The following is a 64,493-nucleotide window of genomic DNA, read 5'->3' on the forward strand; positions in this document are numbered from 1 at the left end:
GAACAAACGTATGGACACCAAAGGGAGAAAGTGTGGGGGGGGGATGAATTGGGAGATTGGGATTCACGTATATACACTAATATGTATAAAATAGATAACTAATAAGAGCCTGCTGTATAAAAAAAATTTTTTTAATTTAAAAAAAATGTGAAAGAAAACCCCCCACAATACTGTGGAGAAGGCAGCAGTGGCAGCAGCAACGGCAGCTCTGGAGATGCAGTCCCCGTCCTGGCTTCAGCCCCAGCCCCATCATGGTGGCACTCGCTGAGCTCCTGGCCGCCCTCCTGGACACAGCCTCAGGCTACTCTGTCAGCATCAATGCACGTGCCGAGGAGTGCTTCTTCGAGCGGGTCACCTTGGGCACCAAGATGGGCCTCATCTTCGAGGTGGCTGAGGGCAGCTTCCTGGACATCGATGTGGAGATTACAGGGCCTAATAATAAATGAATTTATAAAGGAGACTAGGAGTCCAGTGGGAAATACACATTTGCTGCTCACATGGATGGAACATATAAGTTTTGTTTTAGCAATAGAATGTCCAACATGACTCCAAAGATAGTGATGTTCACCGTTGATACTGGGAAGGCCCCAGAAGGACAAGACATGGAAACGGAAGCTCACCAGAACAAGCTAGAAGAAATGATTAATGAGCTCACAGTGGCAATGACAGCTGTAAAGCATGAACAGGAATACATGGAAGTTCGGGAGAGAATACACAGGGCAGTCAATGACAGCGCAAACAGCAGAGCGGTCCTTTGGTCCTTCTTTGAAGCTCTTGTTCTAGTTGCCATGACATTGGGACGGATCTACTACCTGAAGAGATTTTTTGTAGTCCAGAGGGTTGTTTAAAAAGCCTTTTCCTGATGGTCCCAAACTCATAATTCACTGTTTACCAAACATCTTGGGCATAATAATGTCATTAGTTTCTACGTTTTTATTTTCTGAACTATACATTCACAGCTTATGTTTCTTTGTGATTAATAGATATCGGGGAAAAACACTTTTTCAGGAAAATTATAGTGAAAATTTGACATTTGATTGGCATAATTTCGTATTTGAATTCTTCCTCCATTATACAGGTCCTTCCAGAACTCAGACGCTGTAAGCTGAATATAGGTGTATAGTCCTTATTATATCTTCTTTCCTTTTGCTTTCATAATAAAATGCAGTTTGTTCAGGATAGTACTTTACTGATAGCACTTTACTAAAATGACTGCATTCTTGGGATCCCTAATCCTGCAGTTCAAGTCATTAAAGATTCATTTTGTTGAGTCCTTATGAGAAACAACAATCTGAATCTTGACATTTTCTGTCCAGCCAAAAATGGCAGAGCCCTGTGACTTAGAAGATGCTACCAGGTGGTATTTTCATACTTTGTCTACCTTGTTTTTGCTTTAAAGATAAGTCTTTAACCAACAACCTTTCCCCCCGCTAAAGTTTTACTCTGAACTTTAGAACTCAGTCACCTCCAGTTAAAATTGTTGACACAAGCAGCTAATAACCATTTTTTGGTTTCTGCCTAACCATGTAAGAAGTCTCTATTAAAGCCAATTCTCTAGGTGTTTCAGCGAACGGTAGCTCTTTTTCTTTCTGTGCTGGCACATCCACTTCTCCACTCTTGGCTCGTAGGAGGTATGCATTCAGTACTAGGAAAAATCTGGATTTCTGATGCCAAAGGTTTAAAGCCTCTTGGATTTCTTTGCAGTGATATACAGCCACTATTTCATTTTTGATCAGTGGCATTTTGGTCACTGTTTAATTAGGGTACTGAACATCACTGTCAGTACTAGGGGTTTTGTTTTTGTTTTTCTTGGGTCTTTCTATTTTTTGTTTTTCTTTCTTTCTTTTGTTTTTCTTGGGTCTTTCTTTTCTTTTGAATTTTGTTCTGTATAAAATGAAATGACTTTCTCTGATGATGGGTTTAAAATTAAAGGAGCATCTGGTTTTGGTGTGGGGATGATCCAGAATTATGTTGTGATTGATGTATATTAGTTACTTGCGCTTTTTTTTTTTTTGGATCTTTGCAAGGGGAAAACTACAAGTAATGAGTTTTATATAATTAATTTAAATTTGTTACAGGTTTTCATGTTCAGGATAAACAATTTTTCAACCTTGGGTGAAAATACTTGCAACAGTTTCAGGTGACTGTGTTTTACCTTAGGACGACTGTTGCATTCCAATTTGTGTGCACGTGTGTGTGAAAACACTTCAAAATTGAGTTAAAAGATGTAAATTTACAATTGGTTGTGTATCTAATCTGCCCCATGTTCAGTAAATAAACAATTCTTAAAAAAAAAAAGAGTTTATGTATATGGATCTTGACTTATATGACCCAAATGAGAATGCCCATGTAATGTAAGAAACCTATCCTACTGATTTAAGCCATTACCAAAACATACACACACACCTTTTAGTCCAATTACACAAGAAACAAAAAAAGCTAACTTTTAATATTGCTAATCATGAATAGTCATATGTTACTTTAACTTAATTTAGTCCCTTTTTTTAGAGTTCTGCAAATACAAAGCTAGCATAACGATTTGGTGGAACTCGTATTAATTAGTTCAATTCTAGTTACTAAGCACTTAGCACCAACCAGAAATATTTTAAATGTTCCTCTTTGTATACTAGCTAAAAATTCCCTAGCCCATTTGCCCACCTTCAGACAGAAGATTATTTCTTCAATCCAAAAGGAAGATATTAAATTAAATGGCATACAATGAATATAGTGGGTTGAACTGGTGGTCCCTGAAAAGATAGGTACATGTCCTAATGCCTGGAAACTGTGAATGTTACCTTATTTGAATAAAGAGTCTTTGCAGGTGTAATTAAAGATCTTGAGATGAGGAAATCATCCTGGCTTACTAGGTGGGTCCTAAATCCAATAACAAGTGGAGTATTAAAGTCAGAACTTATAAGAATCAATCTTTATAAGAGTCCTAATAAGAGAAAGGCGAAGAGAGATTTGAGACAGACATAAAAGGAAAAGACACAGAATAGAGAAGGAGGAGGCTATGTGACCACAAAGGCAGAGACTGGAGTGAGGTGACCATAAGCCATGGAGTGCCAACAGCCATCAGAAGCTGAAAGAGGCAAAGAATGAATTCTCCCCTAGAGCCTCCAGAGGGAGTGAAGTCCTGACAACACCTTGATTTCAGACTTCTGGCCTCCAGAACCACGAGAGAATAAATATCTGTTGTTTATGCCACCCAGTTTGTGGTAATTTGTTACAGCAACCATAGGAAGCTAATACAGTGAACAAAGGCATTTTGGTAAGGAATCATGGGTTGAAGTCCCACTCCTGTCATTCAGTCCCTATTTGCTCTTTAGTAAGTTAGTTAGCCTCTCTGAGCCTCCAGGACCTTATTTGTAAAAATGGGATAATCAAACCTGGGCTGCTATCCCCCAGGGTTCTGATAAGAATCAGATGAGATCATATAGGTGAAAACATTCAGAATACTGTAAAATCCTTTACAAATATGAATTATTATTCTTATACTTTATCTGGAATTTAATGAGGTTTGGAGCCCAGGCTCTTTATTCAAGCCCACTTGCTGCAACCCTTTACACAAATCAGCACTTGTCTAATTTTAGCAATGCCAACATTATATCAATTTTTAATATTAAATTTTATTTATAGAATTAAACTATCACTAATATACATAGTACCTCTTCAGTGTTAGGATTTAATGAAGAAGGTGTAATTACCACTAACCTTATCCATTTCACTTCCCTCCAGATATCTTCTACTACTGTCATGCTAATTTAGAAAAGAGACCATCTAATTGGTTTATTGCCCCATATACATTAACAAATCAGTTCTAACTGCTTTGCCTTCAATAATATCTGTGAACTCACTTAACACAATCATAATTCTTTCTCTAGCTGACCTTAATTATTCCTTACTGAATTTTTCTTGGCTAAGAATGAATCATTAATAACCTCTTCCTCCTATTTTCTGGTTTTAGCCAATAGGTGGATCCTGATCTACTGCCAGACCTAGTTCCACCTTTCCTGAAATCAAGTATATTTATGAAGTATAACCATAAACAAAGGATATCATTCCACAAGTTATACACAAAAGTTTCATAACTCTATAATCTCACTTTATCCATGTACGAGTTTATATTTTCTAGAGAATTTTTCCATTTTTATTTCACAAGAAACATCATCAAACATATTCCAAACTATTGAGAGGCTAGCTCTACTGCAAGCTTCAAATTTCTTTCCTTCAGGGGACTTTCCTGGTGACGCAGTGGTTGAGAATCCACCTGGCAATGCATGGGACACGGGTTTGAGCCCTGGTCCAGGAAGATCCCACATGCCACGGAGCAACTAAGCCCGTGCACCACAACTACTAAGCCTGCGCTCTAGAGCCTGCAAGCCACAACTACTGAGCCTGTGCGCCACAACTACTGAACCCGTGTGCCACAACTAATGAAGTCCATGTGCCCTAGAGCCCGTGCGCCACAACTACTGAGCCCACACGCCACAACTACTGAAACCTGCGTGCTCTAGGGCCCATGCTCTGCCACAAGAGAAGCCACCGCAATGAGAAACCCATGCACCGCCACGAAGAGTAGCCCCCGCTCGCCGCAACTAGAGAAAGCCTGCATGCAGCAACAAAGACCTAACGCAACCAAAAAAAAAAAAACTTCTTTCCTTCAGTGCAAGAGTTTGACATTAAAAATAAAGAAATAGTACTCTGATGATGCAGTCTTTATTTTCTTGTGCCATAATCATTCTTTTCTATATCAGAATTGAAAGATATTCAAATTTTCCTTAGATCTAACACAGAGTACCATAAACATTTTATTCTTTGAAATTTTGTCTCTTCAGAGTAACTTAAACGAATTTTTCCCAAACAGAAGTTCAAAACAGTAAAAACTTGAATGGGCTTTTGAGATTTGTAAATGTAATAATCACTTGCAATTATTATTATCAATAACACACATCCTTAAGATGAGATGTCCTTCAAGAACGCATTAGGTGTCCCTACCGAGCCACTGAACTGTGGGCAGTAAGTTATTTTAATATACTACACTACGTTTCCATAAGTAGAAATTAAATCACTTCCAAGATGTAAATTAAACACTTGGTTCTCAGGATCACCACTAAAAATTTCAAATCAAAAGTTACAGTTAGGAAATCCACAACCATTATTTTGTATAAATACAGATGAATACTACTCTATGGCATTATCCATAACTTTAAATATAGGGCTTACCCGCCTACAAATGGGTTTATAAAGGTACCTACTATATCACCTCAGATCAATAAGAAATTTAGTAACAATGGTTTCCTAACTCTCTGGTCTCTAAATGACCTACATAAAAGTAAACTGTGAACCTCTTCCAACAACCAACCGTTAGCCTCTACATTTTTCAGACAATCGGATCCCACGTGAGACTGCCAAAATACTACTTATTCTGTGAAATGTGCTAATCCTCCTGATCAGGAAAACTGGAACTAACGATCTTCATTAAGAATTTTAACTCTGGGGCTTCCCTGGTGGCGCAGTGGTTGAGAGTCCGCCTGCCGATGCAGGGGACACGGGTTCGTGCCCCGGTCCGGGAGGATCCCACATGCCGCGGAGCAGCTGGGCCCGTGAGCCATGGCCGCTGAGCCTGCGCGTCCGGAGTCTGTGCTCCACAACGGGAGAGGCCACAGCAGTGAGAGGCCCGCGTACCGCAAAAAAAAAAAAGAATTTTAACTCTGGATCCTCAGAATACTTCTTAAGAAACAAAAAACATCCTAAGAAGCCATCCATTCCCCAGTCACCCATCTTAGCAACCAAGTGTAGAACCTGGCTCCTCGCCACTAGAGGGGGGTGTTTCTCCTATTGGTTTCTCTTTCCCCTAATTTGGCTTACCAGAATTTCTGGTTCAACTAGAAATAAGCCACAAGATCAACATCCTGACCTTTATTTCCCCTTCATACTGTGTGGCCCTTTCTTTTTATTTCAGGCTGTAAGCTACCACTAAAATATCAACTTCAATCCCTGATTACCTGTACAATTATGTCCCATGTCATATTTCATTGCCTTTTTACAAACAAACAAGATACACAGAGCTGATTCTAGAGACTTTTTTTTGACATTAGTTCATCTGAAAAAAATCAGAAAATGCAACCAACCTTGCTTATTCTTTTTCAGGAAAAAGGCTTTTTTTCATTTTCCATGTTCACATTATTTCATTTGAATCACAACAAAACTACAGAAAAGAAATGAACAATTAGTAACAAATTCCAAAGAAGAAACTCTATGTCTTTAAGTGACTTGCCCAAGATTTCAGGTAGCAAATAGTGAAGCCATAATGAAGACTCAAGTGCCCTGACCCCTAGACATTTCTGGTGCTACCTGTTCTGTGCCATGAGTAAAAGGCACTAGATGAGAAAATGGACTGAGGACTGACCTACTCTTACTTTTGCCATACCAGTCTAGAGCAAACAGCTGTGTGACTACTTAACTCACTATTATTTCTGGCAAAGATTATACACATCTTAGACTAGCCCCCACTGGCCATAAAGTCACAAAGTGAGACAGGAGGAGATGAGAGAGATAAAGGAAAAGAGAGGCTCAGGGGAGAAGGAAGAGATGAAAATACATCTATTAAACAATTTTGAGGCCAGGCATAAGATGCTAATAAGTATGCAAGAACAGGGACCAAGATGCATCAAGGAATCAGAATCAGAATCAGGAAAAGAACAAATCAATGACAAAAAGAAGCAGTCACACCACCAGATATTCAAATGATCCAAAAGGCTCCAGAAAAGGGACTTCTCTGGTGGTCCAGTGGTTAAGACTCCATGCTCCCAGTGCCGGGGGCCCAGGTTTGATCCCTGGTCAGGTAACTAGAGCCTACATGCCACAACTAAGAGCCTGCATGCTGCAACTAAAGATCCTGCATGTGGCAATGAAGATCCCGTGTGCTGCAACTAGGACCTGGTACAGCCAAATAAATAAAATAAATAAATGTGTTTTTTTTAAAAGGCTCCAGAAGAGATGATGGCGGCTGGCTGATTCTTTGCTGCTTTCTGTGAAGAACCTTGGTTCTTCTGTGAAGAACCTTTAAGAGCAGAGGCCCTTAGAGAAGACTGAGACAAGAATTGGCCAGTTAAAATTTGCACCCACTTTCTGAAGCCATAAGACAGGGGAGGGAAGAGCCCCAATAAAAGGAAATCTATCAAAATAAAATCAAAACCATTTGACATGAATCTGCTTGGGACAAAGTGAGTGTACCACTCAGAATGCTTTTGGCTGCAAGTGACAAAGTCCCAGATAATGCTGGCTTACACAATAAGGAACTGTATTAGCTCACAGACCTGGAAGTTCAGAGGTAAGGCAGACCAAGTACAATACAATCAGCAGTTCAGTAAGGTCATCAAGAGCTCAGGCTTCCTCTCTCTGTTCTGCCATCTTCTAGATCAGCTTCCTCCAAAGCTAGGTTCTCTCATTACCCGAAGATGTCCTGAGCAGTTCTAGCTATCATATTCAGACATAACAGCATCAGAGGAAGAAGAGGCACCATCTCTTTCTTTTATCTCTTTTTAGGGTCAAGAAAACCTTTCCCAGAAGCACCCCGGCCCTCCTTCAGGCTTCCCTTCACATCTCATTGGCCAAAATAGGTTACAGGCCATTCCTAACCCTTCATTAGCAGAGGAAATGGGATTAACCATGACTGCTTAGACTCATCATCTAGGGTGGAATTAATGCTGGGTAGTCAATCACTATGACCATACCATGGGCAAGTTATAATGATGAGTATTATTGTGACATTGTTTTCACTCCATAACAAACCTATAATTTATTATGTTGCTTCTAAGATCTTAACGATGAGGCATGTGCTTTGCCCAAAATTCAGATAATTACTCTTTGCTCACATTCCATATTTGCCATCATAAACTTTTCTATCAGTTATAAAACATTTTATTACAATTTTCTTGGTCAACCCACTATTTAAAAAAAAAAAACTTTAATGCAATATTTTAGAGCAAGAATGGTAAATAGGTTTGTCACAGCAACTCCAGTAGGTACAGCTACTTAGAATCTCATTTCAAGAAAGATCCAAAGATGAGTTTGGATCCAATAAGTAACAGTGCCATGACTGATTAGTGATGTCTACCAGGTACGCAGGTTTGCGCACAACACATAGCACATATCTGCCGACCCGGATTTAGAGAAAATCTATTTAAATTATTTCCCTCCAATGACAATGGATCTCTCTGCCTTATTTTTATTTTAGTCAGGAGCCAATCTAATTCCTACCCTCTCTTTATTATTCCCATCTAATTTATATATTTATACACATAATATACATCAAGTATGCACTCCAAAAATTATTCTATAGATAATCAGAGCGTTCCACAGGGACCCTTTTGTAAATATATAGGAAGGGTTGGCAGAACGGCTTAATTTACAAACTGTCTCACTTAAATAAAGCAGGGGGGTGTCTTTGGGGCCCAGGCTAGTTGTGGGTCTCAGCAGGCTTCAGGGACAGAAGGAAAAAGAGAATGGCAATCTATTCCCAATTAAAGTGGACTGGCCCACAGCTGCAGGTCAAAAGGGAGAAAGGAACCAAAGCCTAAACCTGGACAAAGGTGATTAATCAATAATTGGAGAATGCTTAAATAATGGCAGATTACAAACAGTATGCAGAGTTTATGTGTATAAAATGCATTTGAAAAGGTAGGAAAGGACAACAGTGGTTATTCTTGGGTAAATTAATTTATGGCTTTTTTTTCCTTTTGTCCTTCTACTCATCTACATTTTTCTGAGTGTCCTGTACTGAACATATACTGCCTTTTTAATGAGGGGGAAAAAAACCAATAATGGAAACATGTTTTTATCTCATCCCTCGATGTTTTGGTTGTTCCAGTTAACCTCTTATTGCCTTGTAGTTAAGATCGAGTTTGTCCAACTATGCTATTGTTGGGCAGCTAGGTTGTCTTAACCTTTTGGTATCACAAGCAACAAAGTACTCTTGTAGTTGAAAATTAATTTGAAATATAAAAGAAGAAAAATTAGAAAAATCTCTAAAAAATGGACCCAAAGTGTTTAAACACCCCATAATACACTAAAAGTATCACTACTCAAAAATTAATAACTTAAGATATTCACACCAAATAATTGTTTTAACCAAATTGTCCAGCTGACCAGTTTACTTTCAACTAAACTGTATTTGGACAAAATTGATTTTGGCCAAAATAACTTTAAGTCAAATTGGTATTGGACAGAGTATACTACCAGCATCAGAGGAAAGTCTACATGCAGAGATAAGAAATAGCACACCCCCCAAAAAAGGTTGAATAATAAGGAACAGGCAAGTCTGAAAGAGAAACATCACCTGGGGCAATGTTTCAGAGTAGAAGGAAGTGTTTCTCAAGGAGCTATAAAACTAACCCAAGTAGCTTAGAAAGTGCTAGTAAGGATATCAAGTAAATTCAGTTTCAGCTGCCTGCTTGGACACTCTCCCCTAGGTAGAACAATGCTGGGTTTTCCCCAGGTTCCCTAGATGAAAAACTTAATCTGTTTGGAGTTCAAATTGAGGATGTATGTTCCCCAAATCATTCATCCACAATCACTTTCCCAGTAAATGAGGTTCTGGAGCTGACCACTGCATGATGGGGAATCCAAACCACTTCTTGGGCATATTACAGTTCCCCATCCCAAATTACAGAGGGTAATATCCCATATTGTCAGACAAGCAGAGGTAGCAGATGATGTGAATTTGCATGGAAAGAAGCAATCTGAACTGGATTGCCTCAGGAGTAAAAGACCCAGGTAGTGGGTTTCAGCTTCTAGAATAGCTGGTTAGCATGGCCAGAGAGAGTTAGAAGACATCTCTGGCTTGAACAGTCTTCGAAGGAAGATTACAGTTAAGAGTTCTTTTTAGCTCATTACTGCTCCATGGAAAATCCTGGAGAGCTTTCTGAGTAGCCTGTATTCATTCAAATATTAACTGGCTGTCAGGCTGCTGGTGTTGCTGAGGTAAGCAGAGAGGTAGCAGGGTAGAAGGCAAAGACATCTGTGCCATTAAAGAAGGCATTCTATAGGAAGGAAAACAGAGAACTGCATTTGTATTCAGTCACAGCAAAGGAGGTGTGAAAAAACAAGATAGAGGAATCAATTTGTTTCTAGTAAAAAGCAAAACAATGTAGAGAGGGACTATTCACAAATGGTGTTGGGGCAACTGAGTAGCCATTTGGAAAATAATTAATCTGGACCTATGTCTCATACCATACACTAAGAAAAATGCATCAAAAAACTGAAGTGTAAAATAGAAGCCATAAAAGTAGTAGTTAAAAAAAACAAAAAAAAAAGTAGTAGTAGAATATGAGAGAATTCTTTTATAACCTTGTAGTGGGGCAGGCTTTTCTAACTATGACACAAAACCCAGAAGTCATAAAAGAGAAGACTGACAAATTCAACTACATTTTAGGAAAAATCTACATGGCAAAACACTACAAGCAAAGACAAATGACAAACTGGGGTTGGGGGGGATGATGCAACTCATTTTACAGAGGGTAAACCTCCATATTATAAACATCAGCTACAAGTTGATTTTCAAATGACCCCCCCCAAAAGAAGAAAAGAATATAAGAGATACTTTACAGAAAAGGAAATACAAATGGCTTTTAAACATATGAAAAAATATTCAAACTCACTCTTAAAAAGAAATAAAAATTAAAACCACACTAAGATAACAATTTTCACCCACTAGATTGGAAAAAATCCAAAAGTTCAATAACACATTTTGTTGGCAAGAACACGGGTAGTCAGCCACTCTTATACATTTCTGATGGGGGTATAAATTATACAGCCTTTATGAAGGGCAATTTGGTAGTACCTATAAAACCACTATGAGATACACTCTTGGACCAGCAATTCCACTTTTAGGAATTTACCCTACAAATATATTTGTACAAGTGTGAAATAATCTATGTAACAAAAGTATTTCTGCAGCATTGTTTCTAATAGCAAAAGATTGAAAATTTCCCAAATGTCTATCAATATGGTACTGATTAAATAAATGATGCTATAGCCACACAATGATGTGGAAGAGATCTCCAAGACATACTGTTAAAATGAAATATACCTCATATATTTTTCCACTGTTATGGAAAGAACACCAAGATACACTGTTGAGTGAAAAAGGCAGAATGGAAGCATAAGCTTCCATTTGTATAAAAAAGGAAAGGAAAACAGAATTTATACTTGTATTGGCTTGGGTATGCATTTTAAAACTCTAGGAGGATAGGAACTGAGTAGATGGTGGATAGGAGTGGAAGGGAAACATTTTGTTGTTTGAATCATGTGAATGCATTACCTTTTCAAAAGTTAAATCTTAAGATTTAATATATTAAATGTTTAGAAAATATAATTTGAGTTCCTAGATAATATTCTACATTTATGCCCCTCAGTCTATGGGTGATAGATGGTAGACAAGTGACAAGAGGCCTTGAACTGTAAAGCAAAGTGAGGGTTACAGTAGGAAATCTGATGACTAGAAGTGAAGAACTTACCAATGAACAGGTTGTACAGACCCAGGGTAGAGACAGTAAAGAAAAGAGGGAAGGACACCATCTTGTGAAAGTATCAGGAGCAAAAGTGCCACATCGAAATAAAGAGATAAGCCAGAGATTAACTCTTGAGGGGGTTTAGGATCAAAAGGTGATATAATTCCTTAGGATACCTGAATTCGTTAGTTCAAACACAGATGTCACAGAGTGCTGTGACTCAGGGGTACTGCCCTCAATATGGACAACTAGATGTGTCTGTAGTCTAGCCGCAATGGAGAGACAGACGGTTCAGAAGCAGCAGCACAGTGATGTACAGCAGGTCTTCTCTGCTGCTCTCTCATGCTGAATCCCTGAGTGAAACTCTCTCAGAAAAGTTAATAAGGCCACAAGGCTGGTTATGATAAAGAAAATAGAATATTTTGAATAAAGCTTCTTGAAAAATGCTTTCATTCATTCATCAAATGTTTACAGAGTACCTATTCTGTGCCAAGAACTGCTCCGTGGGCTCAGTAAATTCATCACCCCAAATAAATATGTCCAAGATAATTTAAACAAAAAGGCATTTAAAAAGATTTTGAGATAAATAGAAGCTTCTCACACAAAAAAAATTTAAATATAAAAAGTCGCTAAAAAGTTAACTGGCTGGGGCTTCCCTGGTGGCACAGTGGTTGAGAATCTGCCTGCCGATGCAGGGGACACGGGTTCGAGCCCTGGTCTGGGAGGATCCCACATGCCGCGGAGCAACTAGGCCCGTGAGCCACAACTACTGAGCCTGCGCGTCTGGAGCCTGTGCTCCGCAACAAGAGAGGCCACGATAGTGAGAGGCCCGTGCACAGCGATGAAGAGTGGTCCCCGCTTGCCACAACTGGAGAAAGCCCTCACACAGAAACGAAGACCCAACACAGCCAAAAATAAATAAATAAATAAATAAATAATAAAAATGAATATCTGCTTATTAAAAAAAAAGTTAACTGGCAACTATAAAGTGCCATGAAACTATGGTAAATGGACTTCAAATTGTATACAGGTTATCCTGTTGTTTTAAAAAAGTGAAATTAATGACAACATGAATTTAAAATAAGACAATCATTTTCAGAAATTAGAAATGAGTAAAATTTAATAATTTTACTAAACTTAAAAGTATCAATATAAATCTTTAAAATATGGCTTTCTATTCTCATCACTACAATTGATAAAACAGGAAAACATAACCGGAAAAGAGAATTAATTCAGAACAGATATCAGGGAAGAATTTTTCCAGTAGTGAACTATAAACATGAGTAACAAATAATGAAAAACGTATTATGGCAAAAAATTAGAATCAGTTACTAATTACATGATCTAAGTAAGAAAACAGATACCTAAATATGTAGAAGGGGCATTTAAAAAGTAGCCCTAAATTAATGGACAAATGTTTTTACCATCCAAACCTAACTCAGATAATACATAAATCTGCAATGTGTTAAGATTCGGGTATTTCCCAATGCCTATAAAGTCAGCTCTCATTTATCCATAAAAATGTATCCAACAGCAAACCAGCAAGTTTGCAAACAGAATTTATTGTATTCTTCCTGTTTGATTTGCTAACATTTTTCCAACTTAATACCTACTTGGTACTTTCCTTTTGACCTGCCTTCTCAATATTTCACTTTCTCTATCTGTTTATACTCTAAAAGGAGATGTAAAGACTTACAAGCCCACCATCACCAGTCTTTTTCTAGGAAGAAGCAAAAAGGACAGTTCTGCCTCAGCTGCTACATTTAAGAAGAAATGATTCATGCTTAGCATGCAGTGAGAATCAGAAAAGAACAGGAGGAGCAAACAACAGTATCCATTCCAATGAAAGTTTATTAATTTGTATGAAGTTAATTTGTGACTCATCCATATTCAAATGAATGAACAAAAACAAATTCCAAAGCTAAATATAAAATGACTTTTGGACTATCCAGGTTTCTGCTTGTTTCCACTTTATGGACAAGACAAGGCTGTGATGCTGGCAATACATTAACACTCTCAGGCCACCAAGATCCCACTCAGTGGCTACAGTCATTTATCAAGTAGGCCAAAGAAGTTTAATATAATATTACTACGAATATTACTACTATTTGTATAGTATACAAAAGAGTTACTGAGCCTCCTGACTACAGCAATCAAGTAGTGACAGGAGACCAGGCCAGAGCTGACTCATGATTTACATTTAACCAGCCTTAAAAAGCACTCAACGTTAGAACCTGAAAGATCCTTAAAGATCATATAGTCAGCCCAACATTATCCTTTTACAGATAATGATATTTAGGCCCCCCGCAAAAGATTAATTAACTTACCCAAGGTTGGGCAGCTTCATGGCAGCAAAACCAGCCCCAGGCCTCTGAGAAGAAATCTAGTGCTTTCTGTAAAATACAGCATCCCACTCCTGGAGAATATGCTGAAGGAACTGATCTTGTACATGTGAGGCAATTTTTTTTTTCAGAGTTGGGTGATAGCAAAGGGCTATGTAGTTATATGTGGAGAGATATTTACTTGCTCCATCAACCCTAGCTAAAATGCAGATCTCATTTCATAGGCATAAATAATATCCTGAATTTATTTATCACACATGCGTTAATAACTTTTCTCTCCCAAATCACTGTGGCCTTCCAGAGTTTACCAACGACTGGGGAAAACATGACTAAGAAATAAACTATCTTTTTAACCAGATTGCAAGCCTGTCCTGTTATTTACTAATGGATAGAAAAATATTATTTAATGAGATTAAAAAATAATATTAGCACTTATACTATTAAGTAATCTTTCCCTCTCTGGTGTTTACTCTTTTCTAAAATTTTCTGTAACATAGAAAGTCTTTCCTGATCTATTATTTACTTTTTCCTTGTTAAATATTAATATTCTAATTCACATGAGCCTCTTTCTAAAACTTCTAAGAAATCATAATTCCAAAATCTCTTTGCCTAGTTTTCTTCTGCATATACGTAGTGTTATACAAATCTATTTAAACATATCTTAGAAAAGATAAGAAACTCAAGAATTTATGTGTTTAACTGGTTATACATAGGTGCCATGGTTCTCAATTTTTTAAACCTTAAGAAATTTTCCCAAAAGAAGTTGATATTAACATTTCCTAGCCTACAGCATCCCATTCTTCATTGAGAGGAAGCAGCATAAGTAGAAGTACACATAGAGGGGGAAAGACTGTAGAACAGTCAAACCAAAAGTCTGTCAGGGAAAAAAAAAATCATAGCAAATCTTCCTACATGGCTATAATAGGTACAAGCCAAGCTGCAATTTCCTTGTATCACCATGTGGCTGTCTGGGCTTGTGGTGGGCACTATACTCAATCAGGAGTGTTAAAAGTTGAGGTAAAGGGCTTCCCTGGTGGTGCAGTGGTTGGGAGTCCGCCTGCCGATGCAGGGGGCGAGGGTTCGTGCCCCGGTCCGGGAGGATCCCGCGTGCCGCGGAGCGGCTGGGCTCGTGAGCCATGGCCACTGGGCCTGCGCGTCCGGAGCCTGTGCTCCACGGCGGGAGAGGCCACAGCGGTGAGAGGCCCCTGTTCAGCGAAAAAAAAAAAAAAAAAAAAAAGTTGAGGTAAAGAAAACAACTAATGTATGATATCATTTTGTCCATTCATGTCAAAAATATCCTAATCCATATAACTGGTTACTTATATTATGGCTGCTCTCTCTTCATATTCAAATTTAGATGGGGAAATATTTTATGGATATTTACTATCTCTGTTAAACTTAGGTGCCACAGAAATTTCAAAGATATGTGAGACATATTTTGAAGCTTATAGTTCAACAGGGCAATAAGCTGTGGACACAAGAGCACAAAAAGAAGACAGTAAAATAAGAACTTTATGAAAGACTAAAGCACAATCTGAGTTCATTTCTTGAACTAGTTTTAGAGGAAGGGTAAGATTTCAATAAGCAGAGAAGAAGGGAACGCCATAAAAAGGAAAACTATGAACAAACGTGGAAGGGTAAAAGGATGTCTGAAGAAAAGTGAGGATAACAGTTTGACTAGGATAGGAAAATTCTGTGGAAATAAAGAGGCCAGGATGTGGAGGCTTTGGGGTTTTATTTTGGAGACATATCCAGCTGCTGAAGACTTTTGAGCCCAGGAGTGATATAACAAAAGCCGTATTTTAGGAAGAATAATCTGGCAATGATAGAATTGATAAGGAAGGGATGCTATGCAGGTAGGTCAGGCAGAAAACTACTACCATTGTCCCATGTTCCTGAGCCCAGTAATTTAGGTGTATAAGTCAATGTCAGCCCAAGCTACCAAATTTTATATACATATCTTAAATGTAGTATAGAACTTCTATAGTGATTCAGGAAAACATAGACTTACACACAAGTCTTTTCATTTTCTCTCCTATCTTCACCTTAGGTAACAACTTCTGGCTTGGAATTTTCATTTCACCTTTCCTCACCCAATTTTTGTATCAGTAAGACTCATCATCATTCTTTACATATTAGCAAAATCAACAAGATTTACATGTCAGTGATTAATCAGAAGAGTCTTTAAAGCAATTCTAAATCCCATTTTGTTAAAGTAACTGCTTTATATCATACACAATAAATTTCCCCCAAATTTCATATTTTATTTTCCAAGAGAAAGAGCACTTTCTTTCTTGCAGACAGACTACACCTACAAAACCAAAACAAAATGTAAGATAATTATCCAGTGAATCTGTAATAGTTACTTCATAGAAAGAATTTTTAACAGATTGGCTGCCATAAGTATCATGAAAGCAGAAACTAACTGCTTTCTTTGCTTTGGGTGTAAACTAGGCCACACATGAATGTCCCTCTTCTAGAAAAAGGACCAAACCAGGTTAAGTTTTCCACATTTCACAGATTAAGATAGTCTTATTCTATTTGATTTCCCAAAAGAAGAGATTTAATTATAAAGTATTGTTTCATTTAATAAAAAAGTCATCAAAAAGGTATTTTATATTACTGAAATGGTCATATTACATAAGCCTTACAGAAAATTATGCCTGACTTTTAGTAAATCAGACTTTTGAAACAGTATAGAACAATAGATATTACTTTGAAAAAGAGAACGATTCATTTGGTTTGAGGTCACCTAAAGAACTGCATATGACTACAGCCCTAGGTTTAAGCAGAGGATGGTGTCCCAGTTTGTAAGAGAGCCTTGTCTCTGCTTCCATGACTTTCCATTTGAGTGCAAAAATGTTGCCACTTATCAGTGACCACTGGAACCTCTCCAACAGTCAGTCCAGCTTCCTACCCAGAGGAGCACTAAGCCAGCTGATTGGCTCAGTGCAATCAGACAACAGCCCTCAGCCTCACAGTAGTCAAGGAACAAAGATTGGTGACCCGATACTCAGGAAGAAAAGGACGTAAAAGGCAGAGGAGGGGAAAAAGGGGCGAGGGAAGCATATAACCAACATAAACGTCCAGAAAATCACATTCACTCAAAGAGTCAAAGGGAGAAATGCTTTACCTGGAGATATTCAGACAGGGATAGACTTTTTTTTTTTAAATTTAAGATAAATAAGGAAACCGGTTTGAAACGGTCACTGAGGAAACCCAATTCATATAAACAAACTTAGCTAGAAGCTTTATAAGTACCTTCAGTGGGCAAGGATCTTTTACATATTAACATTTAAAAGTGTAGTTTACTCAACAAATTCACTGAAAGATGTCCTGTTTCCTAAAAACGGTACCTAATAACTGTTCTTTTCAGTGATTCCAGTTCTGCACGAGATTTCAAATTGAAGAGGGAATGGGTGGGGTACAGAACATAAGAAATTTTTACAGCATGGAAATAAAAGTATTTTTAAACCTTCTTGGGGGTGAAAAGTTAGGCAAGAAGTAATACGTGGAAACTGTCAAGTGCTTCTCAACACATCCACCCACCAGATACCATCGCAGCCGGCTAGGGGAGTCTCCCTCTTCTTGCCTGACAGCTTCACTTTCTTTGAGGTCTGGAGCTGGTGATCACACTGGCCCGTCATGGTATTTTCATTTAACAAAGCAGTTACTCAACAGGGGAAAAAGCCACAAAGGAGCAGAGCAACTGCTGCTGCACCCGTGATGCAAGTGCAAGATGAGCCCCGGGCCGCCACCGCCGCCTCGGCTCCTCCGTGACGTCCGGGAGGGGTATCCCCGGCTCTCAGGAAGTGGTGGCCGCGGGCGGCTCCGCCCCCACGCGACTCGGGGCTGGCCGGGCCGCGGGGTGTCGGGACGGCCGGGCCTGCCGACTGGCGGGCATCGCCGTCCCACACCCGCGCACGCCCCGTGGGCCGCGCGTCCCGGGCCCTCCCCCGCGCCACCCCTGAGGGCAGGCTCCGCGCCCTGACCCGCCGTCCGCTCAAGTCACAGCCCGCGCGTCCCACTCTATCCCACAGCTCACACCCACTCACCCCGACCCCCTGCGCCGAGCCCGGCCCAGCATCGCCGGTCACCAGACTGGGTCGAGCCGAGTCCAAGATGGCGACTCCGCCCCCGCCCCCTCTGCACTCCCCGCGGGGTCTGGGCGCCCCCTCACGCGGCGAGCTGGCGCCCTAGGCCCGACTAAAAATAGCCAGGCCCGACTATATTTGGTGCGGCCGGATCCCGGCGCGGCCGCGCGCACCCCGCCCCGCCCCGCCCCGCGCGCGCCCGGCCCCGCCCCGCCCCGCCCCGCCCGGCCGAGAACTGCTCTGAATGGAGAAGGGGCGGGGGTGACCGAGGGGAACCTACTCCGCTATCTGCCGCGCGCGGCGGCGGCGGGGCCCGGCCAACCGCCGAATTTAGTAACATTGCCTGCGTCAATCACGCGCCTCGCGTGCGTCAGCGCCGCGCGGCTCCAGGTCCTGCTACCCCCACCCGCCCGCCTTTGAATGGATGCAATGTAGCAGCGCCCTCCTTCTTTGTGAGACTGGATTGGAACCCGTGGCAGTGCAGAGGCTCCGTTCCTGTCCGCTAGGTCAACTTTCGTAGTACCCTTCCAGGTCTTCTCCACAGCACCCTGTCTGAAGTGGAAGTGGAGGCGAAGAAATATACCCATACCATATGTATAATTCTAGTTTTGTTTCCAAGTTTCTTGTGGTAGCTCGAACCTTCGATTCTGAATTGTGTGCTCAGCCCCCCCACACACACACGCAAAGATTGTGACAGGTCAAAGACATAAATGTCACGTCTGATTCAAGCGGACCACATGGGGACCATGTCTGTCTGCATTGTTTCACTCAAATACTTTCTCCTCCTCAAAAAAATCATTTTTAAAAGAGGTTGTTTTCACCCAGCTGCAACCTTTGGAACTAGGAGACTTTAATTCTGATAAAATTTTGTTTTTGTTTTCAGCAAGAAATTCACACTTAAATTCATCACTTCCAGGAAGAAATTTCTCTCCCTAACAGAATCGCCCAGGCTTTCAGCTCACCATTTCATAACAAATGTGTCCCAGGAGACCAGAGCAAATCCCGTAGCGAGGGACTGACTAATAAATCCTGTTGACTGATTTCGAAATGTTTAATTTGGGAGGTGGGAGGGTAGGCCCGTCTACAACCATCAAAAAGTGAAAGTGCGAGCTGAGAGTTACATTTCTGATGGGAGGGGGGTGATTTGCAAGTCAGACCTGCTCAGCTGTTCAACACGTGTGTGTTTGTTTTACACACAATAAGTAGTTTCGGCTGCAGCGCGCGCGGATGACGGATGTGCACTTAGTTGGGTTGTAAAGTCCAGTTAGGAAACCCACACTTAAGTGTAAAGAAATACAACCTTATTTCCCAGAGCCATCGGTATCCCTGTGCGAAATACGCACCCAGCAAATGATGGGAGGAGGAGAGAGATTAGCCTAGGCGCAGGGAGCCAGAGAGACGCAAACAGCTTTAGAACTGTTGCTTGGGGAAAGAGCAGCTGCACCTCTGGGAGTCTTCGGACTGGTGCCTGACTCCTGCACCCGCTGCCAGGTCACTCGGAGAAGCTGGCTGGCTGAGGCTTCCCTTTCGGAAGAGCTGTCCTCTCTCTTACCCCCTCGCCCTGGCTCCCTGCCTCGGGGCAGCCTCGGAGGCGCGCCAGTAGCACTCCTCCAACTCTACTCCACCCGAGTCTGACAGCTGGGCGGTCCCGCCTGACCCGCGGTCGGGCCGCTGCACCCTCTTACAGAATAGCGCCTGGGCAAGCAGCGCGGTTGCAAACGGGTTGGCAGCGCGGATCCGAAAGGCCCCCGGGCCAGGACTGGCCGCGCGGCACAGTTTCCATTGCGCTGCCCTGCAAATAGCCGGGGAACGCGCGCGCGCGCACACACATGCACACACACCCCCTCCCTCGCACACGCGGAACCGGCTGGGCCAGGGGAGGGAGGAGGAGGGTGACGTAGCGTCCCATGGCGTCACATTGACGTCTCGCATTCCAGGCACTCTATGGAGAGGCCGCTAGGGCTCCTGTGGCATAAATGACGTTCCGAGAGAGAGAGCGAACGCGCAGCCGGGAGAGCGGAGTCTCCTGCCTCCCGCCCCCCACCCCTCCAGCTCCTGCTCCTCCTCCGCTCCCCACACACAGACAAGCTCACACCCGCTCCCTCACTCGCACACACAGACACACGCGCGCACACACGCTCCTCACACACACTCCACTCTCTCCCGCGCGTTCACACCCCTCTCGCCCTGCGCCCTCGCGGGTGCAGCGCTGCGCGGCAGGCGGACGCCCCTCCCGGTCTCACTTTGCAACGCTGACAGCGCCGGCGGTGGCTGTGGAGGTGGGAACAGAAGCGGCATCCTACCCCCTGGTCGCGGCCCGAGCCAGGACGCCCGCGGAACCCCTCGGCGGCGCTCTCCCATGAATCGGGATCGCAGCATCCCCTGCCAGCAGCTCACTGCCTCTGGGAGCCGCTGGACTTCTTCACAGCAGCCCTTCCGGGACAGCAACTGTGACTCCCGCCCCCCCCGCCGCCCCCAGTGCAGATTTCGGGGCAGCTTTCTAGAAACTCGCTCTAAAGACGGAACCGCCACAGCACTCAAGTACGTATGAGATTCGCTCAGTTAATAGGGGGACTTGCTAAAAAGTTGGCGTGCTGGGAAGCTTAGCTTCTGAAATTGACAACTTTGAGTGTGGGGTTTTCCCCCCTCGCCTCCTCGCTCAGGCTTTGCTCGCGGAGTCGCCGGTGGGTTCTGATCTGAAACTTTTCCCCCGTAGCGGGCCTGCGGGGATCTCTGGAGCTTGTGGGATTCCTCTCCCTACCCAAAGAGGCGAAAAGCCTCTAACAAAGAGGAGGACCGGGATTTGTGCAGTAGCAGCTCCAGCGATGTAATTCAGGGTATTTCGGCTCTAGTTGTCATGGTAATGATGCTCTAGGCGGCGGCGGCGGCAGCGGCAGGGAGTTGCAGCTCCGGTGATGAACGGCAGTAATTTTCCTGCCTTTTAACTAGGATTGAAAATAGGGGCTCCGGTGGGTCCAAGTTAATATGCCTAATGGTGACTCCGAGATGGTTGACTCGGAGGAAGCTTGGGAGGGAAGGGGCCTGGTCAGCAGCGGCCGGAGTTTGCAGCGGCGCTCCGAGGATCTCAGGAAAGAGGGCGTAATTGTAGGAATGTGGCTTATTGTATTGAAATGAGCCTGGGGCTCCACCAGGCACGTCTGCCTGGTGTCGCCGACTTGCCCGTTTACACTTTTCCATTCGGAGGTAATCGGGTGTAATTGCCGACCCCAGTGCCCCGACACGCGTGGGAACGGTGTCCCTCTCCTCCGGGCCTTAAGTCAGTATGGGAGAGGCGTGTTTTACTCTTAACTGACAGAACTCGCGCTTTTGGAGAAGTTGCTCGTAGTGTTTTACTCTTCATAGAAATGAAAGTTCTCGGCGGTGAGAGGAGAGCGGTCAAGCGGGCGCAGCCTGCGGAGGCTGACTTCCAAAGGCACCTCTCGAACCTGTTGGAAGCTTGGGTCAGTCGTGAGGGAGAAAGCATTTGTCCCTTCATTCCAAAGAACGTTCTTGGAGATTGTCATTTATTTACTATGCCCACGGATTCTCCAGAGGGAAGAGCTGCAAGGAGTTGGGTAATCAGAAATCTCGGGCTATTATCCCAGAGCCCTAGGGTGCCAGGAGAGAGGTACAGGGCGCCCTTCAGTCATTTCATCGCGAATCCAACCCTGAACCTTCTTTTCCCACGACGGAGAAATATTTTATAGAACTGAGCTGGGGAAAGGAACATCTTCCTAACGCGGCTGCTGAGCACAATGAATGAAGTTTGAGTTTATTCGAGTTCTCTTATCTGAGCAAGACGCTCGTAATGTGAATATCAAAGACCCCTTAGGCCACAGCAGCCTCCACACCCGCTCCCTCCCCCCGCACCCCCCACCCCCCCACCCCCACCCCCGCTTCCCTGGGACCGTGCGCTCGCAGAAATTCTCCCCCGCGGTTTGTCTCCTCTCCCTCTGTCTTTCTGAGAATCTCTGTCTTTGCCTTTCTGTCGGTCTCTTCTCCACTCCTACTGCCCCCGCCCAACCTCCGCCCCCGCTCCCCAGGGTTGGAAACTCCGTGGAGGAGCCCCGGTCACAATGGTGCGTTTCACGGTTTCCTTCACACACTTCACCACGGGGAGGGGAACACGGGGGTGTTCCTTTCGTCTGCCCACGAGAAAGAAAGGGGCTTTGACAGAGGTAGTTATTTCTTCCTAATTTACAACCCCGAGGCTCCGTGCTCCCGGCCGCGGCGGCCGCGAGCGGGAGCGGAGCAACGTGTTTCCAGGCTCTGAGGCTTTGCCTAGGTAACCGGTCGTTTCGGGGCGGGGGGGTGGGGGGGCGGAGATAGCCGAGGGGCGCTCGGCTCGGCGGCTGTAGGAAGTGCGGTGTGGCTCTTCCCCGCGAACGCCGGGCGCTCGAGGGGAGCCCCTTCCTTGGGGAGACGCTACCCTCGCCCACCCCAGTCAGAGGCCTATCCTTGGAGAAAGACTCCGCTTGAAAGGCCGTGGAGAAGGGCGGGAATGCGGGCGCCTGGAGGAGGTGGTGGGAGGTTGCCAGAGACTCCCACTGAAGATGCGGGAGGGACGGGAAGCGCAAGCTACAGCCGTGGGAAGATCCGCCCTTGCCTGCGCTAGGGCGAGCGCAGGCTTTCTGTAGTATCAGCTGGGGCTGGGGTTGGGGATGGCAAGGGAATCCCCCATTTCCTGGCCGTCGAGGGCTCCCCGGATCTGGGGGCTCCGATACCCTCTTTCCTTTCAGGCAAGCCCGGGGCGCAGGGGCGGCGGGAGACGAAACTTATCCGACACCCGCGGCCCGCGCACTCCCGAGGTTTTTGGAATTTTGGTAGTTTGGGTTTTTTTTTTTTTTTTTTTCGAGTCCCCGTTCCCATCCCTTAAGCTGCGAGTGGGTCCGGGCAAAGGGGGCGCTATAGGCCGGAGTGTGGGGCCGTGTGATCCTTACCCGAGGCCCGCCGAAATGCGCTTCTAGCTACAAAGTTTCGCTAAGGCTTTGCGCAGAGACGCTCGCCCCAGAGCCGCTCTCGGCGCCCTCCGGAATGTGCCCCCTCCGGGTCGCCGGATGGCCCCGAGCCTCGAAGTCGCCCACCCTCTGGGATACCGCCCGCTGGGCGCAGGGGGCCTCCCTCCCCTCTCACCACCAGCCGCAAACGCCAACCGCCTTGTGCCTCGTTTCCAGCGCCGGCCTATTTCCACTGTGTCCTTTTGTTTGCTTGACCCCTGGCCCCCGAAACTCACGGCTAATAGAGGCGAAGCTCCATTAGCATTTAGAATGAAAAGCGCGGACTTTCTTAATTCCTCGGGGCATTCATGCATTCGTTCCGTACCCTGTGCCTTTCCTATGCAACGTGTAAAATTTGTATTTGAGGGGTGGGGGCGGGCGAAGTTGGAAAATATTTTCCGCTCGTGCACACTCACAGACTCCGATTCGGGCGGAACTCCCTCCTCAAGTGTTCTCCATTCTTCGGTTTTCATGACATCGTTAGCTTGGAACCAATTGTGGGGGCAGATGGATTAATTTCTGGGCGACGACTGGCTGCGCGTTTTTTTAGCCTCGGTTTGGGAACCACAAAACCGCGGTGAGCGCGGACAGCCTTTCCTCGGCTCCTCCAAGGCGCTGTGATGCTTGCTGCCCGGGGACTCCGGTCACCTTAAGCACTGCTTTCTTACCCTTCTAATTCTTTTGTAATTAATGCATTTCTAGAGATCTATTCAACCCTCACCTCTGTACGCCCAGTCCAGGCCGCGGTGATCCAGAGTGGTCTCACTGTGACCTTTGTCCTCTCTCCTGGTGCCCGCAGAGCCCACTGCGGAAGAGCGCAGCCCGGCAAGCCCCAGCCCTGAGACTGGACCGTCAGCGGAGCCGGGCAGCACCTCCGCCGCTTCGCCCCGCCGGACGTCCCCGCCTCCTCCACTCTCAGCCTCCGCTGGAGAGACCCCCAGCCCCACCATTCAGCGCGCAAGATATCCTCCAGGTAGGTCTGAAGGCGCGACTCCTTATTCCTCCCGGGCTGGGATATGTGGGTGGGGGAGCCACATACCCAGCAAGCAGGCTGGTCGACTTGCCCAGCGCCAGGACAGCGAGTGACTGCTGGCCGCGAATTTCATGGCACAGGTGGCTTCCTTGCACGAATCTCCTCTGGATACCACACCCTGTTGCTACCTAGTGGAGCAGCCAGATTAAATTAATCGTATTGCTCAAAGATATTTTTCCTGAGAAAAATGCAAATACACCAACAGATTTGGATCTTTTATACATTTTAATGTCTTCATATTTGCTCTACTTTTAATGCTAACGCGTTTAAGTTATGGGATCATTTCGAACAATGCAAAGCATTTTTGTTTGTATAAAACGTAAATCATTTGGGTGCAGACATTTGGATTATTGAAGCTCAAAGGGAAAGAGAGAAAGCATTTGAGCTGAAAACCAAGGAGTAAATTTGATTTGGGCAAAAGAAAGGATTGCAGGTTTGGCTTGTAATACCTCTTTATGCATTTGGTAAAGGGATACCAGGTGCCTGGCCAAAGAGATGCAGATAAATAGAACTCAGTCCCAGCAAGCTCATCTTCTATCTGGAAACCTCAGAAAGACACAAAGAAGAGCAATAGGTAGGGATTGGCAAAGAAGAATGATAGAAAAGACTCATGGAGAAATCCAAGGGAGGAGAACAAATGAAACATCAGGCAGTGTTCTTTCTTTTAAATGACTAGCCTTTCATTTCACCCCAACAACTGGACAGCAGGATAAGTGCTCTTTTAACTTCAAACTAATGAGTGTTTGTAGGGCGCTCGGAAAATAAAGGCTTGAACTGGCCTCTCCTCATCACTGCTTCTTCCACCAGGCCCTCAACACCTTTTTACAAGTCAAGATTTCATCCCATACATGTATGACTCAATCAGATTTGGAAATGTGGGTAAGAGCAAGATGTCAAAGGAGATGTGAAGTATTCACTTTTCTATTAGTCACACCTTTTACACCATAGACTCCAAAGACACGTTAAGCACGTGGTTTTCCTTTGGCTCAGAAAAACCAACCACCAGAAACTGCCCAGTTTACTATTTATATTTAACCATAAAGAAAGGGAAATAATAAGATAAATTATCCACTAGATCCAATATTTCTCAGGGCTTTCTCATCCAGTTCAACCTCTCTGAACAATAGTAAGCACTCCAGATATCATTGCTTTGGGGCCTGAGAGAAACTAAACCTATTAAGAAACTGCTTTCTTTTCTAGGGGTGCTAATTCTTCTGTCATAAGAAAATATGTAGATAACTAACCTATTATGACAACTGTAAACTACTGTTATAAAGCAGCCACTGATATATTTTATTTCTTAGAATGGGGGGGGAATACACACACACACACACACACACACACACACACACACATATATATGGCAGAGAGCAGGTTTGGTGGGTGTTTTGTTGCAGCTGCTGATCTTTTTCTTTGCAGATGGTGCAAACTCCCCCGAGTCCATTTCCTGGACCTAGGTTCCTACCTCACCACCTAGCTGGCTGAAATCAACAGGGGTCCAGTTTGAGCAGGCTGCTAGCCCTGCTTGGAGGAGTAGGGAGAGGGTGGGAGAAAGCAACCACAATGTGTGTGGGTAGCCTCAGTTGGCACTCATAAAATGTTAGAATGTCACTGGGCCAGTAAGTCCCATGTAGGACACCTTTTTTTTTTTTTTCTTTTACTAACTCATAGGTTTACAAATCAAAGCGTGTGACTTGGGGGACCAGTGGTCTCTTTCACCCAAAAGAAACCAACATGGCATTCACTGGATTTCTTCTTGTCCTCCCAATTTGTGGCTGAGGTCACTTCATTTAATCTCTAGGGCTCAAAACCACTTTTAAAAATACGACTGGGCTTATGAGGGAAGACATCAAAATTCACAGATATAGTGGAGGACAGGGCAAGGGAGGGAAGGTGGGCACAGAAGTCCTCAGGAGGCTGGGTTTTGGCAACCTGTGGCCCCTTTGGCAGTTTGTCAGGGATTCAACTTTCTTCCCAGGGGACGAAGGAAGGAAGGAAGGAAGGAAAGAAGGAAGGAAGGAAGGAAGGACTCTAAGTCTATGATACTAGAATGTGGAAAGAATGTCACTTCCTCTCTATTTCCCATATTAGAGAGCGACAAGTCCATTGCTACCTATTAGCTAGGAAGAGTGCTGACTTGCTTCTGAGAGACCTTTTTCCTCTCCCTTGCAGATATGCCCTGCGTGCAAGCCCAGTATAGCCCTTCACCGCCAGGTTCCAGTTATGCAGCACAGACATATGGCTCGGAATACACCACGGAGATCATGAATCCTGATTACTCCAAGCTGACCATGGACCTCGGCAGCACCGAGATCACGGCCACGGCTACCACGTCCCTGCCCAGCTTCAGTACCTTCATGGAGGGCTACTCGAGCAACTACGAACTCAAGCCCTCCTGCCTGTACCAAATGCAGCCGTCGGGGCCCCGGCCTTTGATCAAGATGGAGGAGGGCCGCGCGCACGGCTACCACCATCACCACCATGACCACCACCACCACCACCACCAGCAGCAGCAGCCATCCATTCCGCCCCACTCCGGCCCGGAGGGCGAGGTGCTGCCCAGTACCTCCATGTACTTTAAGCAGTCCCCGCCGTCCACCCCCACCACGCCGGGCTTCCCCCAGCAGGCGGGGGCGATGTGGGAGGACACGCTGTCCTCGGCACAGGGCTGCATCGCACCCGGCCCGTTGCTCGACCAGCCGATGAAGGCGGTGGCAGGAGCGCGCTTCCCGCTCTTCCCCTTCAAGCCCTCGCCGCCGCACCCGCCCGCGCCCAGCCCCGCAGGCGGCCACCACCTCGGCTATGACCCGACGGCCGCCGCCGCGCTGAGCCTGCCGCTGGGAGCCGCCGCCGCCGCGGGCAGCCAGGCAGCCGCGCTCGAGGGCCACCCTTATGGGCTGCCGCTGGCCAAGAGGGCGGCCGCGCTGGCCTTCCCGCCGCTCGGCCTCACGGCCTCCCCCACCGCATCCAACTTGCTGGGCGAGAGCCCCAGCCTGCCGTCACCACCCAACAGGAGCTCGGCGTCGGGCGAGGGCACGTGCGCCGTGTGCGGGGACAACGCCGCCTGCCAGCACTACGGTGTGCGCACCTGCGAGGGCTGCAAGGGCTTCTTTAAGGTGAGCGCTCGCCCCTCCGGCTCCCTCTCCCCTCCGCAGCCAGCATCCCCAGACACCCGCTCGACTGAGCGTCTAAGCGGGCCCTTCCCGGTTTGAGAGGTGTACTGGTTATACTGTGTATTTCAGTAGCCTTTCCTAGCACCCTCACACCCACTTTCTCAGGGCTTTTTAACTTGAAGTCCATTACAGGAGGCCCAGACGGGCTTGAGGGGGCTGTGAACTTCCTGACTTGGCGTTACCTCCTGCTTATTTTTCTGGAGAGAGCTTTCAGCAGATTCGCAAAAGGATCTGTGACCTCAAAAATGCAAACACCTCACTGTGTTCCTCTTCTGTCCATCCAGGATGTCTGAGGGAATAGAGTCTGTGTGCCAGGCCCTGGGTATTTGTATCTCATTTAATCATCCTAGGAAGAGCTAGGACCCTAGACTCAAACAGAACTGACATTGAATTTTGGTCACCCACTAGCTATTTTTACTAACAGCGTCTTGAATGTTTAATTACCCTTGTTTCATAGATGAGGAAATGGAGGCTTAGGGAGGTTAACTGCCCCTGGACACACACTCAGAGAGTGAGATGAAGGCAGGATGCCAACTCATGTTTGCATGACCTCAACGTGCATGTCCTCTTCACAGCTCTGCAGCTGCAGAATAGACAGGGGCAGCTGGTGGATGCAGTTTGAGGCAGCTTGCTCTGTAGAAGATAGTAGCTGGGGTCTCACCATTCCACTCCACTTCTGTACCACACAGAGTGGGGACACTCTTCATTATCTCAGAGACCCAAAGGAGAATTTTATAGTGGGAGGGTCTTCAGCCTCCCCCTTATTTTGCCCAGGAGGATACTGAAGTCTAGAGAGGTGATTTAGTTGCACATGGGGACAGTTCCAGCTGGTTTCTCCTGACTCTTGAGTTCAGTGCTCTTCTCACCACTCAGGGGGAACAGGCCTTGTTCTCTTGCAGCTCTATTTTTGCTACTGACTCGCAGACTTCTTCAGACACTTAATTCTGTGCCACCCTCCCCACTCCTCACTCCTCTGGCTATTATGTCAGGCATTTGCAAACCCCCGAATGCTCAATAATCACTTCCTAGCCTTCAGTGCTGGGCAGGGTGGAGGGAGAGGAAAAGCTGGATGCTGATTGGATAATGAGGATTTGGGAGGCCAATAGGATGTATCTGGGAGCATGCTGGAATTGGAGTCAGAACACTCAAATAGGAGTCCTTGATCTGTCACCTAACAATTTTATGATGTTGGGCATGACATTTCCTTCCAGGCCTCAGTTTCCCTATCAGGTGAATAAATTTTAGAGAAAGGCTGTGAGTATTAAATGAGAGAAACATTTATGAAAGCACTTTATAAGCTTTAAAGGGCCATAAAAGAATAGTTCATTATAAATGAAAATACAAACATTTATAAAAAATGCACGTGTGCATTGGTATACATACCAACAAGCAACAGTTATTTTTGATCTGGAGATAGGAATCGTGATTAATTTCTGCAGATAAATGAGAAAATGCTTATGGAAAGATTTTGCAGTATGTTAAATGCCATACAGGAGATATGCAGGATTATGATGTTTTAAATGTAGAACCGTCGGTTTAGCCATTTTTTTCTGTCTTAACTACTCAAGGTTTACTTTCAAGTAACTGCATTCCTTTAGCAGATTTGCTTTTTACAGCATTTCAGCAGAAATGCTGAAAGGCAGTGAAATGGGCAGCTGAAAGGGGGAAAAGAAAGAAAAACAAGAGAAGTACAAGTAATCCACAAATATAATCACCCCTGAATTGACCAAAATACAGGAGTGGTGATACATTCCTCGTCTAGAAATGTCAATTAAGTGTTCCCCAACAGCATCCTTTTTCTGTAGCAATATCTTGAAAACAAATCTATACTTGAAAGGGTAGGGGTAGGATAAAGGAGAACCACCCCACAGATCTGTTAATTAAGGGAACCGGAGCAGGTTTTACCCAGTGGCTTTCTACCATTAAATTGAATTCTTTAAAAATGTGACATGAAGTGCAGTTAATGATGGGAATTCAGTGATTGAACCATAACGATCTCTCCCTGTCCTTAAACTATTGTGCAGGCATACACAAATGTGGGGAAGGTTTGAGGTTATTGGGAAAACGTATACCTGAAGCAAAATGCCACCAGCACTGAAACTAGGATATCCTTGAGGACAATGGCAAGAAATAGAGTTTTTTAAATTACTTCATGTTCAATGAAAGAGAGCTTCATTTAGGAAACACAAGTTTCCTACCCTTACAAACTGCTGCGAATTTAAATGGTGGAAACCTCAGAAGTATGTTTGTGTTTTGGAAATTTTGCATTTTAAACTAAAGTCACCTGCTAAAGCAGGGAAAATGTATCTGGCTTTAAATTTTATATAAGCAGTTTAGAAATGATATCTTAAAATGAAATTAAAAGGTGATAGAGTGAAAACTGATACAAGGGGGTTGAGAATTGCTGAAAATTAAAAAAGATAGAAAGTAAATCTATTTAGAATTTTAGACACAAAGTAGATCACCAATCCCAAATTACCTGGATTTCTTTTTTTTTTATGCAGCCCAGGCTTACCAAATAAATTCCAACTTTCTGCTCTATTTGGAGTTGAATAGATTCAGGTAATTTCTGAATGAGTGGTAAATACACATCCATTTGCACAAATGTTTTTAATTTTTTTAAAAAAATCAAGCATTCTCTTATATTTGGAGCATAAAATATCCTTTATTATTTCATGTTTCATTTTAAAATTATACGTGATTCTAAAGAATACAACATTATTTTATAACCAGGCCCAAGTTTTATAATACATCTTTTACAGTATGGTTATTTGGTGTCTGTGTCAATAGTCATTTATGAAATAACCAATTAATGGGAATTTTCATTGAAAATATATGGCTCTCATATTCCTTCTTTTATCTCATTCTTTTTGTTTGTTTGTTTGTCTTCTTTCTTGGATGTGATAGCAGTTTTTAGTATCCCGTTTTACGATTTTGCTTTCAAAAATGAGAAATGGACAGTTTACCATTCTTTTAAAAATAAAATACACTACACAAGCTGATTAAGTGATTTTTTTTGCATTAAAACATTATTTCCTATATGTTAAAACTAGACAAGTCCTTGTTTTTGCTTTTTATGATTTCATCTCTATTGGGGAACAAAGCCAGTTTCTGTGATATTTGACTTACAATAGTGATATCCAGCAAAGTACATCCCAGATAATTTTGATTTTATTTTAATAAGGTCAGCAATAATCAGGGGAGTGGAACAAGTAGAAAATTGTTCCCAAAGGGATATTAAAAGTGAAGATAATCTAATCCTCCAAGGTATGATATGTTGACCTGGTAATTTCAGATATGATTTTATCATTCAGACTTGGGTGTCTCCTGAGACTTGCTTCAGAACAATCCGAGATGATTTTCATTGTCAGCAGCTAACACTAATAAAATTGTTTTTCCTGCAGGCTAGCGTGTTAGGAAATTAAATTTATCTAATTATACAAATTGCACTGTCGCTTTTCACATTGTAATTAAAATACATCTTGTCAGGTCCTACCTCTTTCCAGAAACTATTAGTTGACTATCTCTGTATTGTATTTCCTCAGAGAACAGTGCAGAAAAATGCAAAATATGTTTGCCTGGCAAATAAAAACTGCCCTGTAGACAAGAGACGTCGAAACCGATGTCAGTACTGTCGATTTCAGAAGTGTCTCAGTGTCGGAATGGTTAAAGAAGGTATGGATATAATGCTTTTTGTCCAGCTTGCTTATAAATATTCTCAGATATCACTGAAAAAGTTAATATTTACATTAGAATGGTGAAGTTTCCTAGTTTCCCTTTCTTTCAACATTTTATTTTTATGGTGTGTATTTACATTCAAAAATAGCTGAGGTCTACTTATTCTAATTTCTCAAAATCAATAGAGAGCTTGTGTACATACATCTTTGTTCTATTTGAGAAGGAGACTTTTAGGGCTAATTCATTACCAAATGTAAGTATGGGTGGCTTTTATGCTGCTTGTTTCAACTCGCATTAAATCATTGTGTGACTATTACTCCAAACTTATTGCTACTTTTAAATGGTTGGTCTCATTAATGATTTGCTCAACTGTAAAGTGTTTTGATTCCTTTTTGTGATTTATGGCTGTTCATGGATATCTTTGAAGACATTTTTTCTCTGTTTCTCTCGGTATCAGTCGTCCGTACAGATAGTCTGAAAGGGAGGAGAGGTCGGCTGCCTTCCAAACCAAAGAGCCCATTACAGCAGGAAGCCTCTCAGCCCTCTCCACCTTCTCCTCCAATCTGTATGATGAATGCCCTCGTCCGAGCTTTAACAGACTCAACGCCCAGAGATCTCGATTATTCCAGAGTAAGTTTTATGATGTCTTGCTCTTGAATGAATGGTCAGGGTCTCTATTCATGGTAATAGTAGTAAGAGTGGATTGAATGACTTTGTGCCTGGCACTGTGCTCAACCGTTTTCATACCTTTTCTCTATTTTTCACTTCACTTAGCAATTCCAGTGCATCCATTGCACCAAATAATTTTTGCCTTATTGAATCTCTAAATGCCTTAACAAATGAGCCTGACAGTGCTGCACCTGTCATACCCATTGTTGCAGGATTCCTGATGGTTGTGCCAATGAAAATCTGCACAGGTGAATTACAATTTGTACATTTCTTTCATGCTTTAGACAAAGTGACTACTTTTTTTTTTTTTTCCATATTGTGACCAAACCATCTGGGTAAGCTTCAAGTTATCCTTAAACAGTTTACCCAATTACACGGGCATTGACTGACCTACTGCTTATACTGAGGGATTAAACCATTGACGGAGAGGAGTAAACTCTGGCCTTGACATCGGGAGGTGTCAAGAGGACTGGGATGGAAGGCTGCCTCTGCTGCTTCCTGCCTGTGTCACCTGGCTCCTGCTCTTGGCTTTCTCATCCTTACAGTGGAGATGATTACAATATTTAACCTCAGAGGGATGTTTTGAACATCAGTCACACAGGAATGACAGTTGAGAAAACATTTGAAAATTGTAAATGATTACCAGTGTTGTTATTTAAGCCAACCAAAATATATTAACACTTTAATTTCATATGGGATATAGTAAAATATCATCAGTTTGAACCCTGCAAATTCCCAGGAATTTGGATAATACAAAGAAGAATGATGAGAAAGGATTTTCTGAGCAAAGGTATAAACATTACTGGAAGGCAGTTTAAAAAGAGACAGAAAAGCAGACTTCTAGTAAGACAAGGTCTCACCAAAGAAGAAAAGAAAAGAAAAAGATCTCAATTATTGAGCAATTTCTACATGCTAGGCATTGTGGTACTTTGTCTCATCTAACTATTGAAAGAAGCATGAACTGTACGAATGGTTAATCCCACCATAAGACAAGAAAACTTAGAAACACAGTTTACGCACAGATAAGAGAGATACCAGTCCAGGGATCCCCAGTTGGTTGATTTGGCTTGGCAGCAGCTACCAGATTGCCCTCTCCAGGTCCAATCAGTATTTCAAACTTCTGGTTGAAGGGCTGGCCAAGAGTGTGAGAGTGTCTGCCATATGCCCTCCTTTTAGACTGCAATGTTGACAGAAGTGAAGGGGTGATTTGTGTATCTGCTGTGATCTTCCTTCCCTCATCCCCTCCCTCATTGTAGGTTGTGAAGCCTCCTCTCCACACTTGAGCACAAGACTTCATATGAGAAGCATGGTAGACCCTTAGCATCAAAGGTTGAGGACTCTTACTCTGATTATAAGTAGCATCTCTTGACTGAAGTCAAGTCTCAAATAATAGTCTAACAGAATAATGCAGTGATTAAGGGCTTAGGTTTTGGAACCATGCAGGCCTCGATTAAAATCCCAGCACCATCATGTACTAGCTGGGTGATCTTGAGCAACTGATTAAATCTTTTAATGCATCAGTTTCCTCATCTGTGTTATGGAGTAATAATAATAATATCTACTTCCCAGGGTTTAACTTCCCAGGGAAGTTTAAATAAGATGATACTTGTCAAAGCTTTAGCACAGTGCCCTGTATGTTATCTCCTTGACCAAAACTTCTTATTCTATCCTTTGTTGAATATTCTAATGAATATAAACACTACACATGTCAGGTACTATGTAGCAAAACCACTAAGGTAAGTGTTATGATCTCTCATAGATGAGATTAAAACTGAGAAAGGCTAAAGGACTGACTTGCCCAAGGTCACATAGTAATATGTATCAGAGATAGAATTAGAAGCCAAGTGGGCCCAATTTGGCCCCCAAAGTCTGTGCTCTTAAAACCATAATTCCTTGCATCTCTGGTTTCAGTGAGAGTGGGTGATGGAAAAGCATTTGGGAATAAAAATTTTTCCATGAGCCAACTCTGGCCTTCCCTTATGCAATTCATCTGAATTAATGAAGCTTCTTGGCACTGCCTTCACTGAGGCTACAGGACACAATCTGACATTGTTCTGGGGCATTTGAAATCACTACTGATGGCCAGTCCAGAGGTTTAGTCCACGAAGTGATTTGGTGGGTTGGGGGGGCCCAAATTTTCCAATTATTGGTCTACATGGCCTAATTAGTTATTCAGCGGCAAACCCTACCCCGTACTTTGAGTTGTCCCAGCTGGTAACTGCCTCACAGTGAAAAATCAATCCACTGTGTTTGCTTGCTTCTGCACCATTCAGGGTGTTAGACTAGAGTCATCATCCTCATCAACAAACATTTATCCAATTTAATTGTTAGCTTTGCCCAAAATAACAGATTGACCATGCCAGAGTCTGGGTCACACTGATACTACCTTTGGGGCCTGGCTCAATTTTGTAAAGCATATTTATTTTAATTGTATTGTTTTGGAATTGGGTTGAACCTCATAGCTTGGATTCTCCTGCTTTTAGATAGCTTTACAAAATTATCAAAAATTGGACCCAAATCAATTATATTAAAAGTCTTTTCAAATAAAGTACAGTGAGTTTTCATCAAAAACTTGGATGAAGGCAGAGAAAGCATGCTGATCACATTTGTGGATGACAGAAAGCTGGGAGGGATCGCTAATATGATGGATGTCAGTGTCAACATTCAGAGTGATTTCGACAAGCTGGAACAGGATGGGCTGAAACCATCGTGAAGAAAGGTCACAAAAATAAGTGTGAAGCTCAGCATTTAGAATTTTTTTAAATGGGAGAGGCATGGCCTGTCAGTGGTTCATGTTAAGAAGATCTCAGGAGTTTATTCCATACACATTCAGTAAGAACCAACCAAGTGTGCAGTGGAAGGGAGGGATGCTAAATTAGCTTAGGCCTCAGTAGTAGAAGCATGGGACTAGAACCAAGTTGATGGTGTCCCACAGACTCGGTCCTGTCAGTCCACACTTCAAGGATGGAGTTCAGTTCCATGCTGGGATTTAAGAGGATGCAGTGTATGTGGATACACTGTTTCTGGAAACTCGAAAGGGATGGTTGGAGGAAATGGAAATACGTAGACAGAAAGGGAGAAGATTTGGCAGGATTAGGTCACACTTTGGCCCTGTCGCCAAGAGGACTGTTGCTCCCAAGGGCAGAACTAGAGGGTGAAGGAGGGGGCCCTTCCAGCTCACTCTGAGGACAAGGAAGAGCTCTCCTGGCTACAAGAGCTGCTGTGGAAGCGTGAGTTCATCAACACAAGAAGAAACTAAGGAGAACACATAACAGGGTTCCTCACAAGGAGAGAGGTTATTTTGGCTGATACTAATTTCCTTCCAACGCTAAGATTTTATGATTCTAGGGTTTACCTTACTGTCCACAAATGCAAGTGAATATATATACATATACATATAAGAATATGTGTTGTTAAACAACTTGTTACTTCACAAGATTGAATTTGCTTCATTCTCTTTAAAAAAAAATTAACATAAAATGAATGAAGCAAAATGAATTTATTGAATGCCTACTTTGAGCCAGGCACCATCACATACATTCTTACATAATTTCACTTAAACCCAGTTTATGTGGTACAATTTATGGTTTCAGTCATTTTTTTAATGTCATTCATTGAAATTCAATGTTCATATTACCTTCTCCTTAAAGTTTTTTATTTATTAATTCATAGAACTGGAGGTGATCTTGAGGTCACCTAATCCAAAACCCATATTTCAGAAGAGTAAATAAAGGCTTAAAAAGGCTAAGTGGCTTGCCTCAGGTCAGTGGCAGAGCTAGGGTTAGACCCAAATCTCATCACTCAAAGTAATATGTTTCTCTTTCACCATACTGCCACTTCTGTTTAATGGCAATGTACTAGTTTTTTTTTTAATAGAAGCTTTATTAGATTTTAAAAATTACAATAAGAGTAATTTATAAAAGGCAGAGCATTTAGAAGTGAATAAAGTGAAAAATGAAAGTCTCTTCTTCATTTATTCCTGCCTAATCTATATCATAGTGGTATACATACTTTTACATTTTAAATAAGAATATGCCCTGTCAGTTTTGAGTCAGACAGTTGGCTTGACCAAAACAATTTATTAAAGATGCTCGGGCTTCCCTGGTGGCGCAGTGGTTGAGAGTCCGCCTGCCGATGCAGGGGACACGGGTTCTTGCCCTGGTCCGGGAAGATCCCACATGCCACGGAGCGGCTGGGTCCGTGAGCCATGGCCGCTGAGCCTGCGCGTCCAGAGCCTGTGCTCCGCAAGAGGAGAGGCCACAACAGTGAGAGGCCCGCGTACCGCAAAAAAAAAAAAAAAGAAAAAAAAAAGATGCTACCTTCCCCCAGTGAATCAGAGAAACGAGAAAATGTTTGCCAGGCAGGTATGTTCTAATCTTGTACCTGCCTATGTGCCTTTAAGGTAGTAAGTGAGTGTTTTCCTCGTTTGTGGGAAAGGGAGGTGAGGAGTTGTTCCAAGTCACAGAGGGAAGGGGGTTTTCAAGGCCAGAAAGAGGGCTCTTCACTCTGTGAAGCGTTCCTGGCTCTGGGAACTTTTCTTCTCCTTTGGGCCAAACTTCTCTCCTTCAAAAGTGAGCTCAGATCATTGTATATCAGTGCAGTCAAAACATGTCACATTTGATTTGTTTCTCCTTAAAATATTGCTATTCTGTACCCCACAGTTGCTTTTAATTGAGCATTACAAGTATATATAGATACTGGGCTTGTCTTTGGAGCCTGCATAATTACGAATGAGAAAATGCACTTCACATCCTCATTAGTTGGTCATTGCAAGTATTTTCCAGCAAACTAGAATGTTTTCTGGTAATGGTGTCACTTAGTATAATAACAGACTCCAAACACAAGAGACACTGCCCAGATAAAACCAGGCACCAGCAAGTGGCATTTAAATATGTTAACAAGATAGCCTAAGAAACAACATGGTTGACACGGGTTAAACCTACAAAGTAAACATCATGAAGATTCTGCAAAGAGGGTGCTTTCATGAAGCTACTCAGAAGACCCTCTCAAATTGCCACCAATTCACTAGATGATTTCAGGCAAGTTCTGCCCCGCTGTAGGCCTCTGTTTTCTCATCTGAAGGCCGAGGAGATTGGACTAAATGCACTGCCATGATCCCTTCCAGCCTTCTCCTTCCCTGACCCTCTGATTCCCCTGTGGGTACAGGTCTGCATTTCCCAAAGTGTGGTGCCCAGACTGCATGTATCAGAAGGGAGTCAGGGTGTTTGGCTTAAAATGCAGATTCTCGGGACCACACACAGGCCTACTGACTCAGAATTGGGGGATGGGGGAAGGCAGGCAGGAATCTGTATTCTAAAGAGGACCTTGGATGATTCTTTGGCACACTAAGCCTTGAGAACGATCGATATGATTTAATAAGAACAATTCAATTTTACCTCGTATCTCCTATTTCCCAACTTTCTTGGGGTTGAGAAGGAATGAGCAATAGAGATAAGTTTAACAGAAAGTAACTGATTCATTTAACAATTCTTCCAGAGCAGTGGACACGTTATTGAACAAGATGCAGCTCCTGCCCTCATGGAGTTTATAGGCAAGTGAAGGAGACAGAAAGTAAACAAATATTTAACTGCAGTGATGCCATTGACGGGAAGAGAGGAGGGTTTTTTGGTTTTGGTTTGGTTTTTTAGAGAGGGGAGGCAATTAGATCAGAAAAGAAGAAATTTGGGATAAAATATATTCATTGCCACTTTTTAAAGTGTCACATTTTAAAGTGTAAGAACCTAAGAATATGTATACATAGTTTGGCTCATAGAATGATAACATCTAAAATGTAAAGAAATATAAGGACCCAGGGAAAAGTAACATTCTAAGTGGAAACAAAGTGTTCTTAGGACATTTTACATATTTAGCCTGGACTGACACTGAGGTAGAGTAAATAGGAGATTCCACTCTGCTATGAAAACATCACATTGCTAACTTTTAGGGCTAGTGTTCACCAAGGGTCTCATGTAATTCCCAAATAACTTATTTTAGGCCTAGGTTGTGGCTGAAATCTGACCTGTATAGCCATGGTATTGCCATTTGAAATGTGTCAACTCAATTTAGTTTAAATAGTATTCATTGTTTTTTGCAGCTCTAGATTCTCAATCTAAGTGCTTCGGAGAAATCTGCATTAGACATTAGCTATCAGTAAATGCAATACTGTGTCTTTGACTAGTGGTAAAACCTGATTATTGATTATCCATATAGGCTGGAATAAAAAGCATAAATAGGAAAAAAAGATTCATTTTTAAAGTCTTTCTCTATTTGGCCTATGTCTGATTAGAATGGTCAATAAACAAGTATTTCTAGATTTTTCTTTGGTGAACCCCAAAGCTGCTTATCCCAGAGACAGAGGGATGTAGGGGAGCACACAAGCAGAGATGGGGGTCTGGTTCTTCCAACTCCACGTACAGTATTCCTTAGCGAGGTGTTTATAAACTGCTAATCCAGGCAGAGAAAGACTCTACAACGTTTTGTTCCATTTCTTTAAATCTTATGTTCAGTAGAGGGGATACTTGGTTTGTCTTTTCCCCCCAGCAGTTGATGCTGACCCTCCAGTCACCCCCAAGTTACTGGTGGCTCAGGCTGAATCCAGTTTGGCTCCAGAATTCTGAAATGTGAACCAGAATCACTGCAGGTGAAGCTCAGAGGGTCTGGCTGGAGTCTGGCACACAGGGCCTGCTGGCTTTCCTCCCTGCTGGACTCTATCAGAGAAAACCACATACACAGGCAGCAACTGCATTTCCCCGTGTGCAGGATGCATGAAATGTGAGCCCAGCAGGGGTGGAGGCCTGCAGAGGACCCTGGGGGAAAGCTAAGTGCTCTGGAGGATTCTGAGCAAATATTGGAAGCAGGGAGATTATTGAGTTGTGAGCCATGGTTTCAGGGACTTCAGTGCAGGAGAGAGCTGTTAGGTCCCATTCCTTGACATTCTTTAGTCTTTTTTTCTCCATTTAACGCACTATTTTAAAACAATAATGCTGAATCAGTATCAAATTCTAGGCAATACCGTCATACCTGGTGTGATTAGCAACATTTAGAATCATCAAATGCAAGAGCCATCACATGGAACATTCACCAGGATAGATGATGGTCTGGGCCATAAAACACACCTTAACACATTTAAAAGAATAGAAATCATACAGTGTCTGCCGTCAATCCCACAACGGAATTAAACTAGAAATCAGTAACAGAAAGATAGCTGAATTCAAGAGCCAGAAGGAATCAGCTAGTCTAGTCACTTCCAACTTCAGAGGCAGAAACAAACCCAGAGAAGTTAAGTGCCTTGTCTAGGGCTGCACAGCAAGTCAGTGCCAGAGTCTGGAGGAGGTCCCCATGACCTACTGCCTGATCCAACATTCCTTCCTCACTCTGAATTACCTGGGAGTTTCACATGTAGTGCTGTCAACTTTCTAAAGGTGGTGCTGCCCTGAATTTCATCCTGCCCCTGGAGAGCATATGGAATTAGATTCATAGAAGAAGAGAAAGTTTAAAAATAAAATCTTTTTTTTTTCCACTCTCCTCCAGTTAATAGTATGTGTGCTGGAAGGAAGTGGTGGGGAGTGTCTATGACACCAGTATCATGCTGTCATCCTTGAATATCTGTGGGAAGGATGACTGCTTCCTTCTCCTGGACTTTGCTTCCATGGTCCATTACAACGCAGAACATCCAGGGCTTCACAGAATCCAGGCCCTGGGTGGATTATTGGGAACAGAGGAGCCAGGGCTTTGAACTGGACCTGATATTATGGGATCCTAGAAAAAGTCAGGGCTGAAAATTAGAAACCTTCCGGTTCAACCCCTTCCCCATTTTATAAATATGGAAGCTGAGGGACAGTGATAACTTCAAGTATCAAAACTGTTATCAGTATCATCACTGTCGTCATGTGTTAAACACGTTCTATGCGTCAGGTCCTCTGCATGTATTATCACATTTAATCATCACAACAAAATGTTAAGGAAGATATTATCCCCATTTTACAGAGGAGAAAACTGAGGCTCAGAAAGGTGAAGTAATTTACCCCAGATAACTATAGCAGCAGAGCTACATTATTTCACAAATTAGGAGCCTAGACAAATCTAGGATCAAAGTAGCTTGGCTCCTTGTCTGATGTTTCTTTTGTTATTTCATGATGCCTCTTGGGAAAACACAAAGAAAAAAAAAAAAAGACCAGTTAAGACAAGTGCCTCATTTCCTCACACCTGTGTAGTTCTGCAGTGAGCACTTGGCTGCTTATTGGCTGTTTGTCCTCCAGCCAGGTTAGAGTATTGTTGCAAACCTAGGCACTCCCCTGACTGTTCTTTCATGGAACAATATTCAACAACTGTTTATTGAGCATCAATTATGTGCCAGTCACTGTGTTGACAAAATATGGGACCAAATGTATACATACATGGAGAACTCCAATTAAAGCAAAGCAAAATACTTTTTTTTTTTTTTTTTTTTTTTGCGGTACGCGGGCCTCTCACTGTTGTGGCCTCTCCCGTTGTGGAGCACAGGCTCCGGACACGCAGGCTCAGCAGCCATGGCTCACGGGCCCAGCCGCTCCGCGGAACGTGGGATCCTCCCGGAACGGGGCACGAACCCGTGTCCCCTGCATCGGCAGGCGGACTCCCAACCACTGCACCACCAGGGAAGCCCAGCAAAATACTTTTTAAAACTATCCTACAGGCCACCAGCTAGTAACATCAGACCTATTAACAGCTAGGAAGTGTATGACTGGAAATCACAGAGCCATGTTTAAGTCTTGGCTGTACCACTGTTGGTTATGTAACTTGGGAAAGTGTATTAACCTTTCCAAGCTTCTTTGAGCCTCAGTTTCCTCATCTGTAAAATAAGGATTAAAATCCATGCCTTTTGAGGATCAACTGAGAGACAAAAGCACACTCAGCAGCGTTCATGTGAAGGCAATGACGTGCATATTTACATGAATGTTTTTGCACATCTCCTAAGTCTCTGTGTTGTTCGTTGTCCCTTGATTATTATCTCGCTGTATCAATCTTCCTTCCTGACACAGGAAAGATTTTCCTCCAGTGAGTCAAGCAAAACCCAGACTCTACCAGCATATCCAAAAGCCGTGTCGAGACTTTATCCCTGTTTGTACCTTTCTTCTCCCGGGGCCCTCTAGATCAATGACGTCCAATAGGGTGTTCTGCTGTGATGGAAATGTTCTAAACACATGTGACTATTGAGCACTTGAAATATGGCTAGTGTGACTGAAGAACTGGATTTTAAATTGTATTTAATTTTCATTAATTTTAGTAGCCGCGAGCCCAGAGTCTGATGGCACACAGCTGCCTGGGCCCTGCCAAGGATACACTCCTCCCCGACCCCTTCCTTGTTTGTTTTATCTCTCAGAAATCCATCTGCAGCAAGCATCCATCTTCTCGTATTGGTTAATTCCGTGATTCTCAAACTTCACTGTGCATGAGAATTCACCTGGAGATCTTGATAAAACAGTTTCTTGGGCCTACCCTCAGAGTTTCTGATTCTGTAGGTCTGGGGCAGAGCTGGAGATTTTCATTTCTAACACATTCCCAGGTGTTGCTGATGCTGCTGGGCCAGGGGCCACAGTTTGAGAACCAGGGGTTAATTAAGCATCTTGTTTGCAGACAGCTGTGCCTTAGGGAATCTGTGGCTCCTGGAGGCTGGTGCAGACACAACCCCCTGGGGCAACGGTTCTCAACACAGCAGCCCTTTGGAATCACCTGGGGAGCTTTTAAAATTCCTGATGACCAGTCCCGATCCCAGACCAGTTAAATTAGAATCTCTGTGGATATGACCCAGACATGAGTGTTTTTTTTTAAAGCTCCCCAGATGATTGCAGTCAGGATTGAAAACCACTGCACTAATGGGACTTAAGCAAATTTCATTGCCTATTAAGTGGTAACAGAATCCACTCTATTTATGTCACAGGGCTATTGTGAGAATCTGATGAGACTGTGAATGCAAAAAGGTTTTATAAACTGTGGCACCTAAAAGTAAGGATTTAGGTATTGAAAATCTGGGAAGAGCCAAGCTGTAAATGATGCTGTTATCCCTGTTGGATTGAGATAACGCCGCTATCTGTGGTTTGCATTCTAGTACTGTCCCACTGACCAGGCCGCTGCAGGCACAGATGCCGAGCATGTACAACAGTTCTACAACCTTCTAACAGCCTCCATTGATGTATCTAGAAGCTGGGCAGAAAAGATTCCTGGATTTACTGATCTCCCCAAAGAAGATCAGACATTACTTATAGAATCAGCCTTTTTGGAGCTGTTTGTTCTCAGACTTTCCATCAGGTAATTACTTTTATTTTATCTTCCTCAGTCCACTCCTTCCTTTGAAGAAGTTTGAAACCTGCTGTGTTTGTAACTAAGTCAGCAGTGAAAAGTTTGCTCAAGATGGACATATGAAATATGACCAGGCATTAAAAAACTGAGCAGTGGGTGGAGCCCTGGGCTGGCAGCCAGGACTCCTGGGTTCTAGTCTCAGTTTTAATAGAGACTTGCTCTAAGACCCTGAGCAGGTCACTTGCCTCATTTAGTTTCCTTCTTTGTAATTTAGTTTCCTTCTTTGTAAATGAGAATGTTGGATTTGGTGTTCTCTAAAGCCCCTTGTAGCTCACATTCTGTGATTCCAGGAAGATTCTCATGGTGCATAAGGTATTTCCTGGGAGCAAGTATTTGTTTTGAACATTGCATTTACCTCCCACGTTTCTATTTAACAAGTTGCTGTTCTCATACACCAGACGGGGCGCTGAAGAGTTCCCACAGCTTCTCAACCCCCAGTGTTTACTCCAAGAGAATAGCTTCTGGATCAAAAGATTTGGTTCAACTTATGACACTCAGTGACACCAAACACAAAGAGGAACTGATTTTTCTAAAAGCCAGAACCTGGGATCTAAGCTTCTCTCTTAAAGTCCACATTAGCATTTTAAATTTCATCTTCCTTGCTTCCTTTTAGTTATATATTTATAGGAGATGGTACCAACATTTTACCAATTTTATAGGAAAAATCATCACCTTTCCCCTCTATGTCTTCCCTACCACCCCCTCCCCAGTTTCATACCATACTACCAGAAACTCTCACTTAAAGTGCAAATTCCCATGCCTCATTTCCAGCTATTTTGGTTTGGATCTACCTTGAAGGAAGTCCAGAAATCTGCATTTTTAAGTCATGCTCCAGCGATTCTGATGCCGGTGTTCTGAGGTCTGGGTTTTGTTTTTTTTTTTTACATTTATTTATTCAGGGTTTTTTTTGTTGTTGTTGTTTTGTTTTTTTGGTTTTTTTTACATCTTTATTGGAGTATAATTCCTTCACAATGGTGTGTTAGTTTCTGCTTTATAACAAAGTGAATCAGTTATACATATACATCTGTTCCCATATCCTTTCCCTCTTGCGTCTCCCTCCCTCCCACCCTCTCTATCCCACCCCTCTGGGCGGTCACAAAGCACCGAGCTGATCTCCCTGTGCTATGTGGCTGCTTCCCACTAGCTATCTATTTTACGTTTGGTAGTGTATATATGTCCATGCCTCTCTCTCACTTTGTCACAGCTTATGAGGTCTGGGTTTTAAACCCTGAGGTTGAATCATTCGGTCCCGTGCGTCCCTCTGGGGAGGGATCTGTGGGAGAGACTGAGGTGGAGTTGCTACTAGGCTGCCAGTAGTCAGCATAGTTACAATCCTCTGTGTGCGGGAGCCACGCTGAGCCAGCAATGTGACTTCCATCTATTAGGCAGGCAGCAAAGGATTAAGTAGGTGATGAGCTCCATGAGAGCAAGCACCATAGAGACCCTATTTACCAGGTATTCTCCAGTGTCTGGCTAAGGAACGACACAGGCTCTGTGCTCAGGAAATACTTCCTGAGTGAATGAATGAATAAAGCTGTTCATCTGAGAAGCACAATTAAAGAGACATTAGCTTGTTAATGCAGAAGGCCAAGAGAGAGAAATATGTGGCAAGAAATTTGAAAATTAAAGGAATTTAAGATTAAGGTAAGGACCACCTAGAATTCAGAATGAAGTTACACCTAACACTCATTGGCCTCTTGTATACCAGGCATTGTGCATGGGCTTTCAAATCCTTTATTTCATTCAATTCCCACAACATTCTTTAGAGGTAGCAATTATAATTCCTGTTTTATAGATAAGGAAAAGGAAACTCAGAAAGATTAAAGGAGTGCCCAAGGCCCCACAGCGAAGTGGTGCTAACTAGAAGTTCCAGGGCACCTTTCATTAGAAAAGAATGGGATGACTATGGACATAATATAAACTATCTGGGTGGGTTGAGAAATAACCCTCTACAGCCCCACTGTTTAAAGCAGAGAATGTAATACAAAATAAGGACTCTTTGTATTTTAGACCACTATTCAGTTTGTCGTTGACTTCTGGCGCTTGCAGGAACTTGGTGTTTTTAGAGTCTGCACAATGGAATTGTAGTGTCTAGCCTCGGGCCTTATCAGTTTTTGACATTTAAGGAAATGAAAGAGAAGTCGAAGGAGCAAAGTGCGAAGGAGCACTGAAGGGAACAGTCTCGTGTTCACTGCAGAGAGAGACTGGGCACTGGGCTTCACTCCCACCATCCATGAGTCCCAGGATGAGCCAGCAACTGCTTGTAGCAATAAGAGAGCAGACGCCCTACCCCGAGCATCCCCAGGGCGGAGGCTCACCAGGGAAGTCAGCAGGCAACTGGCGGTGGTTGTTTATCCCAGGAGCACAGTCTTGTTCATGGAGGGCGTCTGGGCAGGTTTCACAGCACCACGCTGGGTTTTGGACGCTGCCCCAAGGCTGTGTGGGTGCCTGTGTGTTATGATGTTATCCCACTGGACAGACTGAACAGACCTATTTAATGTGTCTCTGTCCCTCACCCACCACGACTTTCTCTCATAGGTCAAACACTGCTGAAGATAAGTTTGTGTTCTGCAATGGACTTGTCCTGCATCGACTTCAGTGCCTTCGTGGATTTGGGGAGTGGCTCGACTCCATTAAAGACTTTTCCTTAAGTTTGCAGAGCCTGAACCTTGATATCCAAGCCTTAGCCTGCCTGTCAGCACTGAGCATGATCACAGGTAAGCACCACCCTGCCGTGACTTGAAGGGACTGTGTCCCCCTCTCTCTTCTTTCCTGGCTTATGGTAGATTCTGGCTTTGGCTGTCACACACACAAGAAATTAGGAAGCTGACTGCCACTTTGCTGAAATCTGCTGTTTACCCTAGTTTAAAACAAGAGACAGGGACTTCCCTGGTGGCACAGTGGTTAAGAATCCACCTGCTAATGCAGGGAACACGAGTTCGAGCCCTGGTCCGGGAAGATCCCACATGCCGTGGAGCAACTAAGCCCATGCACCACAACTACTGAGCCTGCGCTCTAGAGCCCGCAAGCCACAGCTACCAAAGCCCATGCGCCTAGAGCCTGTACTCCGCAACAAGAGAAAGCCCGTGCACAACAATGAAGACCCAATGCAGCCAAAAATTAATTAATTAATTAATTAATTAATTTTTAAAAAGAGAGACATACACCTGTAACTTATTGTCATGAACTTCCAGGAAAGAGGATTCCCAGTCTATTTGGTTACTGTCAACAAACCCAATATATGAAAATCTAAGTTTCCACAGGACCTCTGTGGACAGTTGGACTCGCTGCTTCAGGGTTATCTTTACAGGGGGTTTTGAAGGAAGATTACCTTAACCAGCCTGCTCCTGTGGGGCAGAGGGGCGAGTCTTCCCCTTTCCCCAGTCCTTGGCTAGTAACCCAAAGTAAAACCAAAGAACTGCACGCACATAAAACGCACCTTTATTTATTTACAGCTTTATTTAGCAACTTTGATTGGCAGAGGACTGAGGAAAATGGATATTCATATAAAGCAAAAATGGTTTGACTCAACGATTTTGAAGGGTTAAAAGCAGAAGCCTGAAATATATTCAACTTCTTTGTTATGCCGTTCTCTCCCTACGTGTCTCTCCCTCTCTATCCTTTGGGAGATAAAGGATTCCAAGGCAGAATGAGAGAGAAAGAGAAAGGCACAGTGGGTAAGAGAGGGGATACCATCTCCCTGTGGCTGCTGGAGGCCGCAGGCCCCAGCTCCCCTTTGCGCCTTTACACTTTCAGAGTTTCCTGTTCGATCTCATCCTTCTTGATCAAACAGGGGCCTGGTGAGACAGTGACAGTAGATGGAGGCTCCAGAAGAGGCTAGCCAGACCAGGGGTGCACCTCCCATCCTTTTCGTCAGACCCAAGTACAGGCTAGGCCGTTGGACTGAGGATTAAATTTCAGATTCTTGATACACTCTTGGCCATGGAAAACATGTTTTTCAGGCAGGTGATGAGTTTCACAGAGGACCAGATGCATCCTGTGGCACAGATGGGCCCTTCTTTCTGATGCATTATCTATATGCACCTTCTTGGGACATCTGTTAGCTAAAGTGAGATGTGTCTGAGTACCTTAAGAGGCTAAGCTGGTTCATCATTTAATGGTTTACATGAAGGTCAAGAAGAGTAAAAGCATGTTCCATGGGAGGAATAGGACACTAGCATGTTCCCTTAGTATTCCAAGTGGAACCTGACTCCTCCTGGTCTTTGATCCTAGATGAGAAACTCCCTTCTTTTGTGAGGGTTCCAGAGACTTCCAAGGGAGCCGTTAACAAAACAAAAAGAAACTCAGTCTCCAAGAGTATGGATTTGATTAAGGGGGCTTTCAAATGGCAACTGTAAGGGAGCACCTGAAGAAAATAAACCCATTTAAGGCACAGACATATTACTCCAGCAGTACTGAAATGAAATTGGCTCAAAGGCTACCTTTCAACTAAAGCTCTTCAGTTCAATTTTAAAACCATTCACCTCTTCCTAGGACAGTTAAACCTTCCAAACTAGAAAATATGAAATTTAGTTAATTTAGAAAAACAGACACAAAAACTAGAGCCAGCCTTTGCTTTCCGTAAATAAAGCCAGCACATTGCCATGTCTCTATGGAAATGGGTTTTGAGTCTAGTATATAAACAAATGTCCCCTGATCTAGGTACTCTGCTGCAAGTCAGTGGGTTTTCAGAGATGATAACACACATCCCTAGAAGAGATAGAATATGCAAAAGAATCCATGTGATACAAGGTGCTGAGTGCTATGGTGGGGATGTGAGAGTGGGTACAAAGTGCTGAGAGACCCATGGTAGGGGGTGGTGTTCTCAAAAGAGGTAACATAAAAGAGTCTAAAAAAGAGTGGATATATGTATATGTATAACCGATTTGTTTTGCTGTACACCTGAAACTAACACAACATTGTAAATCAACTATACTCCAATACAACTTTTTAAAAAAGAAGTAAATATGTCCAAACCAGGGGAAAAAGAAAGAGGTAATGTGAGCTGGTCTTTGATAAAAGCGTAGGATGTCTCCAGGCTAAAATGGAAGGAGTGAGAATTCTAGGCATAAATTAAAATGTGCTAAAGCCATTGGAAATATGGCTGTCATACGTTTCAGGAAGGAAATGTGTAAAAAAATAGAGTGATGGGAAATGAGACTGGTGTGATAGGTTAGGGTGGGGCATGGCATGAAGAAGCTTTCACACATAGGTGAGAAGATTGGGGGTTATCTTGAGAGCAGTGGGGGATCCACAGAGGTGAGCATCATGGCCAGGCTTGCATTTTAGAGAGGTCTACCCTGAAAGCTGGTTTTGAGCACAGATTTTAGCAGGAAAGAGACTAAGAGGGAAAAGGCCAGTCCAGGTGTGAGAGTTGTAGTTTAAGAGGAGGGCCCGAGGCCTACATCTTTTTTTGTTTTACCCTTTAAGTAGAAATTAATAGACAACAATGAGGTCACAGCATGCGGGTGCCAGGCAATCCCAACCTGGAGAGGTCGGCAGTTCAGTGCACAGAATACAAACTAGGAATTAGGAGAAGGTGATGCTAGTCTTGTCTCTGCCTCCAGTTTACTGTGTGTCCGGCAGTTATAGCTGCTCATCCACTGCCTATTTATGTAGAGGCATGCTCAGGGAGGAAGCAGTTTGGTATGGCAGAAATTGCAAGGATTTTGGAGACCACCATCCCCAGGTTAGAATCTGGGATGGTGTATTTAATAAGTACGTACTATTGAGAAATGCATTTCTCTGAACTTCAGTTTCCCCATCTGTAAAATGGGGAAAATAATATCTATTGCCTCAGGTGGCAGTAAGGATTACAGAAAATTAGGTTTGTGATGTAGCCAAACTGGATTCAGAATAAGCACTCTTATCCACTTATGTTCCATCCTCTGGAGGGATGGTAACAGGGACTCCCTCAAATGAGGCACACGCCTGCCCCTTCTGCAAACCCTAGGTGGTCCAAAATCAAACTCAGTGTCATGAGGAATCGGGCGGTGACCTTAGAAGCAGTGTGTTTGGTGAATATCTCTTTGGATGCTTGAGAGAGGCTCAAAGAAGGACAGTGATATTAAAGGAATTCAGCTGCAGTTACTGGGCACTTACAATGGGCCCAGTCCTTGAGGGGGTGTATCCAGATCCTGTGCTCAGTCCTGCAGCCTGTGCAGAGCTGGGTGTTACAGGTGCTGTGGTTATAACACACAAGAAAAAGAAACCCTCTTCTCTCATTTCTGGATCTCGCAGAACTCTCTTTGTGATTTGCTGGTTCGGAGGGGGTTTGAAATGTGTGAAAGCATCAGGAAATGGCAGAAAAGGCAATGCCTGAGCAACAGCAGTGCACATTGTTGTGGATAATAATTTCCATTTGAATACGGGCTACCCGGAAACCTTGACTTCTAAATAAGCTCCACTGATCATAAAGGGTGCTTGTCGAATATCAGTTGGGCTACTGGCAGCAGAAAACTCATCCCCAAATCGTCTGCTCCAAACCACCCAGAACTCATGAAAAGGAAATGGGGTCTTAGACGTTTAACCAGTCTTGCTTTCCAGGAAAGGTATTGAGAATCTGGACAATATTGGTAGTTTGTACAAACATGACTTTGTTTCCTAATTCTTTTTTTTTCCTCTTCCTCCACCTCTCTCTATGTGCCCTGGTGAAAAACTAGGTGGCGAGGTGGGGCAGGAAATGGTTTCTTTCAGATCACTCTCCTTTCGCACAGTGAAAGGGAAATCCCCACAGTTGTGATTGTCAAATGTTTTTAGGTCCCCAGTTCATCTACCCTAACCATTCCCTTTTCCAGTGACATATTCCTGACATAGGAGTACTGGAAATGCTTTGCTTCTGATGGAATATCAATGAGGTGGTATCTAGTTGCAGTTAATTATGTGTAACAAATAAGAAGGCCCCCAAATAGAAAGTTAGTGTGGAATTACCATTTTACAAGTATCCATTCACTGAGTAAATACTGAAGACCTACTATATGTGGGGCATGGTGACAGTCCCTAGGGATGCAAAGGTGAGTCATGTGTGAATTCTGCTGTCAGAAAGTGTATGGTCTACTAGGAAGTCATATATGATGATGATGTAGTGAACTCAGTGTGTGGTGGTGAGTGCTCAGGTCCTTAAAAGTGCAGGGGAAGTTCAGACTACTGCTAGCATTTTGCAGGTGAAGAACAGTGGAGGTGCTGGTCATGAATAGCTTCCCAAGGAGGTGGTATCAAGAAATGAGACCATTTAGAGGAAAGACGTTCCAGACGCAGGAAACAGCATAGCAAGGGCATGGCAATGGAACACTTCAACACATTTTGGGGAAAAGCAAGTATGGTGGAGTTGCATTATGTATCTTTTAAATCCTATATATAATCTCAGTAGAAAGAACAGAAAAATTAAAGGAGTACAAGTTATTACATTTGATGATTCTATGTCTTTGAGCGTGAGAGAGAAGACATGAATCCACTGTGGGCCATGGTCTCTCTGCTTCTGGTGGTGAGAGCTGAGAGCATGTCCTGCACTTTGGGGAAATGTAAAGAATTTTCAGGAAAAAATATTGATTCTATGTAATATTTATCTTATGGCCTAGGATTATGACCTAACCTCAGAGTAAAATGCATTTCCCATATAGTAAAAAGGGAAATAAGATTGGAAAGGCAGTTTTGGACCAGATGGTGGAGGGAACTTGAGTGCCCAAATGCCATTTTGCAAAACACTACACTAAAAGAATGTTCCCCGTGGCTTTCTTTCCCTACTCATGTCTTCCGTCAGGTAGAAAATGCTCTTTTCTTTCTGTAGTCTTTTTCTTTGTCTTATTGGAACATGAATTCTGAGACTGAGGAGGAGGCAGAAAGCAATGAAACAGTGACATGGCAGAACCGGGCAGGTGGCTGATCCTGCCACACCCTCTACCACCTGTCTTCCCAGAGCTCCACTGTTCTCTCTAAATGGTTACCTGGTTACTCTGTTTTTATATCACATATAGCCATCGGCTACATTACAAGGAAAACTAAGTATAAAACTTGGCAGGGCCATACTGTTGTTTTTTTTTTAAGGTAGTGGAGAAAGGTTATCATGAGATTTGGAGATTGGAGAGCTGAGTTCAAGTCTTCACCCTGCTTAATTCCTAGCTCTGCAAGTTTGGGCAAGTTCCTTACCCTCTCTGAATCTCAGTTTTCTCATTTTTCACAGGGATAATAATGTCTACTTGTAGGTTTCTTGTAAAGATTGAATGAGCTAATGTATACTTTGCAGAAAAAAATATTAGACAAATCTTTATTATTATTATCCTAAATGGTAGGAGTTTTGCTTCCAGGAAGAGCTAGCTGTTCTAAGAATCCATAAAAATGTTGATGCATCCCTACAATTGTTTATGCACATTACATTAAGCGATTTCTTTGTGTCTTCCTTTTCCAGCTAGACCCAGGGTTTCTTAAGGGCAGGGAGAGTCTTATTCATCTTTAAAATTACTTTAGCATTGAAAGGTGTCTGGCACAAAGCAAATATTGGTTTAATGGATGGGTTAGTTGTGAATAGCAGAAAGTTTCCCAAATTAGGAAAAGCTGAATTATTTATTTTTAGCCCACCACTTTGTTAGTAGAAAATAATTAGAATTCCTGAGAACTACCTTATTTCAATTCAGATTGACTCAGTAATATTTATTGAGCATCTTCTATGTGCCAGACATAAAATCCCTTACCCTCCAAGAGTTTGTGGTCTCGCTGGGGAGACAGACACCTGCTCTAATAGATCAAAGACAGACAGACAGACTGAAAAGCACTATTACAGCCTGAGCACAGGTTGCTGACCGACTTGTGGTTTCCTGATCCGCGTGGGCTCAGTGTCTCTGGGACTGCCCGTCAGTAAAGGATGTTATTATGACATGAGAAGTAGCAGTGAGATGACTTCCCAGAGAAAGAAGTAGAGCTCCGAGCAGGAAGTCCTGTTTGTTAGTTGGTGTTTGAGTTACACACACATCTCTCCCCCAGTTGCTCTCCTCTCCTTCTCCTTTGGCTGGACCTGTATTATTGCTCTTGCTGGGCTGGCCTGTGTGGAGACCTGCTCAAAATCAAAAGTTGCTTTTCCTTATTGAGGCTCCTGATGGTATCATCACCCCTTTCCTCATCCCCTGATCCTTGCCGTGAGGAAGAAGATTTGGCATTTCTTGTGTGGGTCTAAGAGGCAGACCTGGAAACTGTAGGAAGGCAAAATTTAGCTCAACATAAGAAAAACTTTCTAAAAGACAGAACTATTTGAAATTGGAATAAGCAGCCATGGACAGTGAGTTCCTGCCTTGGGGAGTGAGGTTTACAGAACAGAGACTAAATGAATGCTAGTTGTAGACTGGGTCAAACATCTTATGGGGACTGGGGTTGACTATAACAGACCTTCTCCAGCTTTCACGTGCATGCAAATCACTGGACATCTTGTTAAATTGAGGATTCTGATTAGGTAGGTCTCTGCAAGGCCTGAGATTCTAACAAGCTCCCAGGTGATGTTGATGCCGCTGATCTAGGGACCACACTTGGGTAGCAAGGGACAAGGGAACCTACTGGTAATTAGCATTCCATGAAATTAACAATAACTACCATTTTAAAATACTCAGTGCGAGGCACTGTGCCAAGGCCTCTGCCTGTGTTATCTGTTTAATGTTCTTTAGTAAATAGATTTGGAAGGACCTGAGGTGGGTTACAGCAGAGATGGGAAGCAGAGAGACCAGTCAAAAGCTATTAAAACAATATAGATAACAGATATTGAAAACCTGGTCCAGAGGCAGTGAGACTGAGAGAAGATAGGTGCAAGGAACATTGCAGAGATAATAATCAAAGTTCTTGCAGTGGATTAAATATGAGCCAGGGAGAAAAATTGTTAGAGATGATTGTGAGAGTCACGGGGAGGATTGTGGAATCATTAATAGGCCAACTCAGAAGTGGCTGATTTGAAGGAAAGTTGAAGGGAAAGTTGAGCTGGGGACGTGGAAGATACTGCTAATGTTTATTAAGTACTTACTATATGCCAGGCATTGTTCCAAATACTTCACATGTCTTAATTCATTTAATTCTCACAACAACTCAGGAGGCAGGTACCATTATTAGCTCTATTTTATGAATGTGGAAACAGACCCAAAGTCACCCAGATAACAAAGTGATAGAGCAAGGCTTTACATCCAGGAAATCTGGTTCCAAAGCTTCCGATGTGGTAGGTTTTAGAGTTTGTTAAGTTCTTTCCTGTTGTTAGCTTCTTAATAACTCCCAACTTGTATATTTATTCTGAGCAACCCACCTGTTTAGTATTCATTTAATATATTTTACAGGTCCCTCCATTAACATATTCACTTAACAGATATTTATTGGGTATCTCCTATGTAGTAGGCTTGGCGCTGGAGATACAATGATGAGCAAGTACAGTCTATGCCCCCATGGAGCTTACATTTAATGGAGGAGGAGGCAATTGTCATAAAAATATCTGATTTCAACCTGATTTCATTCAAAGGGAAAAAGTAGAGAAAATGCCATAGGAGAACATGATCTAGACTGGGAGTATAAAGGGAAGCTTCCCTGAAGAATTATTTGATCTGCAATGTAAAGGATGAATAGATGTTAACTAGATGAAGAGGGAAGGACATGAACACAAACCTAAATAGCTTTATTATTTCATTCAATCAGTCCCTCCCCCTCTCTCTCGATCTCTCTCTCCCTGTTTCCTCCCTTCTCCCTCCCTCCCTCCCGTCTCTCCTCCTCCCTCCTGCCTGCCTTCCTCTCTCTCCTAGCAGAGATGTCTATGGCATGGATAGCCAGAATGAACAGGAACCCAGCAGTGTCTTTAGATACTAACACCACGCAGGTTAGGAGTGCGGTCTGTTGTCTGTCTGCTTTGTTCACTGCTCTAACCCCAGTGGCTGTAACATTGCTTGGCACAGAATAGATACTCAAATATTTGTTGAAAGAAGCAATTAGTCAATTAGCTAATTAGGTACAGGGAAAGTAGGAGGGGGTTACAGGGAGGCTGAGTTAATCTCAGGAAGAGGAGAACATTCTAACAGTGTTCAAGGCAACCAGGTACAATAGAAATATCTCTGGACTTGGTGTGAAGGAAATTAGCCACTTGTTAATTTTGACCATGGGCAAATCACTTAACTCTCTGTGCCTTAGCCTTCTTACTCATTAAATAAAAATCATCTTTGTCCTGCCTAATTCACAGGGTTATTGTGAGGGTGCAGTAAAATAATCTAAGTAAAAATGCAATGTGAAGTGCTATTAAATATATTTTTATTATCAGTGTGTAATAGTGAACTGCCAGTCCAGCTGGTGCCAGGTACTGTCTTTGTGGTATCTCATAGTGGGAATTCTTGTCTTAGGAGAAAGTTTGAACTAAATAACTCAAATTCTTTTCAATTCATGTATTCTATAGTTACGACATATAAATCCATTATGTAACCATTTCTATAAGTTGTATTTTAAAGTTTTGAATACATAAAGCTGAGTTAAAATACTGAAGTATTGGGTAAAAATGTTGTAGATCAAAATGCAAAAAATACTGAGAAGTTTGTTTTATTTAATGGTGGACAAAGATCTTAAGCCGAAATCTGTATATAATTCTCTAGGGAGGGGGAAAATCCGAATGTCTGATTTCCCCTAGAATTTATGAACTCTCTGTATATCAGCTCTGCAGCCATGTTTACCAAGCTGCAAGATGAAAGGGGGTCCCTTAAACTAAAATGTCAGTGATTGGGGTTTTAAGGAATTTCAAATTACTCAGAAGGTCCCAGACACTTAGTGACTCCCAAGAGATTTGAAAATCTTGCTGACTGCTGGCAGTAGTTTGCCTGGAGACTGAATTTTATCTCAGCCCTTCTGAAAGAGTAAAGAAGCCACAAATCCAGTAGCTGTTCAAAACAACAAAGAAGGTGCCCTTGGCTTCTAACAGGAGTGTCTCTGAATTCCTCAAGGAATTCCAGGCCTAGGCTTGATCCAGCTGGCAGGAGGTATCGATCTCCACTTGAATTCACTGAATAAATAATGGTTGCCATAGTTATCGAGCAGTCACAACTGGTTGGAGAGCCGGGAAAACTCCGAGGCACCTTCTGTGAGTCTGGCCATGAGAAAGTCTGGTTACAAGGTTCCATAATCAACCCCCTCCTGAAATCCAGCCCACACATTGCTCAGTTTCTTCATCCTGATAATGAATATGGGATCTTGAATATACTGCAAGGCATGAGGCACAGAAAGGAAGGGAAAGCTTAAATCAATGGATCGGTATTTTATTCTGGGAAAAGCATCTCTCCCTGCATTATGAACCTAATTTGATATATTTCAGTATTTAATAGAATTTGCTATCAGCAAGATGACCGTTTGATCGTGTTACAGCAACTAGAGGGGTTCTCAGAGGGCCAAATCCCAGTTTGTTCTATTTTAACATTGTTTATTATACCAATAGCGTTAACCTGGATATTTTAAAAGAAAGGAAAAGAGTTATCTGACAATCTCATGAATATTTTCACTTTTCTGTTTCCTTTCATCCTTCTCTATATGCAGAAATACTTTTTACATGGATGGAATCACAGCTTAGATACCATTTTATATTCTAATCTTTATTTAATGTGATATTATATATTTTGCCATGTCGCTTCACAGCCTTCATATTTGTCCTTTTTGATGTCTACAGAATCTTCTATTATGAGGACATACCATTTTTCACTTAACAGTTCCCCTATTCTTCTTCCCTTTATCTTTTTCCATTTTTTAAAATAGGTAATGCTACCCCAAATGTCTTCATGCATATAGTCTTATTCTTCTGTTCAGTGTTTTCTTCAGATAAATTCCCAAGAATGGGATTACTTGGTCAGAGGCTATGAACATTTTATAGCTCTTGAAATTTACTGCCAAATTTGCAGCCAGCTTTTTTGCTTTTGAGGGAAAATAAAACTTTAGGCAGAGCACCACTGCAGTTGAAGTTCACTCTTGAGTGCTTCTTCTGAGACTAAAACAAGGGGACTATGTATTTAGTAAAGATAAACCATAGAGGACAGCTTTGCACCTGGGCTGATTAGTTAATAGCTTCCTGGGGGAAAGCAAAATCCTGCACTGCAAAGCTTCGGAGTCAGGGGACTTTATTGCCTTTGTTTGACCCTGCAGCTGCCAACCATTTGCCATGTGTCAGGTATTGTCTTAGGGCCTGACTGTGCCACGCATGTAGCACTCTACTGTTGGCAGAACACTTTTATGTAGCATCTTCTTAGCTGAACCTCACAATAAACCATGGAGGCGAGCTTTATCATAATCACAATTTTTCTCTCAATTCATTGTGTAATATTTAAGAAACAGAAAAGAATGAAGAAGACTACAACAAAGACTTGTGTATCTACCACCCTTTAATCCCCATTTTCCTAGGAGGATGTTGAGGCTTAGAGCAAGTAGGTCACATGATTAGTAAGCAACAGAACCAAAAATGGAACCCAGGTCTGTCTGACTCCAGGTTCAGTCACCTTTTCTCTATATTATGTTGCATTGAGATGAGAGACCTGTGAGTTACAGCCCGCTGAGATGCTGCTGGCAATTTTCATGGTTGTACTTTAATATAATTATAAATATATATAAATGTGCATCAGAGCTGGAAGGGACCTTAGAGGTCATTAAATCCAATCTCTTCCTTTTCATAGGGGCTCTAGAGAGGAAGGCACTCCCCGAGTCATACACAACTAGCCAAGCTGGGGAAGAATGCAGATCTCCTGGTTCCTGGACCTCCTTTTATTTAGGGCAAGAGAAAAAAAAAATTGTCTAGATAGTTGCTTCATTTTTCCGATGATTTTGGGAATTAACTTTTCTAACAAAAATATTCCCAACTGAAAAAAAATTATTGTAGGAAAAATTAAAAACTAGTACTTGATTTCCCATTGGATGGATATCTTCCATCTCTCAAGAATTATTATTTTACATGTAAATACACCAAGAGATGAAAACTTTGACTAAGATAACAGGGGCCAAGCTCTTCTCTCTTTCTCTTCTCTCAGAAAGAGACTGATATCTACATGCTGAGGGAGAGCAAGTTGATTTGTACTGGATGTCATGCTCCTTTCTGTTTGCAAGGAGATGCAACATTGCTCTGGAGCAAGAGGACAGAGTCTGCCTCAGAAGACTGGGTTCAAATCCCAACCTTTAGCAGCTGTGTGACTTTGGGAAAACCATTTAACCTTGTTTACAGAATAAGAGATCATAATATTTAACATGGGGATAATTTATATATTATTTTTATAAAATATAAGATACTGGTGTTCGTGTCTTGCCACATTATAAAATGCTCGCACCACCTCCTCTGGGCCTCCTCTCTTCTCTTTGACTTTTCCATCTCCACGGCAGAGGAACGTGTATTTTGTACCAGGTGTAGGTCAGGTGTAAGTGTGTGCCAGGTGTAGGTCAATAGGAGTATGGGGCTGGGAGAACAAGGAAAAGAAAATCTGGATTCTTCTCAAACTGGTTAGCATGAAAATACAAGAATGCGCTTTGTATCAGGTCTTGCAGGGCAGCCTTTGCGTTAACAAATGGAAATTACAACCGCACTACCAGCCCAGTGTGTCAAGAATGGGAACATTTTTTCATTTGCCTGGATGTGTTTCCATGTCACTCCGAAAAAGAGTTGCTTCCTGATGGGGCTTTTGTAAGACCTCAGTCAGATAATGTGTGCAAAATAGTAACCACCCTGTTATTCACTCAATGTGGCTCTGTGACGGGAACTGTGTACTTCATCTGCATTATTCGCCCAAGCTGATCCTCCCAGAAACCCTGAATTGGGTATGATTATTATCTTCATTTTATAAGGAAACTGGGGCTCAGAAGTTAAGAGACTTACTCAAGGGGACACAGTGAGTAAGTGACAGGACTGGGATTCAATCCCTGTTGTTGTTTAATACCAAAGGCCATGAACTACCTCTAAGAGGGAGGGTACTTTGACTGTAAAATGCCATCCCAACTGGCAGAACAGGACACAGGCCTCCATTAGGGATTCCGGGTTTGTTTGTTTGTTTGTTTGTTTTAATTTATTTTTGGCTGTGTTGGGTCTTTGTTGCTGCATGCGGGCTTTCTCTCGTTGTGTTGAGCAGGGGCTACTCTTCGTTGTGGTGTGCGGGCTTCTTATTGCGGTGGCTTCTCTTGTTGCGGAGCACAGGCTCTAGGTGCGCGGGCTTCAGTAGTTGTGGCACACGGGCTCAGTAGTTGTGGCTCATGGGCTTAGTTACTCCACGACATGTGGGATCTTCCCAGACCAGGGCTCGAACCTGTGTCCCCGGAATTGGCAGGCAGATTCTTAACCACTGCACCACCAGGGAAGTCCAGGGATTCCGGGTTTTTTAAGATGTAACTGCCTCCTAAATTTTTCTATCCTTTTCTAACCCTCTGCAGAACGACATGGGTTAAAAGAACCAAAGAGAGTGGAGGAGCTATGCAACAAGATCACAAGCAGCTTAAAAGAGCATCAGAGTAAGGGACAAGCTTTGGAGCCCACTGAGCCCAAGGTCCTACGTGCCCTGGTAGAACTGCGGAAGATCTGCACCCTGGGCCTCCAGCGCATCTTCTACCTGAAGCTGGAAGACTTGGTGTCTCCACCTTCCATCATTGACAAGCTCTTCCTGGATACCCTGCCTTTCTGAGCAGGAGCAGCCTGAGCAGGGAGCTGCCTTATCCGCTAGCAGCTGCTTGCTAAGCAGCGGAGGGATGGGTCTGGACACCTACCATTTTCTGTCCTTCCTTAAGAGAAAAAGCAAGCTCCTGTAGAAATGAAAGACTTTTTTTTTTTTTTTCTGGCACTTTTCCTTACAACTGAAAGCCAGAAAACTTGCAGAGTATTGTGTTGGGGTTGTGTTTTATATTTAGGCTTTGGGGTTGGGGTTGGGGGGGTATAGTTCATGAGGGTTTTCTAAGAAATTGCTAACAAAGCACTTTTGGACAATGCTATCCCAGCAGGAAAAAAAAATAATAATAATAACTGTTTTAAAACTCTTTCTGGGGAATACAGTTATAGTTGGTTTGTATTTAAAAACAAGAACAGCCAAGGGTTGTTCGCCAGGGTAGGATGTGTCTTGAGATTGATCCCTTTAGAGTACACTTCTTGTATCAAGGGTACGTATGTGGTGCAAACAAAGCAGAAATTCCCTCTTCCTAATTTCTTTCTTCCTTATTTTATTTTAACAAATGGTGAAAGACGGAGGATTACCTATAAATCAGACATAGCAAAATGATAATGGCTGTTCGCTTCCATATACAAGTGCAATTTTTAAAGTGCTGTCTTACTAAGTCTTGTTTATTAACTCTCCTTTATTTTATATGGAAATTGAAAGGAGGCAGTCATGTTAGCAAATGACACATGCTAATTTTCCTAGTAGAGGCTTTGTCCACCTGCCCTTTAGAACCCTTCTGAGGTATGGTCCATCCAAGAATTTAGGCCATTCTTGATGGATACAGACTCCTGCCCTGACTGTCCAACTGTCCTAAAGGGGGCTCAGATTATAAGATGGATTGCATACAGCTTTTTTTTTTGTCATGTTCTGTAAATCCAGCCGGAGTTCCCTAAACTTTCTTCAATTATAGAAACCCGACTGACACATTCATTCAGAAGGCCCAGGAGCATTCAATGAGTTTTAAGCATTTGAACCCTAGATGAGAACATGCAAATGAGTAGGAATGGATCATACAGGGTAAGCACCAGGGATAATAAGGTTTTTAAAATATATATAATTTAATTTTTGTTATTGGTTAAAGAGATAATTTTGGAGAACAAGCAAGTCTTATTATAAAAAAAAATAGTGTGAATGTAAGTACTTAGAAAGGATTAGTGGGCTGCGTTTCAACATTCCGTGTTCGTACTCCCTTTTGTATGTTTATACTGTTAATGCCATATTATTATGAGATAATTTGTTGCATAGTGTCCTTATTTGTATAAACATTTGTATGCACGTTATATTGTAATAGCTTTGCCTGTATTTATTGCAAGACCACCAGCTCCTGGAAGCTGAGTTACAGAATACTTAAATGGGGTGTTCACAGTGAACTTGGATACACCAATTAGAAATTAAATAAATATATATATAAATATAGCAGGTTACATATATATATTTATAATGTGTCTTTTTATTAACCATTTGTACAATAAATGTTACTTCCCATGCGGTTATTTTATGGTTCATTTGCAGTGACTTTTAAGGCAGTACTGTTTAGCACTTTGATATTAAAATTTTGCTTATGTTTTGCTAAATTCAAATAATGTTTGAAGATTTTTAGGTCTAAAAGTCTTTATATTATATACTCTGTATCAAGTCAAAATATCTTTGGCCATTTTGCTAAGAAACAAACTTTGAATGTCAAACTGATGCCACAGTAGCTTTTGTTAGCTTTAAATCATTTTTGCTTTAGTCTTTTTAAAGGAAAAAGAACAAAACTATGCTGTTTATATTGTCATTAAATTATACAATCAAACAAATGCCAAATGAATTGCCTAATTGCTGCAAACGATAGCCAAGATAGCAAATCATATATGTTTTTTTCCAAGAGTCATTCTGATATTTGATCATGTATTATGTTTGTGTGAGCTTTTGTGAGAGATTATTATTTTTATATCAAGATGATAGGATCTGGAATGTTAGGATCTTGGAATGTTAGACTTAGAAGGGGCCTGACTTGTCAACTAGTCCACCCACCCTGAAATTCATAGAGGAGAAAACTGGGGCCCAGCAAAAGGCAAAGAGTTACCCAAGGTCAGACAGCTGGTAACAGAATCAAGACTAGGACCTAATTCTTCTTTCCATGGTCTTTTTACTTAATTTACTGCACCTGTAGGGAAACAGACTTTTAGAAATAACCACTAATATTTATTTACATTTTACCTTGAAAAAGTAGTACTTTTGCAGTAATTTTTTTAGCTTATATGCAAACACAATAAACATTATTAAATATCAGGAAAGCTAACGTTTCATACAAGGTAGCTTCAGACCAAATTCAAAATGAATTTGGATAAATTAGAAATACTGTGCATACATATAACCCTTTTGTGCACTGTTAGTCTTGGAATGTTAATCCTTGTTTTTTTGTCATGTCTATAAAGGAAAAACAAAACAAAAAAACAGAGCCCTAGAGAAATGCTGTCACTTTTCATTTTTACACGCATCAGATTTAAGGAAAAGACTTTTTAGCCAATATTGATTGGTTGGAAGGAATGAAGGTTTTTAGTTATAGGTCCAGACACGAGTGCTGAAAATAAAGATTATAGCTAGCGCTCTTCTTTCTGTCTTCCATAGTTATTACAACTATGAGAGCCCCCCCACCAAGTCATCTATCAATTCAAGTCTCTTTTTTTACCTTAATGTTGACACACAAGTTTATACAGAGTGGATGACCAAACTAGCTCAGATGAGGGCAGCAAGAATTAAAGCAGGTGATTCTTCCCTTGTGGGAGAGCTCTCTCAGTGCGAACATGCCTTCTGTGGGCGGAAATCAGGAATCCACCAGCTGTTAATGGAGAGTGCCTTGCTTTCATTTCAGACAGCAGAGTTTTCCAAAGTGTCTCTGCTCCTCTAACAGCATTGCTCTTTAGTGTGTGTTAACCTGTGTTTGAAAGAAATGCTCTTGTACATTAACAATGTAAAGTTAAATGATTAAATTAAATTACATTTTATCAATGGCTACTGGTGTGTTGAATAAGCACGCTTCATTTAACAGTATTTTCTTAACCATTTATATAATGGTATTTGCTGTGAACTCTTAAACATATCCCAAATGGATTTTTTAAAAGGCTTACTAATGCTGAAAAATTAATAGGCATTCTGAATTGGAAATATATTAAACCTCACTGATTGGGAAGAAGGACATTCTAAATTCAATAACCATTTATTGACTACTTCCTGCAGGCAAAGCACAGTTGGGTGCTTTGAGGAGATACAAACATGCACAGTGTATGAAGTTTTTGCTTTCAACTGTATATAACATAAGTGGAGCTAAAAATCTGTTGCCTAAACTTATCATTTAGGGGTATGAAGGATTTATTTCTATATCAAGATGACAGGATATCAGTTGTTTGTGAACCAGAATTTACAAGAATCAGTGTAAGAGTTCTCAAAGATTGATTGGTACTCTCTGCCTTTTTGCTGAAGCCATTACTACTACATTGCTTAGAAACCCCTCTGTGGGCAATGCAAATACAACTTTTATTCAGCTCTACCCCAAACACATATTCCAAGTTAGTACAAATATGGTTTTTTTGCATGCACTGATAGCTCAAAACTAGAAACGTGGGAACTCTCATGATTTTCTTCATTAGTTCATGCATAAAGTATTTTCTAAGTGCTGTGTGTGGTCTAGGAGCCAAACCCTTCTCCCTGCCTCTTGCCAGTGCCTTCATTTCCTCAACTATAAAATACAGTAAGAAGAGAATGAGAGATACAGCGGAGCACCGTCTTGCATACAAATTCAAATATAGGTGCTTGGCCCAAAGGGAAAAAAGAAAGGGGGAGTGGGGAAGCTCCTTTTTCGGAGACTCTAGGGGCAAAAGTCTGGTTTGAATGGGGAGGGAGGCAAGGAAGATCAGTTCTAGATAAGAGGCATTTATTTACCTTCGGTTGAATTTGCATAAGTTAAATGCACAAAGATAACGCAAGAAGTTAATTGTTGACTTTAAAAAAATTGCTGTAAAACACACATAAAACTTATCATTTTAACCATTTTTAAGTATCCAGTGATGTTGAGTACATTCATATTGTTTAAACAATCTCAAGAACTCTTCATCTTGCAAAACTGAAGCTCTGTTCCCATTAACAATAACTCCCCATTCCTCCCTCCCTCAGCACTTGTAACCAAGGGCTTTCTGTCTCTGTGAATTTCACTACCCTAGGTACCTCATATGAGTGGAATCACATGGTATTTGTCCTCTTGTGTCTGGCTTATTTCACCTAACATAATGTTCTCAAGAGTCATCCATGTTGGAGCATGTGTCAGAATTTCCTTCCTTTTTAAAGCTAAATAATATTCCGTACCACATAATATACCACATCTGGTTTACCTATTCACGTGTCAATGGACACTTGATTTGCTTCCCCCTTTTGGCTATTGTGAATAATGCTGGTATAAACATAGGTGTACAAATATTATCTTTTCAAGACTTTGCTTTCAATTCTTTTGGCTAAATGTTGACCTTTGAGCTTAAGTATTATGTAAATTATTTTCAAAGATAATCTTGATTATATGTGATTTGGGGTTTGTTTGGTTTTTTTGCCTTAGGCACTGATTTCAGACCCTCCCCATTTCCTTCTCTCTGGTAGCTCCACGAGCAAGCTGCTTATAAACCTTTGTTCTAGGACTAGGAGAAAAATGGGAAAGACTAAAATCAAAAACGGAAAAGACTGAAATCTAAGAGTATTAAATGGTCCATCATCTTGTCCAACTACTTTTCTTTGAAAAAGCCCATACTTTTCTTTGAAAAAGCCCATACTTTCAGCCCAATGGGTTGAAAATCTCATCATGTTTCAAAGAGGATTTTTGCACCTTCTATTATATGACATCCCTCACCATGAACAAAATTCTTCAAAAGATATTTAAGAGAATTATTCCTCAGGGTCATCGCTGAGTTGTGACACTAACATAGACAATACTTTTTGTTTGTGTGTTCTGTTTGGTTAGCGTTGCAAGCACACTCATTCCTGTTTTTTTTTGTTTTTTTTTTAACTCTGCCCATTTCATGGCTCCAACTGGGAGCCCAAGGATCACTGGCCCCTTACCCGATTACCTGCTATGATGCTGGTCATCCTCCAGGCTGGGGCTCTAAGGGCATTTGATTCAAGGAGAAGAGGAGACTCAACATTTATTAGGCATCTATTATGTGTGCCAGATACTCCAGTAGATATGCTCATACATGATCACACTTAATGCTCACTACTTCTGAGAAGGTGTCATTATTCCCTGTCTGAAAATGGGGAAAGAGGCTAGGAGAGGGTGAGTACCTTGCCCAAGAGCCCATGGGATTTGAACACATGTCAATATGGCTCTGCAACCCCTGGCAGTCTTCCTGGTGCTGGTCTTTATACCCCTGCTCCTCTCTGAAGCAGAGAGAGCATTTACCCTCAGTTCCTGGCTCATCAGCAAGTGGTAAGAAACTCTACCCAAGCACCAGAGCTACTAGCCTATAGAGTGACACAACCTCATTTTCTCTTTCTGTCAAATTTATTACCTGTCCTACTAATTCTTCAGATTCCTTGACTCATGTCCCCCACCATTTTTTCTCCAGGTACTCTAACTTTGTCCCTCACCAGCCTTAGACCCACAGAGCCTTGTAATAATGAAGCCCTGCTCCACTTTTGGAATCCCTTTCTGGTGCTTTCCCCTCTAAACACAAATGTTCTCTATACTCAGAGTGGACTGCAATCATTCAACCCCTCACAACTCTTTCCTGCCCCAGCCAACTTCCCAATTTCCAGCTGATTTAAAACTTACACTGAGGCGCTATAGTCAACAGCTTAACGGTTGTCCTCCTTCAGATTCTACAACCACCTCTCTGTTCCCTTCTGACCACGTTCAGTAAACCCACAAAGACCAGCCTCATCATCCCCATAATCTGCTTTCCTTGTCCCTGCAGAGAGTTGCTGGAGCAATGCAGAGAACCAGACAGTCCTTGACCATCCCAGAGATGTTCTCTTCCCAGCAGCCTGACCTTCATTTTGCCCATTGAACATATAAGTCTCCTAACACACTTTCCACCTTTTATTCCTAAAATCCTAATTTCTTCCCCCGATCATTTCATCCTTGAACATTTTCCTTGCCAGTTTCTAATCAATTGTTTAGAATTATACAAAGGTGTTTTTAAGTATATATAAAGAAAGACACATAAATATACTAACCTAACATAGCTGCTTTCATATGTTTCGTTGTCCATATGAACATACTTAGGTTTTTCTTCTTATTTTAAAAAAATAAAGAGTACATCCTTATATATTTGCATTTTTGCTTCCTACATTGCCGAGATTCTATGGGAAACTAAAATAATATAAAATTGGAAAAATATAACCGATTGAAAAGAAAAAAGTAAAGTAATTCATATATACAAAAAATGAAACTGATTAAAACCAAAAAATAATTATAAAATGATTTATACATACAAAACAATACTATAACAAACATCTATGAACTTACCACCCAACTCTAGAACTGTTGGAATCTCTATGCTTCCCTAATCGTATTGCCCCCTTCTCCCCAACAGCCTGAATTTTGGTTTATCATTGCATATGTATATATTCCTAAACAATTTACTGTTTAGAGTTACACTTTTAAAATTTTATATTAGTTGTATCATAAGGTATACATTTTTCTGCAACTTGTTTTTCTCTTTGCTCAAAATTATGTTTATTTATCAACAGATGAATGGATAAAGAAGATGTGAGGTATATATATACATACACACACACACACACAATGGAATATTACTCAGCCACAAAAAAGAATGAAAGAATGCCATTTGCAGCAACATAGGTGGACCTAGAGATTATCATACTAAGCAAAAAGTCAAACAGAGACAAGTATCATATGATATCATTTGTATGTAGAATCTAAAAAAAATGATACAAATGAACTTATTTACAAAACAGAAGTAGACTCACAGACATAGAAAACAAACTTATGGTTATCGAAGGGGGTAGG

General features: G+C 42.4%; 2 protein-coding genes and 1 long non-coding RNA gene across 6 annotated transcripts in view; 2 read left to right on the top strand and 1 right to left on the bottom strand.

Annotated features, from left to right (window-relative positions):
- The window catches only part of LOC309803486, a 565,063-nt gene extending 547,016 nt beyond the window's left edge, over positions 1–18,047 (bottom strand). For 3 of the 4 annotated variants that reach the window (XR_014293951.1, XR_014293953.1, XR_014293954.1), the window contains exons 1-2: positions 17,914–18,047; positions 6,135–6,211 (exon numbers count right to left, since the gene is read on the bottom strand). This is a non-coding gene — a long non-coding RNA (uncharacterized lncRNA). The remainder of the gene's footprint in view (positions 1–6,134; positions 6,212–17,913) is intronic. The other variant, XR_014293952.1, reaches the window with a different exon arrangement.
- On the top strand, positions 252–1,038 carry LOC309801428 (transmembrane emp24 domain-containing protein 2-like; the record flags this gene model as incomplete). Its single annotated transcript, XM_082616282.1, is given in 3 exon segments — positions 252–443; positions 447–461; positions 465–1,038. Coding segments are annotated over 3 exon segments (591 nt in total). The 3' UTR covers positions 849–1,038.
- Positions 18,048–23,750: 5,703 nt separating the features above from the next.
- NR4A3 (nuclear receptor subfamily 4 group A member 3) lies at positions 23,751–60,488 on the top strand. Its single transcript, XM_082610952.1, has 7 exons — positions 23,751–23,922; positions 26,155–27,098; positions 30,701–30,830; positions 31,291–31,463; positions 41,590–41,789; positions 44,379–44,557; positions 57,222–60,488. Exons 2-7 carry the CDS (start codon positions 26,157–26,159, stop codon positions 57,467–57,469), a joined length of 1,872 nt encoding a protein of 623 aa, XP_082467078.1. The 5' UTR covers positions 23,751–23,922; positions 26,155–26,156; the 3' UTR covers positions 57,470–60,488.
- Positions 60,489–64,493: the final 4,005 nt, after the last annotated feature.

The sequence above is a fragment of the Mesoplodon mirus genome (genome assembly GCF_964341445.2).
Source record: "Mesoplodon mirus genome assembly, chromosome: 1".
Classification (NCBI taxonomy): Eukaryota; Metazoa; Chordata; class Mammalia; order Artiodactyla; family Ziphiidae; genus Mesoplodon; species Mesoplodon mirus.

Bases quoted from the DNA above. Each gene is read 5' to 3' on its own strand.
- NR4A3 (XM_082610952.1), top strand. From the start codon at position 26,157: ATGCCCTGCGTGCAAGCCCAGTATAGCCCTTCACCGCCAGGTTCCAGT. The intron at 27,099-30,700 runs GTGAGCGCTCGC...GTATTTCCTCAG, and splicing joins GCTGCAAGGGCTTCTTTAAG to AGAACAGTGCAGAAAAATGC. The intron at 30,831-31,290 runs GTATGGATATAA...TCTCGGTATCAG, and splicing joins TGTCGGAATGGTTAAAGAAG to TCGTCCGTACAGATAGTCTG.